Source organism: Schistosoma haematobium, chromosome 1, assembly GCF_000699445.3.
Source record: "Schistosoma haematobium chromosome 1, whole genome shotgun sequence".
Lineage (NCBI taxonomy): Eukaryota > Metazoa > Platyhelminthes > Trematoda > Strigeidida > Schistosomatidae > Schistosoma > Schistosoma haematobium.
In genome coordinates, this window is record NC_067196.1 from 44088507 (window position 1) to 44160595 (window position 72089).

At 33.6% G+C, this 72089-nt stretch overlaps 3 protein-coding genes across 3 annotated transcripts; 2 read left to right on the forward strand and 1 right to left on the reverse strand.

Moving 5' to 3' along the window:
* Positions 1 to 7048: 7048 nt before the first annotated feature.
* On the reverse strand, positions 7049 to 29819 carry MS3_00009914 (uncharacterized protein). Its single transcript, XM_051218321.1, has 2 exons — positions 29516 to 29819; positions 7049 to 7831 (listed from the first exon to the last, which is right to left on the reverse strand). Exons 1-2 carry the CDS (start codon positions 29637 to 29639, stop codon positions 7644 to 7646), a joined length of 312 nt encoding a protein of 103 aa, XP_051074173.1. The 5' UTR covers positions 29640 to 29819; the 3' UTR covers positions 7049 to 7643.
* A 1255-nt stretch (positions 29820 to 31074) lies between these two features.
* WDR63 (WD repeat-containing protein 63) lies at positions 31075 to 43038 on the forward strand. The gene is made up of 7 exons (XM_051218322.1): positions 31075 to 31135; positions 33446 to 33521; positions 33577 to 35439; positions 36020 to 36386; positions 37573 to 37784; positions 40800 to 41009; positions 42666 to 43038. Exons 2-7 carry the CDS (start codon positions 33468 to 33470, stop codon positions 42738 to 42740), a joined length of 2781 nt encoding a protein of 926 aa, XP_051074174.1. The 5' UTR covers positions 31075 to 31135; positions 33446 to 33467; the 3' UTR covers positions 42741 to 43038.
* Positions 43039 to 46563: 3525 nt separating this feature from the next.
* Positions 46564 to 53940, forward strand: MS3_00009916 (uncharacterized protein). The gene has a single exon (XM_051218323.1). It carries the CDS (start codon positions 49409 to 49411, stop codon positions 50375 to 50377), a length of 969 nt encoding a protein of 322 aa, XP_051074175.1. The 5' UTR covers positions 46564 to 49408; the 3' UTR covers positions 50378 to 53940.
* Positions 53941 to 72089: the final 18149 nt, after the last annotated feature.

Below are 72089 nucleotides of genomic sequence, written 5' to 3' on the forward strand. Positions count from 1 at the left end.
ATACTATTTTATTACAGACTATACAATTTACAAATGATTGAATACTTAGAACTGTAATAATTTATAATGAAGGTAATATTTACGTTACGCTTATGACTTACTGTTAATTGAAGTATGCATTATATGTTTTGCTGAATACAAGTCACTGAACCGTATAGAAAAATTAGTTTGAAAATCCTATGAAGTGTAAATTTTTAATTATACGCCTAGTTTTATTTAGTTACGTAAATTTGTTTACACTGGTCTTTTTCTTAAATTTGTCATTTTGGTTTTTAACTTAATGATATATACTGATTTGTAAATAATATTGATCAGAAAAGATTTGAAAGTTAAAATACAGTCTTATTTCTATCTTATTAATTGACTAATTATGAGATTCGTTTGAAAGAAGCCTAACTCATCCGATTGTAGAATCATCATTTTCACTGAGTTTTAGTGGGAAGGTGTATCTGTAATCATAAGGAACCTGATGGTTTACGTAAGCTTTAAACTAATGTCAAATTAAAAGACTAATATTTGAACGAAGAATATTCTTTTCGATAAATTCTCTTCAGGTTCTACAATTATATATCCAAATTATTAATCCGAAAAATGGCCAAGTTAAGGGTAAAGTACATCGTTTAGAGCATGTGAATTTACGATTGTGATAAACAAAATAAAATTGTTAATGTTAATATGACTCATATAAAATGTTAACTTGAATCTGCGTATATGTTAAATGAAAATTTTAAGATCCATGATCAGAATAAATATGGGTCAAATAGGGTGAGAGAGAAATAATAGTGCAATTGCAATTCGATCAAATAAGTAAGACGTAATACGGAGGGATGAATGCGAAGTGAATGAATCATGTATAGGGAAGATTAATGATGATGTTTAACCAATAATACGAATAATAATAATAATAATAATAAGAGTAATAATACGAATAATACAAAGATTTATGAATAAAGATAACAGGGACAATTACAATTGACTACGAAAGGTCATAGTCAAATTGGGTCATTCAATAGTTAAGATTACGATTGATTAATTGGCCTTGATGTTGGCCAGGGAGGAGGAGTGGCTGAACATATTTCTTCTGTACGCATAGCTCCGGTTTCTTCATTCGGATGGCTACTGCTTCAGCCGTTTGAAGGACTTTCAGTCTGACCAGTTTTGGCAAAAAATTACTTACCTTATAAATTATTGAAAAGATTGGTTTATACTGGCACTATGACCGGTTCGTACTAAATGGGCCAATATTGAGCTGTTCACCTTCTTCATCAAACCTTTGTTTAACCACGCTGGAAGGTGTTCACGAGCACGAAAATGTAAATTCCTAGAACTTCGACCAATATAACTCGCTCCACAGGAGCAGTTGAACTGATAAATACAAAATGAGGTGGTCATTCTAGGTAATTCATCTTTTAGCTTCGGTGTAACCATTGGGCGCGTAGAAAATACTAATCGCAGTTCTCCGACGTTAAAAGACTTTTGTATTGTCCTACGTAGTCTCTGAGTTAGTATTTCGCTAGCCGCATCGCCTCTGAATTGTAGACGCATAAACAAGGATTTCTTCTTCACTGTTTGTATTTCGCCTACTTTCGCCTTCGTGACCATATATTTAATTATAAACTTTCTAGGGTAGCCGTTCTCCCTGAGAGTATTATGCAAGGTGGTAAGCTCTTGTTCGACTATATCAGCAGAACATATAGTGCGAATACGGTAGCTAAGGTTTTTGATCAAATTTCGTTTGTACTGTAGAGGTACAAAGCTCAGGAAATTCGTATACTGCCCAGTCCAAGTACTTTTTCTGTTTATATTCCTTTTAACGATCCATCCACTCTCTTAGTCAAGAGAACGTCCAAAAAGGCTATTCGGCCATCATTCTCTTCTTCAGATGTAAACTGAATGGCTGGATGCACTTCATTAAATCGTCTAAGAACCTCTTGCGGCGACGTATTATCTTTACAGAGGATGAACGTGTCATCCACGTATCTACAGTAAAATGTGAAGTTGTGAATAATCTTTTCAGTGGACCATTTTCTAGTTTGGCTAGAAAAATATCAGCTAGTATAGGGCCCAGTGGTGAACCCATTGCAACACCATCTGTTTGTCTATATATTTCACCGTTGAACTTGAAATTTACATTCATGGTGCATTTGAGTAATAACTCTTTCACGACGCTAATAGGGACAGTAGTTTCAATTTCATTTTTATCAGCTGTTCACCTATATATTCTACAGTCTCGATGAGTAGGACGTTTGTGAATAGCGATGTTACATCCAATGACATCATCTTTAGTCCCAACGTATTCGCGTTTTTGATTTTATCAACAAATTGGAACACATCCTTAACACTATATTTTACAAGCTTTTCGTGTAGAGGTTTCAATACAGTTACCAGCCATTTAGCTATAGTATGGTAAGGAGAGTTATACATATCTAAAATAGATCTTAATGGGACCCCCGTTTTGTGCACCTTTGGCAATCCATACAATCTCGGCAGATGGGTTCCCACTGGTTTATTCATTTCATATAAACCCGATGGGATAGCCTGTTGGTCCCTGAGCTTCTTCAAAGATCTAGTAAGCTCATTCTCTATCTTATTATTCAAATCTTTCTGGTCAGTTGTTTTTTGAAACTTTGATTTGTCATTTAAGATTGTACTCATTTTTTCAATATAATCACTTTTATTAAGAAGAACGACACCTGATTTGAAAATACCTTTTATGGACTATGTTAAAAACCTTATGGATCAGAGATCAGGGAAGAAACTCATCCAGCTACTGAAAGGTCTGGAAAATCAAACGCTCGAAAGCAAATTTCCAACAGACTGTAAAAGGTATGTGCATAATTTATCAAGTGTCGAACTAGATAAAGAAAAACTAGAGGTATTATCCTTAGGTCTAAAATTCTGTGATACTCGTAATAACTGTAACCACATCGATACAGATATACAGTTCGAGAATCTTTATAGTCAGACACGTGATTTAGTTGTGAATTCTGATCTGCAATTAGAACATTTTAAATCAACTCTTGTAGACTGCTGTTACCAATATAAGAACAATAAATTTAGTTACAAAAGCATTCTCACAAAGAAGCACAAGGAAGCTATTAACCTACTTCTTAAGAATGAGACGTTACTGATTACAAAACCTGACAAAGGTTCAGGTGTCGTTCTTCTTAATAAAAGTGATTATATTGAAAAAATGAGTACAATCTTAAATGACAAATCAAAGTTTCAAAAACAACTGACCAGAAAGATTTGAATAATAAGATAGAGAATGAGCTTACTAGATCTTTGAAGAAGCTCAGGGACCAACAGGCTATCCCATCGGGTTTATATGAAATGAATAAACCAGTGGGAACCCATCTGCCGAGATTGTATGGATTGCCAAAGGTGCACAAAACGGGGTCCCATTAAGATCTATTTTAGATATGTATAACTCTCCTTACCATACTATAGCTAAATGGCTGGTAACTGTATTGAAACCTCTACACGAAAAGCTTGTAAAATATAGTGTTAAGGATGTGTTCCAATTTGTTGATAAAATCAAAAACGCGAATACGTTGGGACTAAAGATGATGTCATTGGATGTAACATCGCTATTCACAAACGTCCTACTCATCGAGACTGTAGAATATATAGGTGAACAGCTGATAAAAAATGAAATTGAAACTACTGTCCCTATTAGCGTCGTGAAAGAGTTATTACTCAAATGCACCATGAATGTAAATTTCAAGTTCAACGGTGAAATATATAGACAAACAGATGGTGTTGCAATGGGTTCACCACTGGGCCCTATACTAGCTGATATTTTTCTAGCCAAACTAGAAAATGGTCCACTGAAAAAGATTATTCACAACTTCACATTTTACTGTAGATACGTGGATGACACGTTCATCCTCTGTAAAGATAATACGTCGCCGCAAGAGGTTCTTAGACGATTTAATGAAGTGCATCCAGCCATTCAGTTTACATCTGAAGAAGAGAATGATGGCCGAATAGCCTTTTTGGACGTTCTCTTGACTAAGAGAGTGGATGGATCGTTAAAAAGGAATATAAACAGAAAAAGTACTTGGACTGGGCAGTATACGAATTTCCTGAGCTTTGTACCTCTACAGTACAAACGAAATTTGATCAAAAACCTTAGCTACCGTATTCGCACTATATGTTCTGCTGATATAGTCGAACAAGAGCTTACCACCTTGCATAATACTCTCAGGGAGAACGGCTACCCTAGAAAGTTTATAATTAAATATATGGTCACGAAGGCGAAAGTAGGCGAAATACAAACAGTGAAGAAGAAATCCTTGTTTATGCGTCTACAATTCAGAGGCGATGCGGCTAGCGAAATACTAACTCAGAGACTACGTAGGACAATACAAAAGTCTTTTAACGTCGGAGAACTGCGATTAGTATTTTCTACGCGCCCAATGGTTACACCGAAGCTAAAAGATGAATTACCTAGAATGACCACCTCATTTTGTATTTATCAGTTCAACTGCTCCTGTGGAGCGAGTTATATTGGTCGAAGTTCTAGGAATTTACATTTTCGTGCTCGTGAACACCTTCCAGCGTGGTTAAACAAAGGTTTGATGAAGAAGGTGAACAGCTCAATATTGGCCCATTTAGTACGAACCGGTCATAGTGCCAGTATAAACCAATCTTTTCAATAATTTATAAGGTAAGTAATTTTTGCCAAAACTGGTCAGACTGAAAGTCCTTCAAACGGCTGAAGCAGTAGCCATCCGAATGAAGAAACCGGAGCTATGCGTACAGAAGAAATATGTTCAGCCACTCCTCCTCCCCTGGCCAACATCAAGGCCAATTAATCAATCGTAATCTTAACTATTGAATGACCCAATTTGACTATGACCTTTCGTAGTCAATTGTAATTGTCCCTGTTATCTTTATTCATAAATCTTTGTATTATTCGTATTATTACTCTTATTATTATTATTATTATTATTCGTATTATTGGTTAAACATCATCATTAATCTTCCCTATACATGATTCATTCACTTCGCATTCATCCCTCCGTATTACGTCTTACTTATTTGATCGAATTGCAATTGCACTATTATTTCTCTCTCACCCTATTTGACCCATATTTATTCTGATCATGGATCTTAAAATTTTCATTTAACATATACGCAGATTCAAGTTAACATTTTATATGAGTCATATTAACATTAACAATTTTATTTTGTTTATCACAATCGTAAATTCACATGCTCTAAACGATGTACTTTACCCTTAACTTGGCCATTTTTCGGATTAATAATTTGGATATATAATTGTAGAACCTGAAGAGAATTTATCGAAAAGAATATTCTTCGTTCAAATATTAGTCTTTTAATATGACGGGGATCTTTAAATGATTAATGTCAAATTCAGAGATTTTACAACTGATATATTCAAGCCTCAAATGAGTTCCAAAGAATTTATTATGTCCTTAGCACTTGAAATTAATGTTATACGATTATAGTTTTCATACCGCATATGCTCAGCTCTTCCTAATCTACATACTTTTGCCATATATTTTACAGAGAAATATTAATATTTTAACAGATAATAGAAATTTATTGTTAATTGATGTACGATGGAAATTAGATTGTTACAAACGGAAATCAGCTTTCTTTCAACAGACATAATAATTCTTATGTAAAATGAACTTTCTAGGGTTAGTACAACTATTGTAAAGTAATAAAATGTAATTAATATTTACGAAACCATCTAAATTATTAAGTTAATAATATTTAGCCATCAGTTAGTCAATAAAAATAAACAATAAATTCACTTGGTATTGTTTACGTGAATCTTTCCATTGATGTTTAGGACTGCAATTGATCAGTCTTTTATTAACATATGTGCATACTGTGCGTATTGCCTTGATATTGCCTTAATTCACAAGCATTATGAGCATTATTTATTTTTGCTTAGTAGATAATGCAATGACGTTTGAGGCGGATAGTCATGGGTTCAAGTCCCAGAATGAACATCAACTCTGAGATACAAGTATGTCAAGCTGAGAAGTCCCAAATAGAACGAAACGCGCGTCCTCGATCCCTCTCCTAAGCCCCTATCCGCCTTTGCTTAAAATAAACGATAGTATATGATAATAAAATTGACAATAATTGTATATCAGAAGGGGTTTTGTGGAAATTTTAGAAATTTCACTGATTGAAATCATGAGTCAATTGAAGCTAGACGACCATGGAGAACCTGGAAGCACTGGACGGCCGTTTCGTCCTAAATATGGGACTCCTCAGCAGTGTGTATCTACGATCCCGCACCCCGCGGGATTCGAACCTAGAGCCTATCAATCTCGCGCCAGGCGCTTAACCGACTAGACCACTGAGCCGGCATCCGACGGTGTTAATATCTAACTTCAACCAATCCATGAAGTTGCGCCATTGTCTTCAGTAAGTTGATATCTCACAACAGACCTGGTTGAACTCCACTGGTAACGGCTTCTCATTAAAACTCCAGGAGTATCTCTTGAAGTCAGTCACTAGTGAGTAGATGATTATTATCAGAAGAGATTTTGTGGAGATTTGAGAAATTCCACTGATTAAAATCATGAGTTCAGTGCTTCCAAGTTTTCCATGGTGGTTTAGCTTCAATTGTATATGAATATTAAACTTGTTGTTATTTTATTTTTCTTTATATAAAGTCAAACAATAACAAATAGAATAATAATTTATGAATTTTATTTTTTCCTTTTGAAATAAACATTCATAATAAATCAAAAATAATAACAGAAGAAAATATCATAAAAGTTCCATAGAAAAATTATACTTCAGATTATAGATAATACAAAAAAAAGAGAGAGCGAGAGCGAGCGAGCAAGCGACACAGATTAAAGTATCATTGAAACATTGAATCAATTAAATTGTACTTATTTTAAAAAATGTTTGTTTTTTTAAACAAAACATACAAATTACATAACAACAACAACAAAACTATAAACCTAATTTTTTTTTGGAAATAAAGAAAATCAAAGAAGTTCCATGTAAACTCAGATCATAATAAACTATGACAAAATAATGTTACATTCATGGATCATATAATGGATTTTATTAAAAAGAAATTAATGAAATATATTTCAATGAATAAATTTCTTTAAAATTACGTCATAATTATTTTAATAAAACACACATTAAGCATAATTATAATAAGAGATACGTTTGATGTAAATTTGTTTTATTAAATTTCTATACAAATATAAATACATGATAAAATATAAATTATATGGAAATATATATATATATATATATATATATATATATATATATATATTTGTTTATATATTTCAATAACGAGAAAAAAAGGGAAATTAAATTTGTACATAAACATTGAGAAAAGAAATAATCATAAGAATTGTTGTTTTATTTCTTTTCGTTTTAAATGTCAAACGTATTCATCACCTATACATTGTATGTTTATGTATGTATGTGGGCGTGTGTGTGTGTATGTGATTTTCAAATTTTTAAACTCATTTCATATACTTATTTATATCAATATATTTTACATATCAATGTACAATGTACAATTATTGATTAATTAATTGATCCATTTTTTGTTGTTGTTTAAAAACAAACTGTAATTTATGTATTATCGTGAATCTATACATAAAGAATAATTATAATTATTATATATACAATTCTGCTTTAACATCAGGATGATTATGATATTTTTGTTGTAATGCATGTTCAGCGGATTGAAAATGATTTCCAAGTGCTTCATCTGTATCATAAGCAGATTGATAACGTGAATATCGTAGACGACAATAGTAAATTAATATACCAAGTAGAATAATTAATATAATACCAAAGATTACTAAAAATGAAAATAAAAAGAGAAAAATTATAATAAGAGTAATAGTTTAAAATATAGTTTAAACTATAGATGTTACTGGTAATAGATTAACTGTTTTCAAAGTTGAATATTTTTTGTACTATGACAAAGTAATGAAGGTTTTTAAAACAAAACTTGTATTCAATGGCTAGTTATAAACCTACAGAAACATTTATCGTATTGTCTCATATGTATAATGACTGTTTGTTTGTAAATGTTTTATATGAGGGATGGATATCAACTAGGACACTAATAAAAACAACATAGGATCAAAATCATAGTACAGAACTTCTCATCAACCCCAATCGTAACCATATTGTGATAATATTGGGTAACGTGTTTATTTCCGAGATAATTGGCATCATTGTTCAAAACAAAAACGATCTGCAATATCAAACTAATATATACAGATCTTGCAATCGAAAATCATATCTGAATTACCACAGAACTTAAATATCACTGGAATATAATTCAATAACTCAATCCGATAACACGGTGTATATTTATATAAATGCATATACTCTTGAGTAAATTTCGATAGACAACAATATCTAGGCATAATTTATAAAATCTGATTGGCAAATTTGCATATTTTAAGCAAACTAATAACCCTATTAAATATATAAAGTTAATTTATAGTTCAATCATTTAATTTAAACAGTATTTTGATAACTATTTACAAGATGATATGATGAACGTATGGAAACCTACATAAACACAATACAATCTTATTTTTTACTTGCTCTTATAGTAAGATAACAAGGTATCCATTAATGAACATTTACGAAAACTCTTCATTAACCCATCAACTCACCATGATAACCATGAATTTTATGTGCTAAGTAAATTCAGTTTCATAAAATTAGGTGCTCTTTATAAAAGTGTCTTGTCATATTATTCATGATAATATTGTATAATTATTAGATCACTAACCCTAAAGCTTTATTATGTGAGCAGTGGTGTTTTTTAACAGTTACAAGTCAGCTGGTGTGTGGATATGGTATATTCAAGACTAAGTATACAGTTTCTAATAGAGTATTCATTTGGAACCAGCACTTAAGTTCACAAACCTTTACCAACATGTGGATTTTTGATCATTTAAATCAATATTTGTAGAAAGCATTTTGTTACTTACAATTTGTTGAATAATAAATAAATGTGGATTTAAGTATTGAATCATAAATAGAACTATTTTAGAAAATAATTTTAGTTCTTTGAAAAAAAAACAGGAATATTTGGCGAGACTATAATTTATAGACGAACCAATCATATTTAAGATAACAGGTTTTGAATTATGGCGCGAAATTTATTCACTCATTTGGTTAAACATCTATTTGACATTATAGCTGATGTCAGTTCGTGATGGTACATCAAATCTAATTCTTAAGCCTAAAGTTCAACTCTGAATCCTTATCCTAATTCCTTCACACTAATCTATAATACTCATTCAACTCTAGTAAGTAAGTGGACATTCCAAGGTCATTTTAGCGTTGCTCAAATGTCGTCCATAAATTATAATCTCACTGAATATTTCCCTTATGTACGGTGCATAACTATTACATGCAACCGGACTGTTTTTGTTGAATGAATTGAAATGATTTAATTCCTATTAAAATTTTTCACATATTCTGGCTCCTTGAACTATACCACGAATTAAATAAAGTTACAAAATATGAATCTATTAAATCCAGAATCACAATAGTGTTGTAACTGATGTAAAATCTAATGATTTTGGGCTCGATCTTATATAATGTAGTGGATGTCCATCTCTATAGAGCTTTAGAAATAGTATAAAACCGTACAACTTGATGTTTAACTTCTCCGCCTAGCTTATAAAATTTGCAAAGTATTCGTATAGTATAACAAAGTATTCTGTTTTCTAGAATTTTTGACAACCGCAAATCCAAAAGAACGAAAATAATTATCTACTCTATCATCAAAACTTGAATACCTTGAGAAAATATTTTGAAAAATTGGCTGAACAGAAACTAATCTTATATTAAATGACAGAACAGTGAAGAACAACGGAACTTGCTGAGATAACCAGTTACAAACAAGAGAATTAGAATGAATTTATTATTCTTTAATGAGATGGTTAAAAAGGCCACTATCACATGAATAAACGTTGTATATTTTGTTAAGATGATTAATAAAAAGCCAACTCAGAGAACACAATGTTACTAAAAGCATCTACTTCAGACTTAAATCTTCAATAGTTAATATTAAGAAGCAACATGAAAATATAATTCCAAAATTTTATTTTATTAAAGTAACTAAAGAAATTCACTTTCATAATATCGATTAAATAACTAAAAAGTAAACCATATTATAGAAGAATTAAATTCATAATGAATATATTTGCATGTTTTATTTACTAAGAATTGAAGCTGTTGTTTTTGCTTGGACCAATGATTTGTTAATCAACAGTTTCACTGTCATTACCAAGTTCAGATACAATCGTCCTACTTAAACTTTAAAAATAGTTTTATGTTTAGATTAGAATATTCTTACTATTTAATAGTTGAATAGGTGAGTCGATTAAAGCTAGTCCACCATAGATAACCTGAAAGAACTGGACGGCCGTTTCGTCCAAGTATGGGACTCTTTAGCAGTGCGCATCCACAATCCCTCTCGCGGGATTCGAGCCTAGGACCTTTAGTCTCGCGCTTCAAGAGGTATTTCCTGGAGTTCTCGTGACTAACTGTGGCCAGTGAAGTTCAATCGCATCACTTGTGAGTCAGTAATTCACTGAAAACAATGGTGGACAGTGGCGCAATTTCGTGGATTAATTGAAATTGAACATTAACATCGTTGGATACCGGTTCAGTGACTTAAAGGTTAAGCGTATGCATGCAAAACCGAATGTCCTGGGTTTGAAAAGTCCTATACGAAACGTCCGTTCAGTGCTTTCAGGTTTTCTACGATGATCTAGCTTTAATCAACTCATAAATTCAACTATTAAATTACTACAATCTTCACAAAACTCCTTTCTGATATTCTTACTATTGTTAAATTTCACTGATTTAATTTCGAATCCATCATATTCATTGAATCTTCATTTTATATGAATTACTCTTTTCCAAGAAAAAAAAATTATTCAAGAGATAAGCAGTTTAATAATGTTTAGTTTTGATTATTTTTTGATGTCAAATTCTAGAAATTATCACAGTAAAAGAGGTTAATAACAAATTTTGATATGCATATATACCTACTCGAAGTGCATGTTTATTCTACAAAAAAAAAACAAATGTCATCAAATATAATAACTAAGTGATTTAAGAAAAATTCAATTGAATTATAAATTACCTTGTTAACAAGCTTAGTGAATGTTTAGAATGAAACGATAAATTAAGATTAAAACATTATTACATTTCACTTGGTTACTTCTCATATTTAAACTGTTCATAATTGAATTTAAAAATTGACTTTAGTGAAACTATGGACTAGATAGAAGAAAAAAACTGAAGAAGATATTCAACTGATTATTTAACAATGTTATACCCTCTAATAATAATAATAATAATAATAATTGCATACTTAAATGTATTTTGATTAATGAATGCATATCGTATAAATTTGACGTGTGAGGCTGTTTTTAATGAACTTTACATCTAAACAAGTTAGATGATTGTTTTATTAATTTGAAACTAATTAATTTCTACATTTCATTCAATTACTGAATAAATTAATCAAAAAATACTCTGAACATAATTTTATATAATAAGTTTAATTTTTAGAACCATTTATAATTTTGTATAAATATGTTGCTATTAGAAAGTGTTGATGTAATTTATATTTTTAAGAAAACTGTTATGTCCTAGCAAAGATTAAATTATGGGTAACTGCTGAAACCTATTAATGGACTAATATTATCTATATATTCTTATGGTATAATTATTCAGTAATTAGATTATGTATATCCATATTCCTCTTATTATAAGCTTCATTTTGATCTATATATCATTATTGTACGATTTACTGTTCTTAAATTATACTCAGTTTATTAATTACCGTCTCCTAGGTTCACAGCCACATTTTGGCTTTATTGTGTAATAAATGTAATTTCCTATTTTACAGTGCATTAAGGTCTGTTTGGTCGATATATAAACCCAGTATGTCTGAAATAAATGATTCGCTTGGCGGAAGCTTTTATTAGTGTTCCAGACTCAATTGAAATGGCTAACGGAGGAAAGGACCAATAAGGACACTGAGCTCGTCAGACCGGTTGAAGGTCATTGGTTCAGTAAAATATAAGAGGGACTAAGTCGTATTTTGATTGGCAAATAAATTATATGATAACTAGCCGGACTTAAAGTCACAACAAAAAACATAACAATTAAAACAAATTATTGAAGTGTAAGGAATTGAATATTTTAAAACTGTATTTTGATTTATTATAAAATCAGATAAAAAATGTAATTAAAGTAAATAAAAAAATCATATTACATCATGCAATTCTAATAATCGATTATATTCATTATATCTTTTAGTTGTTATTGAGTTTATATTATGAATAAAGTTGTATTAATAACCTTAAAGATTATCTAGCTTTATGCAAAGTGATGACAACATATGAAGTTCAATGGTTTCTATGTTTTGAATTGATTTATACAATAAAATGTAATATATATTTTCAATCTTTAAACTTATCCAGTAATAATCTTTAGGGTATAAGATTGAATTTATATCCAAACATAAATAAACACTGTCAGTTGGACAATTATCTGACCCGTAAGTTAACACATAAACACCATTGCATGCCGGCTCAGTGGTCCAGTACATTAAGCGTTCGCGCGCGAGACTTAAGACCCTGGATTCGAATCCCTCGGGCGGGATCGTGGATTCGCATTGCTGAGGAGTCCTGTACTAAGACGAAGTGGCCGTCCAGTACTTCCAGGTTTTCAATGTTAGTCTACCATCAATCGGTTCATAATCTCAATCAAAAACTTAATAATCTCCACAACCCCTATACTGAAAATTATTTTCTTCCTTACCCTTTGATAAGTACGTAACCTTATTTATTATTTAGTCTCGAATCCATTTTATGATGCAATCTTTTCTATCCCCCTATAGATATGTATTTTCCATAAAACACTAAATTAATGATAAGAACTGCATTGTTGATACAATCTTATTGGGACTAGTTTCTTCATGTTAAACATAACTCTAAGCTTAAATATTAATTACAAATATTGATCCTGTCGAGATATGTACGCTAATATTTCACTAAAATGAATCGATTCTCTATCTGTGCTCTAAATGTAACTATTGTAATTACTTTTAAGTGATAAGTTAAAAAAAACAAGCATTCAAGTGAACTAAGCAGAATTAAATGATAGAATAAATTCATTTAATGCTTAATTGTTTAACTATATTCCCATTAAAATATACTGATTGTTTTATCAGTAATTACAACAATTGTTGAATGTGTTAGTTGATCGATATCAAACATCAACCTAATGTGGGAGAGATCAAACCAGCTTTCAGATGAAAAGAAAATTATGAAAAGACAATAGAAGTGGATAGGATATACAATGGAAAAAAAACACCTAATTGTTTCACGAGCTAAGTGCTAACTTGGAGTACTGAAGGGAAACGGAAAAAACGAAGATCAAAGAACATATTGCGTCGAAAGTTGGAGGCAGAAATTAAAGGAATATATAACAACTGAAAAGGATTTTTCAGGACAGATTTCGATGGAGAATGTTGGTGAATAAACTCCATGAAGAGTCACAGACGTAAGTAAGTAACACACATCAAAGCAATCGGTACGTGAAGATGATTTTCTTTTGCTAACATGGTTATAACTATTATTATTGTTATTAATTTATTTTGACTGGATCAACAACGCAATGTGAATCAAAATACACAACTTTAACAATACTAGAAATTTTTTAAACATATTAAAAACAGTAAAAGAAATACCATTGACAATTTTTTTATTATCATATAAATAAATCAGCATACATTTTTATCATCTTTAATAAGCATATGTTGATTTATTCTACCAGGTAAACAAAGATAATAATTTGAAATTTACCGCGTTTATACAGTTAACTCTGATTGTTCAAGCATAAAGGCGGTGTTTATTGACAACGAAAATATTACCATGGATTAACTCAACTGCATATTATTAAGTGAAGTTTTTATAACCTAATTTCCTGTACGACAAAATTGAGTTCTGATGTTGTTGGTGAATAAATTTCTTTTTATTGATCAATAGGTCGACTAGAATAATGGAGAATTTTTTATTGGAACTTTAAAAAAATACTATTTATTTATAATAAAATGATAAAAATTCATGAACCATTCCTTAAAGTCCCTAGAAATAGTATTAGTAAATTCACTGCTAGAAAAAAGGAAAGTTTATTGATAGGATACAAAACGGTTCACTGATTACATTTGGGATTATTGATTGTTTCAACAATATTTGTTCGTCGTAAAGACTAACTTCCAAATATTTAGTTGTCATAAGCAATTGAATCCATGATGTATATGTTTTGTAAAATTTCAATTTAATTTTCAATTATTTAATGAAAATGGGGCACTAACATACATATAGCTATCTGGATTCAGTAGTCAAGTGACTAACATGACAAAGTTCGAAACGAACGGCACTGTGTTCAAGTCCCGGAGTGAACATCAATTCTGAGATGCAGGTACATCCAGCTGACGAGTTCCGAATAGGACGAGACGCACGTCATGGATTTCACTGCTAGCCACCATCCATCTCAGCTTATAATACCAGCAACCTTAGGCGATATGAAGGTGTTGTGTACAGGATGAATGTATGCCAATAAGAGACTGGCCAATTTTAGTCCTAAACGTCAATGGGATGATTCATATAACCGAAAAAACAGCACAGATTAACATGGAGGTTCACAATTTTAATAAGCGTAACACTATGTATGATGAACCTTTATTGAATACAAAAGTTGCTCTATACTATTACTGTAAATGACATACTATATATTATTATTTGTGTTATTTTTAAAAAAAAATTATTTCCTGTTATGTAGTTCAGATCTGAGATTACAAACTTTCGAATAAATTCCACCTATCACAAAAACTATTTTCATGGCTTATTGTCATTTACTTTCAACTAGATAACTAACATGCATACACATCTGTTGATTATTGAATAAACTGCGTATTAAAACATCTTCAACTGTTAATTTGATTAGTACAATAATTAAAACATTTTGGAAATGTTATTTTCTTACACCAAATAAGTCAGAAAAATATTTTGTTTAGACTCATCAAATTAATAGTTGAACATTGTAAATTAAAGCATGAAACATATTTAACACATATTGGACAACTGTTTCTAACGCGAAGAAAGGAAGCCGGTTATTTCTTACCATACATTTCATACTATATACAAGCTAAGTACAAAGAAGGTGAGAAGTGCCTAGCATCTGGTTTTATAGGCTGATGAAGATATTTTGAAATAAAAACAATTTCGGGAAAATGTCAATGTCAGCTAAGCTTTTTGATCTTTCTACGGTGAATAGCATGCCTTTGGATATATTATTTGAGAAAAAAAGGAACTGGTTACATCAACTAACCCCCATTCGGGCTAAGTTTATAGGTTAAACTGTGGACAGATTAAATTAGACTATATATACATTGTCACAAAACATTTTAAAGTGATCAATCAAATATACAATTAGTTTGACAGAAATTTCAATTTATATTTTGTCTTTGACTGATATATACAGATTTATTACGTTTCTAATTACCATTCACTCATTCTGCCTTAATGAAGATTTTTAAGGATACTTTTGAAAGAAGTTCAGCTATTGGTCAACGAATTATTTATTTTAACAGTTGTTAAGAAAAGTATTTACTTAGGATAATTATCTTTAGAATTATGTAAATAATTAATTAGCTATAAACCACTAGATCACCCAATAGTAATTCATATTAAGATATCTAATTCTCATTACTAATAAATGTCTGACGATCAGTTTTCTATATAGAAAATATTGTAAGAGATTCGGCATGGTGATGTCATCTACCTGATGTTATGTTGTCAATGGTAGTCAGTAGGAAGCCTTAAACATTGATCTCATGTTTTATAGCAAGCTTTATCTTAAATCCCTCATATTGTTCAAACACATCACTACAGAACACACCAGTTTTCTCGAGACATAGATTTCTCTATACTTGTCTTCAGCCATCAAGCTACGTAATCATAATAATTGAATTAATGGTGGTAATCGTATTCAAACAAGGTCCTTGAATAAAAAATTCCATATTTAGTAAAACATAACCATCATGCTAACTACACATTTTACGAGAAATATTCAGTATGAAAATTTAAGTGGTAAGAATTCGATAGTTCAGGGAATAATGTATCATAATAATGTAATTTACCTACTAATTCAATATTTCTTATATGTAGTTCTAAGTTAGTATATTTTCCACTAGAGGTAATGATACTACCTGGTTACTCGAACCGAAGAAAATGAGTCAGCAGAGTTCAAGTCTGAGTCCTTTCAATGATAAACTAACTCTCCACTTTTTTTTCAAAAAAGTACCCTGTCATTTGAAATACTATTAATTAAATAGCTTCATTGTTTAATTATAAGCCAATTGCTTTTGGACATCAAACATCTAACTAACATTCATTCTCTTTCTAAATAATAAGCTTAATCTTATTCTTATTATTACTATATTATGTATATAAAGAACATTTTACTGTGAAGTGAACAGATTTAATTATATACTATTTATAAATCATCCAAGAAAATAAAGTGTACAATTCATTTATAATGATGATATGACTAGTTTTTTCACATTAAACCAAATAGATTTTTGTTTTTAGGATTTTTGATTAACAGATTGACAACGGAAATAATGGATTGATTAATGATTTATTACTAATACATTAAGATAAACATTAAATGTTGTAAATTTTCACATTAAAAAACATTTTGTTAGTAATATCACTGATAAATAAATAAAATGAATGTCACCTAGGTGATTTAATTTGAAGCATCCATTTACACAGAAATCTATATCATAAACCAAAGAGTAGATAGATGAGTTTCATTTGATACTATTTAATAGACATGAGGAATACATTTTTATTGTTCAATAATTATGAGAAAATTAAAACAATATTTTCGATATTGAAACACAAATGATGAGATAATTTGTTAAAAGTTAAATATATAACTTTAATTATGAACATTAATATCATGTGTAAATGAATTATTTTCTCTATTGTATACAAAGTAATTCACTCTTATAGTTTATTCACAATATAAAACTGTCAGATTGATATAGATTTTTAAAGACCGTAGGTATTCAGTAAATGTTCTCTCAGCTCAAAGAACAAAACTTCATCAAAATCATCCACCTGACCTACAAATCATCATCATCATCACCTCAACCTATCGGTTTGTTAAAAAATAAAATTGATCAAGATATTTTTTTAAAATTTCTGCAGTTAATAAAGTTTTTGATACTTATTTATTTTACCTAGTAGGAATATCAACCTACTGATAATATAATAGTAGTGTGGACAGAACAAAGAAAACTAGGTACAGTTTATTAATAAATAACTGTACTCTTTAACTTTTTTATAAAGATTTTTAATTATAAACTTTAAGTGATTATACATGAATATTTAAAAAAAAACTTTACATGGTGGTTACGATTAATCTTTACAAATATGTTGGGTTATCAAGATCATTGAAGGACCTGTTTCGGAACTAGGTAAGTATTCTAGCAAAATTCACTATTTTATATCGATTATGATTTATTAATTCAGGCAACAACAAATTCAGGAGGAGACGACCAGTGTAGCAGCAGCCTCAGTAGCACAGTAGGTTTCGACATACACAAAGGGAAAAGCAAGATTCTCCGATTCAACACAGAATGCACCAATCAAATTACATTTGACGGAGAAGATTTGGAGGATGTAAAAGCTTTTACATATCTGGGCAGCATCATTGATGAACATGGTGGATCTGATGCAGATGTAAAGGAGCGGATCAACAAAGCAAGAGCAGCATATCTACAACTGATGAACATCTGGAACTCAAAACAATTGTCAACCAACACCAAAGTCATAATTTTCAATACAAATATCAGGACAGTCCTACTGTATGGGGTGGAAACCTGGAGAACTACGAAAGCCATCATCCAAAAGGTACAAGTGTTTATTAACAGTTGACTATGCAAAGTACTCTGTTCTATTAGTCGGACACTATCAGAAACAATCTACTGTGGGAGAGAACAGACCAGATCCCAGAGGATGAAGAAATCAAGAAGAAGCGCTGGAAGTGGATAGGACACATATTGAGGAAAGCACCCAACTACGTCACAAGGCAAGCCCTCACTTGAAATCCTCAAGGCCGAGAGAGAAGAGGAAGAACAAAGAACACATTTTCCTGAGAAATGAAGGCAGAAATGAGAAAAACGAACAACAATTGAATAAAACTAGAAAGGAAGGCCCAGGACAGAGTGGGTTGGAGAATGCTGGTCTGAGGCCTATGCTCCTTTGGGGGTAACATTATATTAACTATCTCATTTGTTCATAATCATTTATAAATAATTTATAAACAGTTAAAAAGATAAAACAAATCACCATAGTGGCTTTTTATAATCTATTATTTACTTAGTTTTTTTTGAAAAACGAGAGACGCTTATATTGATATTCATTCATTAAATCTATTATCCAATGAAAAAAAATCACAAGAACTAGGGTGGTTTAGAAATTTAGTAAAGGAGTGGAGACTGACCACTGATAAAATTCATTTTATAAATATGCTTTTGATAATTAAATGTTAAATGAATTAAAGAGAACAATTCATCTTGATAGTACACATTTTGTATTGATGATGAATATCTGTAACTTGAGAAGAAGATCTTGGTGGTGCATTATGTTGTTTCAGCTGAAATGTCTATCATAGAGAATTTACAAGATTTTAATTGTGACCTAACCTATGGTCTTGAATAAGGTAATATTATTGGAAACTCTAAATTGTTAGTCTGAGAGTGATGAAATTTTTACACCAAAGTGTTTTTTCATGATATGGTTAACATAAGCTATGTAATTTTTCAAAAATGTGGGTTCGAATAGTTGAACCATGACTAGATGTTGTTCAATAAAATTTTAAAAACTACCGATTGCTTCACGAGCAAATACCTAAATAAATTTCATCACAATTTACTATCAGTTTTAAAGCCTCTGAAAATACGACGACATTAGACAACTGGTTCATCTTAGTTTAAAACCTCTTTAACAGAATATTTTCAGTCCGAATGAAGTTAAACTAAGAACCTACGTGTTTTCAACTGAACATACTGCTGAAACCCACTTATTTTCATAATAATTGTTTGTTAACTAATAACTAGCTGTACTAAGGAGAAGTCATGATCATTAGAGTGAGATTGTGATTTTACATACTGATTGAGTTTGAATATTTAGATAAGCTGATTTCGGCTTAATGATATTTAGGTATTGTGTTCACTTAGATAACTGAAGATACTGAATTCGCTCGTATATCGGGTTAAGAGTGTATTATGATGAATAACTCTAAACTACGATAAAATCGCTATCACAATCAAGATAATCACTCACTCGATCTATATGTGTGAAAAAAATTAACTTCGAATTTATAAATCACTGATACATCAAAACACTAATGTTTCCCTAGTAATTAATGTGATTCGATTATTTTAAGTCTATTGTTCCTAAACAGAAATTATGTTTAAATGAATCAGTATAAAAGCGACCACAGGACTGTCCCAATTAGTTTATTTTGAACTGATATTGATATTAATGAAACTGTTAAATGAGAACAATATTTACGAGTTTCAATATAAATCCAGAATTCAAGATTAGGTTTTTTCCATGGAAATTTTCACAATATATTAACTAAACTGTAATGAACGAGAATACAAGTGGGGACAACCAAATGTAGTCAATTTTAAATGTTACAGAATCTCTTAATAAAATGTGAGAATCATACAGTAAATACTTCATTTGCAAAATATCTATCAATTGTCTCTGACTTTGTTGTTCCTTCGTTTCCATACCAACCACTCTCTGTTCTCGTTCTCTTCTCTCCGATCTTCTTAACCTTCCACCTCCAGGCATTCCACATATATCACTTACATATGGTGACGTAATTAGCACACACCAGAAACTAGTATTTATTCTAATTAGTTACTTTAAATTTAAAGTTTTTATGAACTAATTCAAATTAATCGTTCTAACTTTTGCATTATCAGCATTTCCATTATAACTAATTTCATTTCAATAAAATATTTTTTTCTGGCTATCAAATGCTATTTGTCAAAAAATAAAGTATGTTTTAATAAACTTATTCAAATGTAAGTTGATAAATGCCGGCATATTGTAATGCAATACAAAAGCATATTTTATTTAAAGCTTAGCAACTAATTGTTGGCTGGCAACAAAGTAGCAAACAAAAAATTAGAAACTGGACATAAGAGTTAAAACAATCCCAAACGTTATTGACTATTTTCTGAAGATCTTATCAATACAGACGTCAATCAAATATATTATATTCTCTATAGAATATCCAAATTATTTTGACTGTGTATCAAATATTCATCAATGAACTTAACTAACACAAATTATTGAATTATTTATAGTCACAATATCTACTTATAAAATCTGAACACTTTACTAAACAATTAAAGAGGGCTCCCTTTTTTCCTAACTTACCCATAAGCAAATAAATAAAAAAAACAATGCAGGAAGTTTCAATGATTTTGTTGAATGATGGAATGCATAATATAAATTTGTGTAAAGTTCACATTAATATTCAAGATATTGATGTCTTGAAGCTCAAACGAATAAGACTTAGATTTAAAACCAAACAATAAATTCTATAGTTCCCTTTTAAATGAATAAAGTTAAAGGATTTCAGCGTCAATTTAATGGATAATAGTGATTGAAATTTTAATTTTTAAAGATCAAACTAGTCTACTAACTGAAACGGTTTCAGTAGATGATATTTTGTAGGGTGATAAATTAATATCTCATTATATTAATCATAACAGTTGATCAAATATAAGATGATTTACAGTTCTCTTGACAACATTAAAAATATCATCAACTCTGCATGTAAATCAGTATTGAATAATGAAAAAAACTACAGAATATTGTCGAATACAATATTAATACTGATATGAATCAGTAAATCACAGTATCAAATTGGTGAAATTTTGAATAAAGATAGACAATTATCAGGTTTATTCAGAATTTTTTATAATTTAATGGTTGAATTCATGAGTTGATTAAAACTAGATCACCATTGAAAACCTGGAAGCACTGGACGGCCGTTTCGTCCTAGTATGGGGCTTCTCAGCAGTGCGCATCTACGATCCCGTCTCTAACCCTAATTAGATCATGAATTCAACTATTAAATTACTATGATATCCACAAAATCCCTCTCTGATTATAATCATCGTATATTCACTAGTAACGGTCTGCAAGAGGTATTTCCTGGAGTCCTAATGAGAAGCCGTGATCAGTGGAGTTCAACCGGGTCTGTTGTGAAATAGTAACTCACTGATGACAATGGTGGACAGTTGCGCAACTTTGTGGATTAGTTGAAGTTAAAAATTAACACCGCTGGGTGCCGGTTCAGTGGTCTAGAGCTCAAGCGCTCGCGCGCGAGACTAATAGGTCTTGGGTTCAAATCTCGCGAGGCATGATCGTGGATGAGCACTGCTGTGTCCCACACTAGGATGAAATGGCCGTTCAGTGTTTCTAGGTTTCCCATGGTGGTCTAGCTTCAATCGACTCACGATCTCAACTATTAAATTACCATAATATCCACAAAACCTCTCTCTGATTATAACTTGTTATAACTTGTAAATAATCAAATCACATGATACTTTTCACTACCTTTTTTTGTAATAAACTTTATCGGTTAATAAAAACAATATGGGAAATCGATTATATGTCTAGTAAAATCTTGAGAATATCTATCATTTCACAAGTACTAGTTAAGTAACATATATATGTCATATAGGTTCTCACAAATATGATCAATTTTAAATGAAAAAAATAGAGAGAATTAATAGATACAATAGAATACAAGTTCAAATTTCAATAAAATTTAGATTATTATAACAATATTATAAGTGGAAACATTATGTTCAATTAAGAAAATAAAAAAATAAAGTTAGTTGGTGAGTAAACAATGAAAGTCAAACAAAATTATTAATCAATAAATTGATTGTATTTGATGCAATGTCTCATCATTTATTGGATAATTGAAAGAAATTTCAGAATTATAAAGTTTATGATTACATAATAATCATTTCATCGAACGCTAATATAGTTAGTAACAATTGGATAGACTAACTTTAGACTATATGAATGTAAGATATAACTCTAAGAAGAGTTTTATTTGAAGATATATATATATATATATATATATATATATATATATATATATATATGAAATCCCGATTATGTGAGTAACTTGTTAATTCTATTATGATACATGAGTGAAAATTAGATTGCAATCTTGTTTTATTGATTATTGTTTTGTATTGTTCATATGTGTAATTGAAGGGTATGAATTGCCTTGATTTTTTTTCGTCTTATTCCCGTAAGTGTTTGTTTCATTTTTTATTGAATACAGTCAGGAAATGATATGCAAGGAAATGAATAAGCGATTCACAAAACATTTGTTCTAATTTAACAGCCAAATGGATTTTATTTAAAAGTTATTTATCTTCTGGGTGTATACGGATTGTACACACGACGTTTATGTAGTGCCAGTTGTTTCAGTTGTAAATATAATTTCAACTTTTTTTTCTGATTTTATTCATTCACATTTAAAATTCATTGAAATTGTGTATTTTGACAAGAAAGGAGATGATTATTCATACTCTTAAGATTCTGAGTAGCTTGAAATGATAAAAATAGCTTGTTGTACTGTAACATGAGAGGCAAGAAAATCACAACCCAAATAACTGTTGTGGTTATTGATTGCAGTGATAAATACTTTTAGTATACAACAGAAAGTACTGAAATGAATCTGGTTAAACCCAAATGAAGGGCTGTGTTATCAGTATTTTATGAAAGGGATAAAATTAAGACTGATAAAAGTGAATAACTGATCATACATGTAAACCACTAGGTTTCAAAAATGTAGATGCTATATTCTTTTAAAACCTTGTATTTCATAATAGCCAAAGTAACGAATTTTTATTACATTATACTTTTCCAATAAACTTACATTATTTTCTTTCTCTTTTTTGATGGAGTTTTGTTTTCTGAGCTAGATGGTTTAGCCGTGAAAAATATGGAACGCTTCACGATTTTGCGTGTCATGGCCCCTGGGCAAGAATGATCCTCAAAATCGTGAAGCGTTCCAGACTTTTCATGACTGAACCATCCAGTTTAAAGAACAAAACTCTATCAAAATCATCCACCTGAGCTACAAATCTTCTTCACCATCTCAGTAAAATTATTTTCATTGACGTTACATTAAACTACAAACAATCTAATAACAACACTATTGATTAACATGAAACAATTAAAGGCGGCTAAATGAATACTATACAGCTACCATATTTATGTTTCAATCTACAAAACAGCAAGGAAAATGTGACTTTATCATTAAATTACTATTCACTACCTGATCTAAATAAATGATGTATAGGTTGTTGAATATGATACCATTTTCTTTTTTAAATAAATAAACAAAATAATTATTTATATAATTTTGATTTTTTTAATTTTTAGTTTTTTTGTAACCGTAAGTTGTTTCTATGACATAATTCCATATTATATATTTAAAATGATTCGAAAGAGATTAAAACAGTCACTTAGTAGTAATATCTAGTTTACTTCTAGTCACATTTCACTAAGAAAGATTTAGTTGGTTTATATTGAATTAAATGATTTTGATGGTTTTTATTTGAAACATATTTAGTCTATTACATACAAGTACTACATTTTTAAGAAAAGAAATACATTCACAATAAAAACACTTTATCAGAAGGGGTTTTGTGGAGATTTTATTAACTTCAATAGTTGAAATCATAAATCAATCGGAGCTAAACCGCCATGGAAAACCTGTAATCACTGGACAGTCGTTTTGTCCTAGTATGGGACTCATCAACAATGCACATCCATGGCCCCGCCCTCCGCGAGATTAGAACCCAGGATCTATCAGTCTCGAGAGAGAGCGCTTAACCATTAGAACACTGAGCCGGCATCCAACGGTGTTAATTTCTGACTTCAACCAATCCACGACTGATAGATCCTGAGTTTGAATCTCGCGGGGGCAGGATCGTAGATGTGCACTGCTGAGGTGCCCCATACTAGGACGAAACGGTCGTCCAGTGCTTCCAGGTTTTCCATGGTGGCCTGGCTTCAACTGACTCATGATTTCAACTATTGAAAAACAATTTAGTTCATTTTAGAAGAGAATTTACTAAGTAGTGTTAGATAACGCATAAATAAAAAATATGTAGATAAATTATACGTTTTTAATAATAACTATTTAAAAACTAATCAGAAGTCGGTCTAAATTTAAGAAATTAACATAAATACTCCTAACTTCCATTTGTCATAAGGATACAAACACAAATGAACAGTAGAATAAAGACTTATTGGTAATTTGAAGGATATCTGTAAACATAAAATCACCAGCTTAAAATAATTCAAGTAACAAATTAAGCTAATAATTTTCTGTGCTTTCGTGTACTTCTACTGATGTTAAAATGTTATTTATGTTTATTCTTTTAAAATATTATACATTGTGGAAATAGTTTTAATTACAAATTAAAATAAACTGAAAAACTGAATAATAAACATGTGTTTGCTATTGGGTAACTTTGAGGTAGATTTTTGAATGGTCAATCAAGAAACATTGATCTATGGAGTTGAAAATAAGACAGTAACTCGTGAATAACGATTAAATAGTATTATGAAGTAGTCAAGGTTAAAAGTGTAAACAACTACAGTTCAATTGAATGGCTTATATATACTGTGTTTATCCTAATTTTACTGTTGGATTCTTAGCGGGTTAGTGATCACCTATTAGTGAGGAGTCAAAAACCAGAACAAAATAAACGTATTTTTTAATTAAATTTACTGATGAAAGATTTAATTTCGACAAGAGAACAAATTTGGGGTATCAAAAGTTACGTTAAATGTGGATAAATACGTTTTTCATGATACATAGCTTTTTTATTAAAGTATTTTTCGTAAACAGTTAGTTTCAATATGGGTGAATGCATTCATAAACACTAACAAAAGGTTTTTCCTTTAAACTTCCTTAACTTTCAGACACACGTCATTCAAGACTATGGTCTATGGAGGCTATTTTATTTGACATTGATTAATATCAAACTTAGCTGAAGAACCAGCTTAAATCAGGAATGACCTAATACTGTTTAAACTTGAGAGTAATATATTTTTGGATTCATGTCATTTATACAAATATATGTTTCTTAAAAATTACCGGCCAAAGAAATCGCTTGTCACACCACTTACGTATACACAATCTTTTATCTTAACACTTTTCGTTTCAGACCACATTTCTCTTACACACTACTAACCCAAATACCTACTTTAAACATTTTTAACGTTGATTGGATTACCTATTCAATATACAGTGAATCGAAGAACCATGTACCTATTTATATTCGATAATTTTGATGTTTGATTATATATTTCTTGAAAAAGTTTGAACCAGATTGCTAGGTGAAACGTGAGATTTACTTCGAATTAATTAGCAGAGACTTTAGAAATTCATTCTTCCTCTTTAATATATTTGGAATTTGTAGACAGTTTGATTTCGAAGAATACGTCTCAGATTTGAAAACAAAATTCCATTGAAATTACGCTCAATAATTATAAATATTTTCTAGCATCTTAAACATCTAAGACTTACTTCTCTTTTACGGGATGCTATTTAAAACAGGACATTGAGTTCTAAAATGATGGTGTTTGCTAATTTTACGAGTAATCAGTAGTTAATATTATTTTGTAAAGCTAGAATTTCTATGTCTTATCAATAGAATTAACTTAAAACATTCTGAATCAATAATTGCCGTTTGTAGTGGGAATCGGAGTAAAAACCAGTACTTTATAATCTTAAGGACGAAGTCATATTGTTTAATAATGAAAGTTTAACACTTGACAGACTGAACAGTATTATTCTCCGATAAAGTCTTGGTGATTAAAGTAACGAACAACTGAAAAATATGAGTACACAAAATATTTAGTATCGGTAAAAACATTTATAGGATATTTACTTAAGACAATAATAATCATAGTTTCTTTTTAATGAAACATATCTAAAGAATTGCTGTTCAAATAAGTATGTTAAAATAGATTGTATTTTAAATTTGGATAATATATGTTTAGAGAGGCCTTGCTTCAATAGTTACTAAGGAAAATTATGTGTATGTTTACACAGTAGGAACTAATCTTATTCAAAATACTACTAAGAATTTTATTTTGACATAACTTAAATGTCACAATCTCTAAGAGCTGGTTTTACAGCATTACATTTTACTACGCTGAAATTCTGTAAATATTACTTAGCCCACCTGTTTAACGAAAACGTTCAATAACTAGTGGCTATTATAATTGGTACTTGAGACTTAATGCACTTAAATTGAAGAAAATACTCCATTTTGTAGTAACTATTAGAAATTAGTGAAATTTAAATAAAATGATGGATTTATTATTTTATGCATAAATTTCCCCCAAGAATACACGAGAACGACGATTCTCACAGCTAGTCAAAAATGTGTGATTGGTATATATCGGAGTTATTCAACAACGATTTAAACGCATTTCACTCTATTCATGAAAGTTTTACTATCAATACAAGACAACTATTGTTATATATAACTCATTAAAATTATTTATTATATTACCCCGAAATTCAAAACTGACCAAACGAGTGGCAATTGTGGGTGATAAGACATGAATAAATCAGACTCTATGGTGATCTTACAGGAGTATACCAGTAAATGATCATGATACTAAGGAACTTCGGATATATGAACCTACCTGAATTACTCAACGTGTGCGTAGGCTCTATGTTCATTTCAACCATTTTTTAATTAGAAAACATCTGTACTTTTATATTGTAAAATTGCTTTTTTGATATATTTTGTTAAATGATAACGTCAGATTTAGTGTAATGTTTGCATTGTTAGCTTGAATACTAGATTTAAACAACGCCACACATATGTTTACTCCAAAAGATTAAGAAAACTTTGAAATTTGTTCGTGATAATTTGAAAATATGCAGTAAACTCACTTCATTTTTCAGAGCTATAAAACTGCTCAAATGTGCAAAAATCGTATTTGAAGCCACAAGGTGGAGTTCCCTACCACAGCCAAAACATTTGAAGACTTAATGTACAGTATATTAGGGCTACTAAAATTTCAGGTTTAAATAGTAAACTAGAATAATCAATCAATCCGAAGAAGGACCTTAGCATGATGAAATACAAACTTATCTTTAAAATCATTAAAACTTGATGTTCACTTTGCTAAATAAAAATATAAAAATGTGTGCAAACCAAAGGTTTTCAACTAGTTTGTCTACTGTTGGCTTTTCAAGATCCGGCCACGTCTAATATTTAGACGTCATGTCCTTTGCTGGCCTATTTGCTTGCTACTGAGGTTTGTGTTAACTCTTAAAACTTTGGAGGCCTTACGACTTTCAATATCCATCATTTACTCTTTTCTACTGCTTGTTATTACAGGTTATATTTACGCAGGAATGCGGTTTGTTCCATGATACAAAAATCGAAAGATGCACTTACTAGCTAAGGTATTTTGTGTTAAAACCACTAGGTTTATTCTTACTATAGAATGATTTTTACTGGATTTATCAAATAAACAGAATCACACACATTTCAGATCAGATGAATACGACGTTATGACCCTCGAAATCTGATATATAATTTCGTTGAAGTAGTAGAAACAAATGCAGTGACTGAAAAGCAAACTACAAACTATGAATTTTATCAGAAAGCAAACATGTCACACAATCCTCTAAACGTAATCGATCGTGAATTAGAATTTTTCAATGAAGGATGTCCAATGCTACTAGGCTTAAGTGTTGGAGGTTGAGTTATAAAGCCTAGAGTTGGTCAACTATAGACTGTCTACAAAAAATAATAACTTCAATAATCAGATTTGATCATAAATGCAAACCAATTTAGAACATTGTGGTGTAGCTTTAAGGCCTTTAGATAAATGTGATTATTGACGAAATATTTATCACCACAGCTTTTTATTAATTTTATTTTTCTAACAAAAGGATAGATAAAAAACAATAGGATATAATGTCGAAGCGAGCTATGCTAGAATCAAATCCACATATAGGTAGGGAGATGATATGATATGAACACTATACGAGCTTTATGTCGATATTCCTTTCCAAATAATTATGTACTGTGACGTTCAGAAGGATAATGTCATGAACTTTTACATATTTGGTTGTCAATTAGTGTTGCCACCAAGAATTTCAGACAACCAAATAATGATGGAAGAAATTCATATAAAATACTATGCAAAACATTTCATAAACTCAGGTTAATTGGTTTACTTCCTAATTCCTGAATGTCTGCATTATATAGTCTACAGAAAGACTTATAAAACTCGAGTTAAAAAGTAAATGCTTTCCACACAGTTGAAAAATTATTGCTGAATAGAGAGAATTTTAGGAATGGTAAGTGGAATTTAAAGCAACGTTCATTTTTCACTCAGAACCTAGTAGTATGCTCTGGGTGGAAATTAAAAAATAACTTATCAACTAATGTCAAAAAGTCATCACATTTAGATGAGTTTATTCTCAAGTAGGTCAACCTCGCTTTGCAAGCAAAATGAAGGATAGAATTACATCTAAAAATAAATATATGCCTGGATACTCTACTGAGAGCGTTTTAGAATCACAATATTTTTTGCAACTTCATGGACAAAATAGCACCCAGTGTGTATCACTTTTGAAATTTGTTATATTTAAGTAATTATTTGTCTTAATTGTTGAGATGACTGAAATAAAATAATATAATCTACAAAAAAACACTACCGAGTCAAAATAATTCATAAGACTACTGATTACACATTATTTTCTGCTACTTCGCCCACGAAATAAAACACAAATGTGAAGTAATAAAAATAAATAGTCACAAGGTCCAATAGAAATAAGACAGGAAAATAAGATTTGTGGTACAACACACTTTTGGTGAGACTATAATCGATTGACAACCTTTGAATGACACCAGAATGACCTTGAGAGTATCCACATAAAATCATTGCCCGAAACCAGTGTGAAGAATTATAATTATGATTAAGAGCTAGTGGTTAAGGTTGTGAGCCATATTAAGAGTTTTAGTCATGAGCTGACATAAGCTATAATCCCAAAACTCCTTTAAGCAAAACGTGTGAGTGCGTTTTTTGCCAAAATCTGAAACTAGTGTTCTTATACGTGGTTGGTTCGTCATTAAATTATGGTCTCGCCATTCCTTCGCAAAAATACATTGAAACAAAACTTTCAAAAGCAAAAACGTTAACTGACTAAATAATGCAAACCTAAATTGTTATATCTGAGTATTTGGAATGTCCTATGTCTTCTTATATGAGAACACAGCTGGATATCCATACTTTTAAACATCACTTACCTCCTATAACGATACCAGCAATGGCGGATGAAGACAAGTTAGCTCCAGAGTTTTCTCTCATGTATTCAGAATAAGCAGAAACATATTCTTTCTTTGGCATAAGCCTAATGATATTATCATCCATCCTGTGACAACTCTAAACTCATATCACGCTCTATTTAGGGCAAAAATAAATCCTTGAGAGATTATCCATTTAAACAATACATGTCTTACATGATCTGTCTTTTATCTTTTTGAAATGATGAACCACCTTCAATTTATATTTGATGATGAAACTGAATATATTGTGTAGTGAACAAATTCCTCTATTCACTATCTACAGTGTTTGTATTGACGAATTCCCAGTATTTATAAGTGACAAGCATGTAGGTTGCATCGATTCCAAATATTCTTTGAGATTCGTTTAATTGATCTGTATTTTAGATGTAATAAGTCAAATATGGTCCATTCGGAATTTGACAACGCCTTTACCACTAACAACTTTATAATCGAAGTTTGTCAACCTAGACAAATCATAGGTCAAAAGTGAAGATGTTCGTAGTTATGTCTGAAAGACTATCGGTAAGTAGCTAGACGTTTGGTCTAGACAAGCCAAAGTATGCAAGAGATGCGTAGCCGGAGTACCCACTCATGATCAGGTACACATTCATGACTGAGCACCGTCAGCTAGGGTGGGTCCAGTAAAATCAATGAGAACAGAAACATTGTTTATAGCTTACAGAACTTTCACTTAACGGGCTTCGAGAATCAGTGTATTAAAGATGCATACAGGTGAGAACATATGTATATTTAACAATAGAAGGGAAAATATTGGCAAATTACAGTGATGTATTGTCCTGAGTCCTTAATGATGTATAAAGCTTTCTCTCTGGTGACTTCTGTGATGTCTGTTAGACCGCCTCAGCTGGCAGCGAATTCCGCAATTCGGTTACTCTCAAAGGGTAAAAAGAGTGCCCACAGTCCTATCTAACATGTAGTATCTTCAATTTCTGTGTATTACGTTTAGTGCTATGAAAGTGTGTTCCTCCCTGAAACCTCGCTGTCGAGGTGAAATTATGTTATGGATAATAAGTACCCTTTTTGACTATCGTACATCTGGAACTGTGGAACTCTAAGGGTGTCGAGAGAAATGATACTGGCCGACTAGTTGAAACTTCACTGTATCGACTTCCTTCAATATGTAATGCGAGCCAGCTCTCAATGTTTTGAAACAGCGCTGGATGATTTGACTGGGGCCCGGTGTGATTTCACTGGCCTTACGAATATTTAAAGTAAAATATTCATAATAGTTGTATAAAACGGAATATAAGATGCATCATCAATGCTACCTCTAGGTTCGTTAGGCTTTAGGACTTCTGGGAGGGCCGTTTAAATATACCAAACTTATCCACAAGCCATCCTGAAAATATATTACAGCCAAAAATCCTTATTTGTATATTTTTTGAGGCACACTCAACATATGAAACACAAATCACGTCTATCACACTAGGTGAGGTCTTATATCTTCTAGGATCTATATATACTCTTGTTTCTGTTTTATAACAAGTATTGTTTAATCGAACTGAAATAAAAGTTTTACTATGAGAACATACGATAGCTTTTCAAATTTAAGGATGTAACGTATGTAATTTCTTTCTTTAACCACTTTAATTTACGACTTCTTTCTTGCTTTATTTATGTTCGTAGCTTTATTCAACAGACGTAAGTGCGTCTTATTGTACTTATTGAGTTATCCCAATCTGTGCAAATGTTTTGGGTTTTCTGTAAAGTTGTAAGAAATATGATATTTTTTCCCAAAGTTTAGGGAAACCTGAGGGAAAACCTCAACATTTTAAAGGTTGCCCCACATTTTTAGATACTTTTTAGGCTTGAGGAAATTTCGATTTTTTTGTGACATTTTCGGAAATTTTCTCCAAAGTTTAATAAGTTACAACAATCACAGTGGGCTCCACACTTTCAAACAAAAAAAACGTATACGACCAAACATAAAACTCTACATGACTCAGTTTAGTCCAGATATTCACCCATAAGTCATTTTTAGCCATATGAAAAACGTTCATATATATGGAAGTTTTTCATTTCCTAAACTAATTTACGAAAAACGTCTCTGTGTAAAAGGGTTTAAATAATAAACATTTCACTGTTTAGTTTCATTTTTCCACCCTTGAAGTAAACGTTTGCGAGGTAAATGTCCGTTACAGTTGTATTTTACCAACTATCGAGAGAGATCTTAGGTTTATTTACTAGAATCCCTTTCTCTCTCTCTCTCTCTCTCTATATATATATATATATATATATATATATATATATATATATATATATATATATATATATATATATATATACTTTAAATGAACATTATCCCATAGTTTTTAGTCGTGGTATGATGTAATGCCTAAGAGATTTTTCAATGCGTTTTGTAAGTCTATATGTTCATTTTAAACCATTTTGATGATAAAATTTGTCATTTTTGGCCTATCCTTCAAAATAAAACGAATTTATGCATGTACACCTGTTAAACTGACGCAAGTTTAAGTAGCTCACCTAACGAGCCAGTCGCCCATGGTTATTGAGCTTCGCGGTAGCCCACAGTTTTTACCAGCATTTTTGCTTAGTACTCCTTCACTCTTCAGGAAATTAATTATATAATGGTCCCTTAAAAAGCTGCCTATTTCCACTGTAGTAGTGTTTATGTGAGAAACATGTTTTTGTATTATTAATGATTAGCCAGTTTGATATGATTTTATGCATATATAAATGACTTCTCAAATAGATGAGTGCCTAATCACTATTTGGGTCAAGAGTAGCAAAAAGGTTGTGATAATTCTCGGAGCATTAGTACTATTTATTCAGTTTAATGAAATCAGAAATAAGAAAATTGGTGAACACTGAGAATATCAAAACGATAACAGTGCTTAAATATAAGTTGGTTGCGTTACTTATATGTTTTGGCGGCACAAAGTGTAGTTATTTGACCTTTTGGAGTAACTTGACTTACTGACTACTCTTTGTCTAGTCACTTATACGACAATCATAAGAATTTCAGTATAATCAATTGACTGCTATGATAAGCCTAGTCAAGTAATTCAAGAGGCCAACAAAAATAGAAAAATAAAAATTGAGCCTTTTCTTTAGATATTAATGGGATTGTTAGACAGGTTCGAATTTCACAGAATTGTCCGTATCCATTTACAAACTGTCAGATGTTAGAAGGCGTTTTGGTATGTGCTACTAAAGGAATGACAATGCCATAGTCTACTTAGAGGAGATGAGTAATGAAGGAAATATTATGTGCTTTGTTTGTTTGATTTTAGAAATCATATGAGGTTGATGAATTGTTTGACTTTTAATATCTAAGGAAGTTGAAGAATCAGAGTTGAACCATATTTATGAGGTATTTTTGTTACTTTTGGAGTAAACATTCAGATTTTTTACTGGATTACTTTCAATCCGTGCTCTTTAAGTCACAGGAGTTCTCGATACTCTCTCAGTATTTGTCAATGTAGGGTTTTGTGTTGGCTGTACACTGATACTAGTAGAATGAACGAATACTTGCGAAAATTTGGAAAATTTTCCCTTAAGTAGATCACGTATCTTCTATCATGTAGTAGTTAAGATTTTCTGTAACCCCAGAGTTATTTGTTTTATCAGAGCGCCCAGTAACATATACTGTCTAAAAGAATAAAGGTGATTATGAGATGGAATTTTATGTAGGCAAAAATAATTCCTAGACTGCTCAAAATAAAATAGGGCTGTTTAACTCTTAGTGATTACAAATGGCTGTTATATAAAACAGAATTAGTATGTATACAAAACAAACTGTTCTATTACTTATCGATTTGGATTTTATTTGTCAAATTATACGTTATTTCTGTTTGATATGCCCATCCTACCAAAACATCTGGAGTATTCATTTCTTTTAAAACTTAGAACTTGAAATAAACTATAAATCATGAAAAACTCAAACGAAAAAGTAAATTCAGTTGAAAATACTTTGCGTAATAAGGTTAGTTATTTATTTATTTAATAATTGTAACATGACTGAAAACCTGCTCAATTAGAGTGCTAGAGGTCGTTCTAAAAGTCGAAGCGGACGTAAATCAGAATCGTCACTTGGAAAATCAGCGGAAAAAAGTGGCAGCAAACATTCTGATGCAGTGGATGGGTCATCATTGGCATCAATCAGAGAAAGTCACAAACCATTAGATATATTCATTCAAAATGAACTAATGCCTAATTGCACACCGATATTTTTATCAAAATCAACACAACAGATATTTAATATTGTAACTGATGAACAAATTACCAAAGAATCACCAATCATTTTATTGAACAAATCTGATCTACTTAAAGATTTACAGTTACGTGCAGCTGTATCAGATTTCAGTGTACAAAAAGTTGCAATAAAAAATTATCCCGGTTCTGATATTTTATTAATTTACGATGCAGATTTTAAATTTGGTGAAAATTTTGTCATTGTCTTATCTGAAGAGACAAAATCTCTTATACTGAATCCAGTTAAACAAGCAGTTGACGGTCAGTCAGAACATGATGGTAATGGTGATGAAAATGATGGAATAAACGATGATGAGGATAAGATAGAAGAATACAAAGAGGCCAGTGATTTATGTTTTCTATTCAAATCGAGATCAGAACATGGTTGGATTGAATTAGGTTCAGAAAACGAAATTGCCGAAATGAATACTTTTGAAACACGTTCAAAAGTGTATACAATTTTTCAAAGACCACGTAAAGAATTTGGTAGTGTATTACATTTACAAGATGAAAGTGCGACAAAGAAAGGTTGTTCTGAACAGATTTTATCACGTGAAGATGAATCATTTAATATACCTATAGTGGAGTTAGATAAATCAGCCACAAATTGTGAAACCACATGTGATAAAGGTATTAATACAAATTGGAAATATCCAAAAAATGCTTTCACCCATTATGTTCCTAGAATGTTTACATCTGATGAATTAAAACATTATTATCATGAAAATAATGATGCTTTTCGTAACATATCGAAATTATACACACTATTTGAACAAAGTTTATTAGAAAATGAAATGTACAATTTTTTATCAAATGATTATGAGAATTTACCCATTGGTGATGAAACTTATGATACAAAAAGCGACAATACATTCAAAGAATTTCTATCATTTACTGATTTAAAATTTAGTAAAAATAAAGCTATTACAATGATTCAATGGCATCCAAATATTAAAGGTATTATTGCAACATCTATTAGTGAACGGACAATTTATGATCAACGTATTGATCAAGCATCACGAATTCTTTTACAACCAACACATATTATATTATGGAGTTTTAATGATCCATTAAAGCCTCAATTATTATTACATGCACCAGATGATATTATGTGTTTTCAATTTAATCCAACTAGTCCGAATTATATGGCTGGTGGTTGTATCAATGGACAAGTAGTTCTGTGGGATATTGAAAAACATATTGACGATTTAACTAATGTTAAATTGCGATTGAAACAAAATAATCAAATGCCTTTATTTGTTTTTGATGAGAATGAATTAAATAAAGTATCAACATCACATTATTCTGCTTTAAGTAATATTGAATCATCACATAGTTCACCAATCATGGATTTGAAATGGATACCGGATCATATAGAAATTAATCGGTTAGGATACTGTTTCGAAAATCATGCACAGAAATGTGTTCAATTAATGACATGCGGTTTAAATGGTGAAATATTACTATGGGATATACGACCAGAGAAAACACCATTAGCTATAAACAAAACAAGTGATTCAATTAAACCACCAAATAATGTACCACTAACATTTTCGACACTGGATTTGAAATGGAAACCATTATTAAGAATACATTTATATACAAACGATCCAGTTAATGACCATGTACCAATTAGGTTTTGTATACGTGTAGGTTGCATTTTATTTTACTTTATTATTATTGTATAGTTTTCCTTAAGTTATACATATCTCCAATAAATACCAAGATGTAGTTCTCTTGATTAAGGTGATCAATGGCTAGAGACGTTGTCTGATATGGTTCTTAACAGGTCGCAACAGCACAGATGCATTCAACCTTTGTCCCTCCTTAGGTCGTGATATGGGAAAATATTTTATATCTTATTCTGAGAATAAATTCTTTTTTGAACCATATCTTTGAAGTTTAATCTTCTTTTTGCCATTTCTGATACTGATAATACGTTCACTACTCAAATATTCATCCCAATAATTTCGTCTCGTTGTGCTGATAATAAACATTTCTATTTTTCAGTATTAAACTTATATATAGACTTGTACGTATCTTTTAAATGTATGTGTTTATCAATATTTAAATACTTTATGTTCTTCATCCCCTTGTTTATTGTTTTATGTCAGTTTACATTATCCATTAGAACATTCTAGCTCTAGAATTGATTTCATTTATTTCACGAATAATATACATTTTGATCGAAATGTTTAAGGACCTAATGTGTTAATTTCTTGTTTGAAGGAAATGCACGGAGATCGCAGATTGCTAACGTCTAACACAAAAGATTCCAGTATCAATATAACTGACAACTCATCTAAATTACTCCCACTTCCAAACGCCGACACACATATTTATGCCGGGACTGAAGATGGTGTTATAGTTTATGTTGACTGGATACCACATAAAGATCAAGACACTGGGAAAATGCAAACACTCAAACCAGAATTTTGTTCCTCACGACATGACGGTCCAATTAGTTACCTTTGTCGTTCACCGTTTGATTCCTCCCTAGTCTTGGCTATTGGTGGATGGATATGGACAATGTGGAAGGAAGGAGTTACCAGTGGGCCGATCATAGAATCTGGTCGTGCAAATAAACCATTAACAGGTTAGTGTATCTAGTGTTTAATTAAGGTTATCACTACAACATCATTTTGTTCGTTGATATGTAGAAGAAATTGCCTCATCTTTTACTGCCACTGTCACCAATAGCAACCACAAGCATCACTGAGTTTCGTCCTGTGTTGCTAAAATCCTATGTTACACAGTCTCTTAAATACAATCCTATAATATCAAATGTAATTACTGTAATTCTTTTTTCAGAGTCTAGAGCAGTAGGGCTTGCACAAAGTAGATAATGAAATAAACTATTTTCAGTTATAAAGATATTCAACTTTCAAGAGATCTCTTTGCTAAATATCAAGCTTTTTGGTTTAAGATTGTTATCATCTACAGAGAGTGATTCAGAAAATATGCACAAAATCATTAATTCTAAATTGCCAAAATTTATTAAAGTTTTATCCGTTTAACGTATTCTACTTACTGATTTCGTCAAATAGTGTTGATCAACAATAAAAGTCTGGACATAATTGTCAGTCCAAACTATTTGTGATAAATGATATTTTCTTCGTCCTGTAGATAATCGACAGAAAAATTATGAATGAGTTTCGATCTGTTTATACTGGTGATAATCTAGTTTAGCAAAATTCATCACAATGGTAGCATTTTAAATGTCATTCCAAAATGAACTGACCTAACAGTTCAAAGTGAGAATTTTGTCGCTTGGTCAAAATAATTCAGTACGTTATAAAATCTAAAGTGACTAATTGTAAAAATTCCAAATACTTACAGGAAATAGACGAAAAATTAATTAATTTAATATTCCCGGTTGATATGTTTGGTTTATGGAATATGCAGTGGACGGATCGCTTTGTTTGCTATCTGAATAATATTGTATCAACTATTGTAAAGCGTTTTTCATGGTGTTTTGTTCGCTGAGCTGGATGGTTTGGTCGTGCAGCTATCATCATTGTTCTGAACGACATCATCAGCATATAAATAATGCATTGAATTAATTGGTACATCAAGCTCACAGAAACAATATGATTGAGCTGAATAAAAGTTCAGTGGTTCATACTTCTATCCTTTGTCAATGGGTTTGGATGATGTGCAATCTATCCATATCTTTTCTTCTTTTCAGTTAGACACGTAAAAAGTGTTTACTTTTATTGCACTAATTTACCAATATCATTAAAGCGATACTCTGTATTGTTCATAAATAATTCTTATTCAAGGTGGCAGTTGGTCTCCTACACGTCCATCAGTATTTTATACATGTCGTGTTGATGGTAGTATAGAAGTTTGGGATTTACTTGATAAAACTTATGAACCAACAATGATTCAGTCAATATCTGCTAATCCACTAACTGCTTTATCTATATGGGATTCACCTAAACGTCAATTTATAGCAACTGGTGATATTCAAGGTGTACTACAATTATTTATTGTGAGTTTATTTTAATTAGTAAACTATGTTTTTTCCACTTTAATAAAATATAGAATACATAATAAAATCTTGATGATTTGAAATTCTATTCTTTTCAACAAAAAAATCCCCGATTAGATTAAAAGTCATTCAATATTAGTTTCAATCTTTTATTAAGATTTAGTCGTCAGTCAGTCAGTCAGCTATAACGTAGGAAGAGTGTATACACCCACACCATTGTGATCGATTCTGAGCCATGTCATCCAGAGTCTCTGACCATTGGTTACGATAGTCACGCGGACCCCAACCAAGTAGTCTGCATCTATCAACATGGCTCTGCATTTTATTAGCATCTTCACTAAATAGGACTATATCATCTGAGTATTCAAAGTAAATGGCGAAAAAATTATAAATTTATGGATTACTTTTTATTACTACTAATAAGTTATTTCAGTAGCAACACTATTAAGTAATTTGATAGTTAACCATTTGATCAAAACATATTATCAGAAGGGGTTTTGTGGAGATCTTAGAAATCTCACTGGTTGAAACCATGAGTCAATTGAAGCTAGACCACCACGGGAGACCTAGAAGCACTGGACGGCCGTTTCATCTTAAGTATGGGACTCCTTAGCAATGCTCATCCACGATCCCGCACCCCGCGAGATTCGGACCCAGGACTTATCAGTCTTGCGCCAGGCGCTTAACCAACTAGACCACTGAGCCTGCATCCAACGGTGTTAATTTCTAACTTCAACCAATCCACGAAGTTGCGCCACCCTACACCATTGTCATCAGTGAGTTGATATCTCACGACAGACCTGGTTGAACTCAACTGGTAACGGCTTCTCACTAGAACTCGAGGAGTATCTCTTGAAGTCAGTCACTAGTCAGCAGATTAGAAAATTACAAGGAGTTAATAAATTATTAAGTTGTATTAAAAAAAATAAGTAACTGAACTGAATTGTAAACATGATATTGGTAGAGAATAGAGAATAATATAATAAACAGTGAAATTTTTAGGGATTGGAAAAATATCTAAATGAGTATACTTCATTTTAAATTTTATTGTCTAATGGTCTTTCAAACACTGAAATATATTGACTAAAATACAAATTATAAAGTTTCTACCTATTTATATGACTTGAACTAATAGTCAAATACTTTATAGGCCATTATTATATTTTCATTCTGTGTTTTTATGTTATTCTTAAAATGACTTGTGAGGTATGTCATAAGATTTACAGTGCCTAAATTTTTTTTCATTTTCAATAAATTTGTGAATGTTATTTTATGTTAGACGTTATTAAGTAGTTTATTTTTTATGAATTCTATACCAGATATTTGAGTATAAGATTGAAATAAGTCTAATACGGAAGAATGTGTCCAGTGATAGTAATATTAAACATAGACATAGTAATAAAATCTTTTACTATAAGGATAAAGTCAATAAATTTACATAGAGTTGAGCATTCACTAATAGACCACAGAGATTCATTTCATTTTACGTACAAACACTCCAGAAGTATTTTGGATGTTACACCAGTTTTGAATCATAGTAAAGTGTTCGATTTTGAAAATGATAATTATGTTCAATGAACTTTTCTGAATTATACTTTTGCCTTTACTTCACTCCATACTTGAAAGGAGAAATAAAAACTCTACAATATGCTATTTAATAAACATATAATGTGACCAAATGTTATAGGAGATAAGCTAACTTAAAACTTTAGCTATTATTGTTGTTATCATTATTATTAGTAGCTTTATTCAATATTATATTTTTGGTACAATATAAAATCTCAGAATAAAGTATTCCAACAAGTTTCGTTTTCTTATTTCTTGATTGATTCTTGAGATAAATATTGACTAGTCGCCAGTTAGATGTTAGCAGTTCAGCAACCAACATTTGAATAATGTACATTGTTTTCGACTCATATTGCCAAGATGTCTCTGATCGAGCTCTTTTGTAACTTGTACAGCGAAATGTCGCAAACTTGTCACAAACGCTTCTGAATAGGTGATGCGACCAATAGGCATAATGATTTGTTAAAACAAACAAGAAAACAGATAACTTGTTGAAATATCCTGATGGTAGGAACAGATTGTTATGGTTTTATGTCCGGCTTTTTATCACGTGATTTATCCACCAATCAAAATATGATTTATACAATCTTAACACTATGCCAAACCAATGACGTTCAACCGGTATGAGCAGTCTAGCGTCCTTATTGGTCCTATGTCCTCCTAGCCCGTCTGCTTTAGTCCAGAACACAATACCAGCTTCTGCAATATAAATCAAATGGAATCGGATCGAATCATTTATTTTAAACATACTCGGTTTATATATCAACCAGACAGGCCACAACGTACCATAAAATTGAAAATAACATGTGTACACAAATAAGCCAAAAAGTGGCTGAGAACGCGGGAGACGGTAATTAATAAACTGAGTATAATTTAAGAACAGTAAATCGTACAATAATAATATATAGATCAAAATGAAACTTATAATAAGAGGAATATGGATATACATAATCTAATTACTGAATAATTACACCATAAGAATATAGAGGTAATATTAGTCAATTAATGTCTCAGGAGTTACTCGTGGTTTAATCTTCTCTCGGATATAACACAGATAGCCCAGATATTCAAACAAGCCGCTTGTAGAGCTTTACATAATAATAAATCCATCGTACATAAATACGCTCTTGATTCATATATTTCAACACATTACATTCACATGTTCACAGTTTTTTCTAGTCTTCAAGCTCTGGTTCATACTTAGCTACTAGGGTGCGATTGCGTAGAGGTGGAAGTTTTGCTGCATTAAATAGACACAATATTATTACTTCTTCCAGATATATGACTACTACACATATATATTCTGCAGTGTAAATAAGTAGTAGGAAAAAACTTACTAAAATACTTAACGCTGAGAATTTCCTGCTGTACTAAACATGAATTATTGAATAAAGCGATTACTATTTTCGTTAAATATCTTTATTGATATAAACATTATACTGATTATAGGTACCTAGACGTTTACAAACTCCTTTACCATCAGAATTAAAAAAATTCAATGAATACATTGAACGTGAAGTGAAAAGAAAAGAATTTGTTTCGATGCGTTGGAATTTAAGAGAGCAAGAAAAAATTGAACAAGAAGCGGAAAACAAAAGAAGGGCTGGTTTAGCACCAGCTGTTATGTTGAGCGACGAAGAAATCATTCAGAAAGAAAAAGTAAGTTAAAAGCATAACTACTGTGTAGTAATTGTGTTTAATTCCAATTGAAATAATTTATTATTTAAGACAAATATTGAGGGCATTTAGAGTTATAACACTTTTCTCAATGCAAAAGTATTTATTTAAATATAAGAAGTGTCTAGACTACTTTGCTTATCCTGAAGGTTTCGTGGCGAGACTATAATTTATGGACGAACCAATCGGATTCAGGATAACAGGTCTAGAATTTTAATGCTATATTCATTCACCTATATGTCTAAATAGCGTTTCGGCATTTTTGCTGATGTCAGTTCGTGATGAAAATCACAATTGTAATTCCTAGCTCTCACCATTAATTGTAAATCATAATCCTTATCCTTCAAACTGATTTATAATCCTCATTTAGCCCTTGTAAGTAGGTGGACATTTCCAAGGTCACTTAAGCGTAGCTCAAATGTCGTTTATAAATTATAGTCTCACTGAGTTAATGAAACATTTACTTATCTACCTAAAATTTCTATCTGATAGCTCACTCCATATTTGTCTAAGGCTATGAAACAGCCTATGGAAGCCAGAAATAATGGGAGGTCATAAGTATTTGACCAAGGACGTTTTCAGAACATTGATCGGGTCTGATGAAATTGAAAACTGTAATTGTGCAGATTGTGCAGATTCACTAATGCGAAAGGCTTTGACCAAGTACACAGAACACACGGATTGCTCAAAAACAATACTTCAAAAATCACCTCGTCGAATCTCAAAATGTCATTAGATTTACTCATAGTTGTGGAGCCTGATAAAATAAGGTAAAGTTTCTTAATTAAAGGAGAACTATGGTATCACAGTAAGACTTATCTCAAGAAAACACAAGAAAATCATGGCTATTTTGATGTTTACTGTGTATTAAGTTAATCTAAATTTTAGTTCAGCTAGATGACTAAAATGAGAAGGGAAAAGTCTTACGTTTTTTATGTCATCCAATACAAGATCAAAAGCCAAAACGTTTAAAAAGAGAATGAAGACTATTATTACAGATGTTTATTTTAAAGAGTTGTCATCATCTACATAACTCTTAAAAACTGGATAGTATCGGACATCCGTTCTCTCTTAATATCAAACTCTTCAGAAGTGTTCATGCACGACTCCACCAAAGATCGAAATCAAGACCTTCTGGTGTATCAAGAAGTAGACAACTTAAACATTGTCATTTGAATATCGCGTTATCGTTGGAAGTTCTAAAGGTCTTGAGTCCCATCTGTATTGGGATCATGAGCTCCTAATGTTTGCAAGTCTCGTACTGGAAAGAAACCAGTGTTTAACACCTACTTTGTTAACTGCTTCTCAAATCAATCCAATAGGAAAATGATCTTTAACTCAAGACAATATATAAAAACTCAATTAAACTTATTATTTGTCGAATTATTAGAGACTATATTAATTACAGTTAAAATTTATCAGAACCTCATTTTACCTTAACCTTATAGGATTGTTAAGGATCTAATTACTCCGATCTATAGTGCGGTATAAACCAAACAGCCAATATTATGTTCAGTCAGTGACGACAATAAGATAACCAAGTTTCAGATATAATCGCATATGATTTTAAAATGTTTTATATTTGATTAGTTTATCGTACATATATTTATAACTCATTCTTTTTTGTGAATATTCTAGTTCGAATATGTAAAGTATTTATCAGAAGAACATACTTTCTTAAGATCATTAGGACTAGTTGAAGAGGATGATTAAGAAGAATAAAAAATGTGAAAGAAGAACATTCGTTTGTCTTTTAGAAATTTGTAACCTTTCGAAACGATCTCTTTCACATGAATGTTATTAAATATATCGATTTTAATTAGGTGTACTCTTTTTGACCAATTGTTTTTTTCAGGACCAATTGCAGGTTAGTGAGGTCATCTTTTGCATGTAGCTCAATTCTAGCTGTATATTAAACCTATCGTTTTAATTTTTACGAGATAGATATATTACCGAAATTGAATAATAGGAACTCTTATTTTGTACAGTTCTATCTAAATGATAAGCAGAGAGACAAATAGATTTTTCTGACAGCATTCAGAATTAGTAGTGGAAACATGAACTAACGTATAAACTAAAGGGCTATATGGACTTTATGACTACTTTTTGGGGAAAGACATGGAAAATTTATAAACTCCACTATTTTTGTATGAGTTATTGTATGAATGACTATACAAATTATTATCTACTACTAGGAAGTCTTTTCAGTTTCCTGTGTTATCTCAGTGACAGAAAAGTTATGCAGTTTTTCATACCGCTTAACTAACCGACTAATCTGTAACCTAACCTGACAATCCTTTCGAGTAGTAAGAACTACTTTCTTGCTCACACTATAGTACACTTAACGCTCTGTAATAATGACTTTTGATTTTTTCGATACTTGAATTTATATTCGGTCTTTCGTGTGGTGATAGTGCTGCTGGCAGCCGTGTTACACTCACTATGAATTGAATGTAATCGTAGATCCAAAATCGGGCTGATTATTTTTCATCTTCGATATACACGTACGTTTTTGCATAAATCAAAGTACCGTTCCACACACGAAGGTTAGAGATAACTGAAGAGTCAGAAGCCATACTGTCTACGTAATGTATACAATCTGTCAATTAATAATGGCTGTAGTATAGTTAGGGGTATATATTTTATGCAGGAGTTCCAAACTATGGTGAATATGTGGTGTTCGAATGAACTAATGACTTCTTTGTACTTCTTGAATGCTTGATTTCGAATTCGAAGTACAGTACATTAATTTGTGCTTATCTAGTACTTCTTGATCCGATTGCGTTATTTCCAGGATACCTAGTTTATACTATAATTCAAATACTCCTGATGATTATTGGATTTACTGTACAATTATGTATTTTATGTTGTGTTTAAATCTGTTAAGACAATGCAAAACTACCTCAGACTGTGTATTTCTAAATCTAGTTCTTAGTTGTGACTTGTTGGGTTCCAGACATACTAATTTCTGAGGTACTTAGTTAACTCATTTCAGATTCATGCAAATTTATCTGATTTCTATCAGCATTTATTTATTCAACGACAATTTTGTCTACTTTGTGAAATCCATTTCTATTCTTGAATTTACCATTTAGCTTACATTATGTATTGCAATTTTTGTCGCATTTTGTACACAAATCACTACACGTCATAGAATACAAAGTTTGTACTGTGACTCACCCGGTTAATTATCACGTGATGAGGTCTCCAGTCAGAACAAGACCTATAAAATCTGGTTTGGTATTATTCATTTGTATCACATCTTCATCCCTCTTGACGAATAAGAACACCTGTTTAGCTAGAATCTCTTTAGACCTCGATGAAATTTCACCGAACTTCTACTTTTGGACATCACGAAGCGCGACTTCGTAGACCATGTATGGAGATCTATGCCCATAGGGGGTTGATGTAAGGGTCCCTCAAACTGCTAACCTGTAAGTCTTATTTCAGTAACCTTCAAAGTTAAGGAATCTCTTGCCCATAATGGCACATGTCATTATCGATTTGAAACACATAAGCACGTTTGGGAGACGGTTACTCCAGGATAATGAATACTTCGATCAAGCTGACGAATAGACGAGTCCCTTAGAGCATCGAATGATTTCATATACATCAGTTTCTGGAAACATGACCTTATTAATCATGCTTGTCTTATCCAACTTTAGAGCGAATATATATCTACTCATCGTTGACTGATTGACTTGCTTTTCTTCAAAGTGATGACTATTTTGTGTTTTTCATTATAGGTAGATACAGATGTTCCATTGTGGTCCACGTGGTTCATTATTAGGAGTTTTGCTTCACTCATTGTATAAATATAACCTTTCATACCAAGTATTTTCTGAGATATTGCTTTTCTAATAATGTAAATCGTTAGACAGAAGTTTGGTAATACATTAATAGGCTAATATATCTGGAGGACATTGTTCGACTTCAAACGTAGGTGAACAATAACGGACTGGATTTCAACTGCAGATAGTGTGAAATAGTCATTATCCAGGATGTGCAACCTAAACGAACCTCTGTTACAGACATCGTTGACTGATATGTGGTATGTAGATGGAACCATAGTCATATGCGCCATAGGTGAAGATACCAACTTTCCGTTATGAAGTTATGAGGTACACTAATATTAACACGAAAAGAACGATCAGCTCCACCTAGGTATTATAGTTAGTATACTAAATGTTGATTTTGTTAATGTGTTCTGTCTGTAGAATATCTACATCGTCGGGGAAGTTCCAGTCTTTATAGTTACTGCTAACTTCAATGGGAATGTTGTCTGATAGGATTGTTCTTCGTTGCACGAGAGATAATATTGAAGCGAAGCATATACTCGAACTATCAAATAATATCCACTTTTCCCTAAAAATTTCTAAATCGAAAGAAGGACCATGATATGTCGATATTAATCTTCATCTCAAAACCTGTGATCGTGCCAAAATCTCCACACTCTCGAATGATCGATGGAATATACTTGTGTGAAAACAAGAGTTTAAACTAGCGATCAGCTGAACTTTTATACACCTGAACACACCATTAATAAATGATTACATTTACCACTTTACATGAATGTGTAAACACACACCATCTCAAACACACATTCATTTGTAATGAAGATGGCACAGGTATTCAGTGTTTGGCAACGATTTTACCAGTAACACCTTCTAATATAACTCGTACCCACCAAGAGAAATCAAAAGGCAGAGTCGAGGAGATCGGAAGAGTATATTTGGCGATAACCAATATATCGGAATTCTCTGATCTAATCTGGCCAGCGATTGCGGTATATGTTGAGCACAGCGTTACCACACGTGATCTGGTGCGGATGCATGGCCGGGCGCCTTCAGCTAGATGAGTCCACTAAAACTAATCTGGTCAGCATCCAATTTCGAAAACTTACAGAGCTATTTATTTTAAGGATTTATTTACCGCTACAGTAAGAAGGATCCTAGTCAAATTTACCGTGCTATACAAAAGTGTTAGGCGATAAACACTAAAGTTCATTTAAGCCTTAAGCATGAAAATATTTAAGCTCTCTACGTGCGTGATAGATAAGTTTTATGTCACCTTGAAACCATCTGAAAAATACTGCTTTTTAGTCTAGATGTGTGTGATTCACAGGGTTAAATGTCATTTTTGTTTTTCCTTATGTTTCAATTTATTTGATCTTTTAGTCTTCGTTTAACTGCCTTTACACGAAAGTGTAGGACCAGGTTGTCCGAAATGTAGTACGTTTGTAGCGTGGTGTCGAGTCGAGATTGACTATGAACACCGCTACCAAGAAACACGTGCCAAGTAAATCAGAAGGCGAAGGTTGAACGTTGAACATACCTCGGTAAAATTGAAGCCACTGATGCTCTCATGCCACCATATTCAGAGGCTCGATAATACGAATCTCCATACAATTCATCCGAAACTATTTGACTTGCATGGATATCATGGAGCAATCTGAATTGAACTTAAAACATCAAAGTACTGAACATTTGTTTTTTATCAGTATAGGACTCAGTTGTGCCTGTAACGACCCTGGGCACTGGACTCGAAATCAACAACTGCGGTCAGACGCTTAACCTCTGAACCGTTAGGTTGATATTCGGAGTTGCCGTTGTTTTACCTGAATTTATAGTGTTCTAGCGTTGGTAGGTTCGTAGTTTCTATGAAATTGAACAATCTCCACAACCTCATAACGAAACCTTTTGATTATTGTTTATTGAAAGTATTAGCGCCTGAACATGTATTTGCGTTACGGCTCGTAGTAGAAGTGAGATGGTCCGTGGGGTTTTTGTCTGTGTTGCCGCGGGGGCTGGCATTATTTTCGCAGGGTATTGTTTTTATTTTGACAGAAAAAGACGAAGTCACCCTGATTTTTGGAAAAATCTCAGGAAAAGTGGGTTAATTTTAGTGAATAATATTGGAATAGAGAGGATGGAACAAAAGGCTCTTGAAGCTCAAAAGTCATCCACTTTCCCATTGCCACCTATAAATGATCAGACTGGGATGCAGAGATTTTTCTTCAACAAATACAACAAGGAGAAACTGCCCTGAGCATGGGCTCTTTAGATGAGGGTGTCAACCATTTTGCTATTGCCGTTGCTGTTTGTGGTCAACCCAATCAGTTACTACAGGTGCTCCAACAGTCACTTAGTCCAACTGTGTTTCTAAGACTTATTGAGGTCCTTCCTTCGGTGCAATCTGTGAGTAGCTTGCTGTGTGTTTTTGGCAACGTTTTCCGCCAGTGTCACAAACGTTTTACTGTTGGTTTTACATGACTATCGAGAGGCTTTTTATTTATTAATAAAAAGCCATTGTATAAATTGCAGTGCATTTAATCTTTTGTCTGATGCAAAATGAAGCAAAGACGATGTATCCCTCTATCAATAGAAGACAAGTATACTGCGCGGAAGTTCGTTCTGTTCTAGTTTACTACTGGGAAACAGCCATTAAGGGTAGAAGATACTCGTAAGTTACTAGTACTGTAATGACACATATCTTATAAATATTGCTCGCATCTGCAGGGACCACTAGGTAAGTAGTGAGGTTAGATGCAGGCTATTATGGAATGATAGTTAATGTTGTAAATCTTCACCGACTGATGATTGGGCCACTTAGTGCGCATGCCTGAACACCGACTACCACGACGCGCGATACTGTCTAGTGTAAGAGATGGTTAGAAGGAAGTTAAAAGTGGCAAAACCAGAACGTGGCATCAGTCCTTGAAGTCACTAACTTCTGGTCTGAGCCATGTTGGTAGATGCAGACTACATTGCTGGGGTCTGTGCCACAATCGTTACCAATGATTGGAGACTGGGTGACATGGCTCAGAATCTATCACAATGGCGTTGGTGTATACACTGTCTTCCCTTATATTGTGAAATTGAAATTGCTTTATATCTTTCTACGAACTAATTCTTTCTCCTGTACTATATCATTATATGCATTCTTTCTTTTATATATTACTACCATTGGAATAACTACTATGAATTTAATGTTCATCTTGTTGTGCTAATGGGGTATGACAACTTGGACTGATGCATATATGTGCCTGGTCCTATGTTGTAGCTGACTAACTGACTGAGTTCCAGTGTTAGGATGGGAGGAGTAGAATACGGGAAGTTTATTGTCTTAACAAAGTTGCTTAATACCAATAACTCAGAGGAGTTCGCTGACTTAAATAGGTACACCCGGGTAACGATCCATTATCTGATCAATGTTCTATGCAATAGACCGTTCAGTGGTGCACTTTCAAAAGATCGGTTTAACTTTAAAAAATGTTATTCTCTACTATTGACTTGCTTTTTATCAACACTAGATTTTATCCACCATACAAAAGTCATTACTCCAAGACAACAAGTAATACGCAAGATGTTGCTGCGTTCATATTTTAGTATAATATTGTTAATGAGTCTAAACAAATTGACAAGTATTCCCATCCGGCTACTTTAACTCTCAGGTTCTTGACTTCGAAATAATTTATTGCATTTTGTAAATGTATGGTTTAATCCCACCTCAGTCTAATTAAAGCAGTCAGGTTTTTACGGTTATGTCGTATTGTCACGAGTTTGCTATGGTGATTTATCCTTCTAAATGTTTTTTTAGAAACTCAGCAACTATGCGGTTTCACTGTTGAGTTTCATCAAAACACAAGTATTTGATAAAACAAAATATGTAAATTGCCTTCGGAATTTCGCTCAATTCATTTTCAATAATGAGTCAGTTAATTTACTCGTAGATCAACTAGTGTACATAAAAAGATAGTCGATCATAACTGTCGCTCATGAGATCCCATAGTTACTAAATCTGTAAAGTGAGTTACGGTTTTGACACTTATTCAAAAGTAGGGTTAGGCATTCCTATTAGTTTGTCTCCGTACATAATGTTGCTGTTATTGATCATATATCTGCACGTCATTGTGATACCTGGATTTTAGTCGTTTATCTTTTGATAATAGGATAGTAAGGTAATCTGTTCATGCATATTAGTAGTGGGATGGTTTGTCAGATATCAGGCTCGTCAAGCCAACTTTTCCTCATATATTTTTGTTACTACAAAGCGTTGTTTATGTTTGTGCAATGTCTAGTAACCTCAGTGGGGTACACTCATAATTCTTTATTTTTTTGGATTTTCAGAAATACAAGACGATGATCGCTAGTCGTACATCATCAGCACGAGAAATCGAAGAAGATCTGGAATAGAAGTATCTTAAATTGTTAGTGTACAATTTGACTCCAAAAAATATATTAGTTTTTTATATTACTGGTTCTCAGTAGTAAGATGGTTTTTGGTTATAACCGGTTTGTTTTGATTTTTAGTTATTGCTAACTGGACTTATCATTGTTCTGGTGTTGCATAGATCACAAGCTGACTTAGACCCTTATGACATGTTCGGAGAGCTTCCCATGGACCAAGAACAAAGTGTGTCAGCGCTGCGGAGCACTGCTTCTTTTTTGGCTCCTAGTCCATCGAATTCTTTAGCTGCTAACCATCATCAAGAGCAGCACAAAATCCTTGTCCGAACTTTGTGGCGGAATATCAACCCAAGAAATTTACCAAGTATCCCATCAAAAACCCCAATCAAAGTTCAATTGGAATTTGTATTGCAAGAGAAGGATATATATATATTAAACAAGTACTGTAATTTAAATAATGACTCTGAAAACCGTATATCACCTGATTTAATAAACAATATTTTTTCAGAAATTGTCCGCCCGGTCGCGATTCCTAATAATCCATATTTGTTTCAGTGGTTAACTAACGTACCGTCCTTCTGGATATTTTCATTGTCTTGTGCCATCGCTTTTGGCTGGTTGTTGATCATCTTCCGCTCTCGATACATATTCTTCACGCTAATTCCGTGTGGGTTGTGTATCCTAATATTTTGTCAATCAGTTTACACAAAATATAATGCACGATTGGCTCGAAAAATGTCTGTCTTGTCTCGGCATAATGGTCCTCCTGATGACTGTAAACCTTTCCATCAACAAACTTGGCCACAGATGCTTAGTACTTATTTCTCCTCTCGTCCAGCGAACGACGAATGTGCGCGTTACTATGAAGAAGTGCTGTCGGAACCGTTTCTATCCACCAGTTTATACGAAGTATGTCTGGAACTAATATGTCAACCAGTTATCTCATTATGTAAAATTTTGGGTATTGGGGTTGGACAATTATATCACAATTTGTCAGAATATGTCCCATTTTGGATTGCACCATTCATCTGTGCATTCTGTATGTTTATGGGAGTTTTCGCTTTTGTTAAAACAATACACAGTTTTACTGGGCCGCAATCACGCAATCGCCGAGTGCGACATAAGATCAAATCATCATCAATACCATCAATTACTTCTTGATGTACGTCTTGACTTTCCGATTTTACTTTGTACCTTACATCTTTCGGTGAATTGTGAGTAGTGAATTTGTATTTACTCTTATTTTTGTTCCAATAAATGATTGCTCAGTTAGTTCATTTTACTGTATGAGTTTATTTGAAACAAAAGAGACAGTTTTAGGTTTAATTGGTTCAGTTGTTTGTGTAGTGTGAGATAATTTTATATTAAACTACCAACAGGTACCTATCACCAACACTAAAATGTACTCTCGTCATCCTACGGACTAACGCATACTCTTGTACTTACTACCAGTTTTCTCACTTAAACAGTCATTATTAACGCTTCCAGCCCAGAGAATACTATCTACAAATTCATAACACCACACTTAAAACGATTTTTTCGTAACTTCCCATACTCTTTCAAATCGACCAACTGATCGAACTATCCAAGTCTTTAATTCTGTCATAATAAACCGGCATACAGGAGAAATTTTATTTGATATCGCTTGGTCCACATAAATGAGATTCAATTGTTACTCGTCATCATGTACTAGCCAACATTAAATGAAACAAAAAGGTGCTGGAGATGACCAGAGTATAAGGTACTTTAAATCATGTGGTTTTAAACAGTTTCACTAGCGCAAATTGATGTACTTTTGTTCTTCAGAGTCTCAGGCATTGTGGCTTTAGTGTTATTAAATTCGTCCGTTCAATTACTTGATTCTTTAATAAAAGGGGATAGTTGTAGTCGTAGAGATTTAAATTATTGAAAGGATTTCAGCTTGCCAATAGGCTCATGTATTAATTTCTGAGAAAATCAATAGGTGCCAAATTAAACATTGGTTTTCGTTACTAACCCATACGTCATCAAAACAGTCCGAGGATTGTGCGGCAAACATTTCAGGGCATAGTGATTGATAAAAAATATCATTAAGCTCTTCGAGGACATTCGATGAGCGTCAAACTGAGCTAGATACTGGGTTGTACGTTTACGTTTCCAGAAGTAGCTCGTGTAACAAACCTAAATTTTCGTTTTTCAAAGTAAATTAGAGACTTGTTTGAAAAACAGAAATAAGATCATCTGAGTGATTGTAGATGACTTGGAATAAATTGTTCGATAAATATATTTAATATAAGCTTCATATATACAAGTGACTATAAGCACATTTGAAGGACAGAGGAGTTCATAACAATTTATGACTCATAAACTTAATTGACAAATATAACGATTGGTAATATAGGTTTTATGGATCACAGTTAATCCTGTTTAAATATTTCACAGATGTGTATTCCCATTATAGTTACAGTAACGCCAAACCAGCTAACGACAGCCACATCAATACTAACATAGGGACTTGGTATTGAAGTTAGGTAGTTACGTTGTTCAGTCAGCCAGAATAATAATTATTAGCTTTATTCAATATTATATTTTCGGTACAATATAGAATTCTCAGCACAAAGTATTTCTGCGAGTTTATTTTTTTATTTCTTGATCGGTATTGACCATAAATATTGAGCGATCGCCAGTTAGATGCATTTCAGAAATCGACATCTGAGTAATGTTTATCCTTTCCAATCCTTATTGCCAGCAATCACGATGTCTCCGATTGTACATTTTTGTAACTGAATAGGTTATACAATTAATTGACATAATGATTTGTTAAAACAAACAATGAAACAGATAACTTGTTGAAATATCTAATTAGCGGGAACAGGTAGCTCAGATATTCAATCTAATCATCATATTATTTGAATAAAGCGAGGACAAATATCAAAGCAGAACAATATGTATTCAGTGAAATATTTCCGGGTGCTTGCAACCTATCAACAGTAGCATTAATTTGAAGATGGCATCAGTCACACACTTATCTCAGTTGGAGAACCATTAATACCAGAGTACACTAAACAATTAGTCTGTTCTAATATGAAACCTCTTAGTAGTACGCACTCAACTCCTTCAGGGATCGAAACCAGAACTCAACGCGGATATAATTACTGCATATCGTATTAAAAGAAAAGATCTTGTAAATAAATATAAAGAAGTATATTGTTCTTACGGCCTACTATCTATTATAAATATTCGAGAAAAAATTCTAAAACACTTGGGGATGGAGTGGACGTTATGTAAGGACAACTACAGGAAGGTACGACATAAGAATGAGGAAAAGGTACTCATAATTAAGAGCACGGAATAAGATATTACGGCATTAAATAATGGAAACCAAGTTTACCAAGATAGTATCACATTGAGTGGATAAATCTAAATAAACTTTTCGGTAACGATGGTTTTGCGAAAACGAAATAAGTCCTCAGTATGTTGATTATTTTGACGTCGTATCGACTCTCAAGTAAATTACGGGCAATCGCATTGTTGAAAATCTATCCTTTGAGCCCAAAACGGAAAATGTGCTCGGAGATTGGAACGGTATCACTTTTCTGTTCTCCCAATATGTTTACTTCTGTACTTATATGTAAACTGATAAACACTTGGACGCAACATTGAGGAACTGGTTCACCTTCGGCTATCAACATGCAGTTTTGGGATATAGTTTAGCAAGTGGACAAATTCTTTTTAATCCAGCTCTTCGTCTAGAATCAACCACCTCAGTTACTTCATCATTTCGAAGTAGTCATAGGAAGACGTATCTTTTCTTCATAGATTGTAAGCAACTGAAAAGGATTTGCGAAACAAATGGTATTATATTCTTCTTCTAGGATATTTGTTTTTGCTTCATAGGGAGGAAAACTGTCTGATATACTACTTCTTCATATCTAGTAAAATTCCAGAAATATCAAGAATTCGATAGTCTATGTCAGTAGCTACTATTCTGTTTGGCATTTAAAAGTGCAGTTATTCTAAAATTACTCTTTGCAATCAGAATGACGTTACGAATATTGGGCCTTTTTCCCACATATTCATCAAAGCTTTATTCGATCATTAATAAGATTTTATAAAATATAAATTATGGAGTAGTTTAATGAAAACGTCATTATCTGTAATATTAAAAATACAGGTTCTTATCACCGAACGAAATTGAAAGTACTTGAAATAAATTCGCACTGATCAATCACTAAGTTAAAGAAAGTGTTTCCCCTCGTCTGAACTACATTGTCAAATCCTATTCATTAAGTTGCAAAGTCATCATTCGTATAAGCAAATTTAGTCCAAATAAATATTCTTATGATGTTAGCAGAAAATAGGCAATCAACTCGAAGCCTTAAACTTAGATTACGTGTTAGGCATATCCTTAATTGTGAGGAATGCGCTAATTAGGATCGAAAAGTTAAAAGTTAAAATATGTGGTAGCGAAACAGGATAGTGAAGGCTTTAATGCTAGAGTGAGAAAATGTTTCCCAAACACAAACGAGACTAGAATTAATAAAACATCAAGGACCGTTCGACTAATACAGTTTGAAAATACACACACACACACACAAATACATACCTGTACACCAAACACCAAAATTCATTCAACGCCTACTCCTTCCATTTCTCCGTGATCATCACAACACCCAACACTCACTAGCCACATGAAAACCTAAATATCACTAGTGGAAATATACACAGAGAGAAAACATTCCACAATCTCGATTCACATTGGCACTCACTTACTTACTCACTTACTTAACTACTCACACACTCACTCACAGTCCACCAATCCACAGAATTCAGTTCTCCTGTCAAAGCATTAACATGTGTCAAAGCTTACTTGTTGATCCATTGGTGGCACACTGACCACAACACCTTCTCGTCAATTAAAACAACCATTTCCATTCCTACAATCATCACAGAGACTACTGATTCCATTATTGCTCATTGCAAATTCATCACCTATCATCCACAGCAAGCCTTGTCCTCTAACTCTATCACAGGAAAGAAATAACCACACATTTGCATAGTTAACAATCAACAACAATATACTAACTAGTCGTTCAGTTACCCACCACTAACACTACCATCACCAACTCCAAATTCATTTCCAAATTCAACGAATCCTATCCCAGAGAGTAAGGCCATTCTTCCACCAAATACAACCGTCTATAACACAATTAATTCACACTAGTCTAAAACGAGAAATAAACACTCAGGCAACTAACACCCTACAATAATTAATACCATCATCTATTATATTATTATTACGCGTCAACATTTGTGACATACCTGATTGATTCTTTCGCGGCATAACACACACAGAAATACATACCTGTACACCAAACACCAAAATTCATTCAACGCCTACTCCTTCCATTTCTCCGTGATCATCACAACACCCAACACTCACTAGCCACATGAAAACCTAAATATCACTAGTGGAAATATACACAGAGAGAAAACATTCCACAATCTCGATTCACATTGGCACTCACTTACTTACTCACTTACTTAACTACTCACACACTCACTCACAGTCCACCAATCCACAGAATTCAGTTCTCCTGTCAAAGCATTAACATGTGTCAAAGCTTACTTGTTGATCCATTGGTGGCACACTGACCACAACACCTTCTCGTCAATTAAAACAACCATTTCCATTCCTACAATCATCACAGAGACTACTGATTCCATTATTGCTCATTGCAAATTCATCACCTATCATCCACAGCAAGCCTTGTCCTCTAACTCTATCACAGGAAAGAAATAACCACACATTTGCATAGTTAACAATCAACAACAATATACTAACTAGTCGTTCAGTTACCCACCACTAACACTACCATCACCAACTCCAAATTCATTTCCAAATTCAACGAATCCTATCCCAGAGAGTAAGGCCATTCTTCCACCAAATACAACCGTCTATAACACAATTAATTCACACTAGTCTAAAACGAGAAATAAACACTCAGGCAACTAACACCCTACAATAATTAATACCATCATCTATTATATTATTATTACGCGTCAACATTTGTGACATACCTGATTGATTCTTTCGCGGCATAACACACACAGAAATACATACCTGTACACCAAACACCAAAATTCATTCAACGCCTACTCCTTCCATTTCTCCGTGATCATCACAACACCCAACACTCACTAGCCACATGAAAACCTAAATATCACTAGTGGAAATATACACAGAGAGAAAACATTCCACAATCTCGATTCACATTGGCACTCACTTACTTACTCACTTACTTAACTACTCACACACTCACTCACAGTCCACCAATCCACAGAATTCAGTTCTCCTGTCAAAGCATTAACATGTGTCAAAGCTTACTTGTTGATCCATTGGTGGCACACTGACCACAACACCTTCTCGTCAATTAAAACAACCATTTCCATTCCTACAATCATCACAGAGACTACTGATTCCATTATTGCTCATTGCAAATTCATCACCTATCATCCACAGCAAGCCTTGTCCTCTAACTCTATCACAGGAAAGAAATAACCACACATTTGCATAGTTAACAATCAACAACAATATACTAACTAGTCGTTCAGTTACCCACCACTAACACTACCATCACCAACTCCAAATTCATTTCCAAATTCAACGAATCCTATCCCAGAGAGTAAGGCCATTCTTCCACCAAATACAACCGTCTATAACACAATTAATTCACACTAGTCTAAAACGAGAAATAAACACTCAGGCAACTAACACCCTACAATAATTAATACCATCATCTATTATATTATTATTACGCGTCAACATTTGTGACATACCTGATTGATTCTTTCGCGGCATAACACACACAGAAATACATACCTGTACACCAAACACCAAAATTCATTCAACGCCTACTCCTTCCATTTCTCCGTGATCATCACAACACCCAACACTCACTAGCCACATGAAAACCTAAATATCACTAGTGGAAATATACACAGAGAGAAAACATTCCACAATCTCGATTCACATTGGCACTCACTTACTTACTCACTTACTTAACTACTCACACACTCACTCACAGTCCACCAATCCACAGAATTCTGTTCTCCTGTCAAAGCATTAACATGTGTCAAAGCTTACTTGTTGATCCATTGGTGGCACACTGACCACAACACCTTCTCGTCAATTAAAACAACCATTTCCATTCCTACAATCATCACAGAGACTACTGATTCCATTATTGCTCATTGCAAATTCATCACCTATCATCCACAGCAAGCCTTGTCCTCTAACCCTATCACAGGAAAGAAATAACCACACATTTGCATAGTTAACAATCAACAACAATATACTAACTAGTCGTTCAGTTACCCACCACTAACACTACCATCACCAACTCCAAATTCATTTCCAAATTCAACGAATCCTATCCCAGAGAGTAAGGCCATTCTTCCACCAAATACAACCGTCTATAACACAATTAATTCACACTAGTCTAAAACGAGAAATAAACACTCAGGCAACTAACACCCTACAATAATTAATACCATCATCTATTATATTATTATTACGCGTCAACATTTGTGACATACCTGATTGATTCTTTCGCGGCATAACACACACAGAAATACATACCTGTACACCAAACACCAAAATTCATTCAACGCCTACTCCTTCCATTTCTCCGTGATCATCACAACACCCAACACTCACTAGCCACATGAAAACCTAAATATCACTAGTGGAAATATACACAGAGAGAAAACATTCCACAATCTCGATTCACATTGGCACTCACTTACTTACTCACTTACTTAACTACTCACACACTCACTCACAGTCCACCAATCCACAGAATTCAGTTCTCCTGTCAAAGCATTAACATGTGTCAAAGCTTACTTGTTGATCCATTGGTGGCACACTGACCACAACACCTTCTCGTCAATTAAAACAACCATTTCCATTCCTACAATCATCACAGAGACTACTGATTCCATTATTGCTCATTGCAAATTCATCACCTATCATCCACAGCAAGCCTTGTCCTCTAACTCTATCACAGGAAAGAAATAACCACACATTTGCATAGTTAACAATCAACAACAATATACTAACTAGTCGTTCAGTTACCCACCACTAACACTACCATCACCAACTCCAAATTCATTTCCAAATTCAACGAATCCTATCCCAGAGAGTAAGGCCATTCTTCCACCAAATACAACCGTCTATAACACAATTAATTCACACTAGTCTAAAACGAGAAATAAACACTCAGGCAACTAACACCCTACAATAATTAATACCATCATCTATTATATTATTATTACGCGTCAACATTTGTGACATACCTGATTGATTCTTTCGCGGCATAACACACACAGAAATACATACCTGTACACCAAACACCAAAATTCATTCAACGCCTACTCCTTCCATTTCTCCGTGATCATCACAACACCCAACACTCACTAGCCACATGAAAACCTAAATATCACTAGTGGAAATATACACAGAGAGAAAACATTCCACAATCTCGATTCACATTGGCACTCACTTACTTACTCACTTACTTAACTACTCACACACTCACTCACAGTCCACCAATCCACAGAATTCAGTTCTCCTGTCAAAGCATTAACATGTGTCAAAGCTTACTTGTTGATCCATTGGTGGCACACTGACCACAACACCTTCTCGTCAATTAAAACAACCATTTCCATTCCTACAATCATCACAGAGACTACTGATTCCATTATTGCTCATTGCAAATTCATCACCTATCATCCACAGCAAGCCTTGTCCTCTAACTCTATCACAGGAAAGAAATAACCACACATTTGCATAGTTAACAATCAACAACAATATACTAACTAGTCGTTCAGTTACCCACCACTAACACTACCATCACCAACTCCAAATTCATTTCCAAATTCAACGAATCCTATCCCAGAGAGTAAGGCCATTCTTCCACCAAATACAACCGTCTATAACACAATTAATTCACACTAGTCTAAAACGAGAAATAAACACTCAGGCAACTAACACCCTACAATAATTAATACCATCATCTATTATATTATTATTACGCGTCAACATTTGTGACATACCTGATTGATTCTTTCGCGGCATAACACACACAGAAATACATACCTGTACACCAAACACCAAAATTCATTCAACGCCTACTCCTTCCATTTCTCCGTGATCATCACAACACCCAACACTCACTAGCCACATGAAAACCTAAATATCACTAGTGGAAATATACACAGAGAGAAAACATTCCACAATCTCGATTCACATTGGCACTCACTTACTTACTCACTTACTTAACTACTCACACACTCACTCACAGTCCACCAATCCACAGAATTCAGTTCTCCTGTCAAAGCATTAACATGTGTCAAAGCTTACTTGTTGATCCATTGGTGGCACACTGACCACAACACCTTCTCGTCAATTAAAACAACCATTTCCATTCCTACAATCATCACAGAGACTACTGATTCCATTATTGCTCATTGCAAATTCATCACCTATCATCCACAGCAAGCCTTGTCCTCTAACTCTATCACAGGAAAGAAATAACCACACATTTGCATAGTTAACAATCAACAACAATATACTAACTAGTCGTTCAGTTACCCACCACTAACACTACCATCACCAACTCCAAATTCATTTCCAAATTCAACGAATCCTATCCCAGAGAGTAAGGCCATTCTTCCACCAAATACAACCGTCTATAACACAATTAATTCACACTAGTCTAAAACGAGAAATAAACACTCAGGCAACTAACACCCTACAATAATTAATACCATCATTTATTATATTATTATTACGCGTCAACATTTGTGACATACCTGATTGATTCTTTCGCGGCATAACACACACAGAAATACATACCTGTACACCAAACACCAAAATTCATTCAACGCCTACTCCTTCCATTTCTCCGTGATCATCACAACACCCAACACTCACTAGCCACATGAAAACCTAAATATCACTAGTGGAAATATACACAGAGAGAAAACATTCCACAATCTCGATTCACATTGGCACTCACTTACTTACTCACTTACTTAACTACTCACACACACACTCACAGTCCACCAATCCACAGAATTCTGTTCTCCTGTCAAAGCATTAACATGTGTCAAAGCTTACTTGTTGATCCATTGGTGGCACACTGACCACAACACCTTCTCGTCAATTAAAACAACCATTTCCATTCCTACAATCATCACAGAGACTACTGATTCCATTATTGCTCATTGCAAATTCATCACCTATCATCCACAGCAAGCCTTGTCCTCTAACTCTATCACAGGAAAGAAATAACCACACATTTGCATAGTTAACAATCAACAACAATATACTAACTAGTCGTTCAGTTACCCACCACTAACACTACCATCACCAACTCCAAATTCATTTCCAAATTCAACGAATCCTATCCCAGAGAGTAAGGCCATTCTTCCACCAAATACAACCGTCTATAACACAATTAATTCACACTAGTCTAAAACGAGAAATAAACACTCAGGCAACTAACACCCTACAATAATTAATACCATCATCTATTATATTATTATTACGCGTCAACATTTGTGACATACCTGATTGATTCTTTCGCGGCATAACACACACAGAAATACATACCTGTACACCAAACACCAAAATTCATTCAACGCCTACTCCTTCCATTTCTCCGTGATCATCACAACACCCAACACTCACTAGCCACATGAAAACCTAAATATCACTAGTGGAAATATACACAGAGAGAAAACATTCCACAATCTCGATTCACATTGGCACTCACTTACTTACTCACTTACTTAACTACTCACACACTCACTCACAGTCCACCAATCCACAGAATTCTGTTCTCCTGTCAAAGCATTAACATGTGTCAAAGCTTACTTGTTGATCCATTGGTGGCACACTGACCACAACACCTTCTCGTCAATTAAAACAACCATTTCCATTCCTACAATCATCACAGAGACTACTGATTCCATTATTGCTCATTGCAAATTCATCACCTATCATCCACAGCAAGCCTTGTCCTCTAACTCTATCACAGGAAAGAAATAACCACACATTTGCATAGTTAACAATCAACAACAATATACTAACTAGTCGTTCAGTTACCCACCACTAACACTACCATCACCAACTCCAAATTCATTTCCAAATTCAACGAATCCTATCCCAGAGAGTAAGGCCATTCTTCCACCAAATACAACCGTCTATAACACAATTAATTCACACTAGTCTAAAACGAGAAATAAACACTCAGGCAACTAACACCCTACAATAATTAATACCATCATCTATTATATTATTATTACGCGTCAACATTTGTGACATACCTGATTGATTCTTTCGCGGCATAACACACACAGAAATACATACCTGTACACCAAACACCAAAATTCATTCAACGCCTACTCCTTCCATTTCTCCGTGATCATCACAACACCCAACACTCACTAGCCACATGAAAACCTAAATATCACTAGTGGAAATATACACAGAGAGAAAACATTCCACAATCTCGATTCACATTGGCACTCACTTACTTACTCACTTACTTAACTACTCACACACTCACTCACAGTCCACCAATCCACAGAATTCAGTTCTCCTGTCAAAGCATTAACATGTGTCAAAGCTTACTTGTTGATCCATTGGTGGCACACTGACCACAACACCTTCTCGTCAATTAAAACAACCATTTCCATTCCTACAATCATCACAGAGACTACTGATTCCATTATTGCTCATTGCAAATTCATCACCTATCATCCACAGCAAGCCTTGTCCTCTAACTCTATCACAGGAAAGAAATAACCACACATTTGCATAGTTAACAATCAACAACAATATACTAACTAGTCGTTCAGTTACCCACCACTAACACTACCATCACCAACTCCAAATTCATTTCCAAATTCAACGAATCCTATCCCAGAGAGTAAGGCCATTCTTCCACCAAATACAACCGTCTATAACACAATTAATTCACACTAGTCTAAAACGAGAAATAAACACTCAGGCAACTAACACCCTACAATAATTAATACCATCATCTATTATATTATTATTACGCGTCAACATTTGTGACATACCTGATTGATTCTTTCGCGGCATAACACACACAGAAATACATACCTGTACACCAAACACCAAAATTCATTCAACGCCTACTCCTTCCATTTCTCCGTGATCATCACAACACCCAACACTCACTAGCCACATGAAAACCTAAATATCACTAGTGGAAATATACACAGAGAGAAAACATTCCACAATCTCGATTCACATTGGCACTCACTTACTTACTCACTTACTTAACTACTCACACACTCACTCACAGTCCACCAATCCACAGAATTCTGTTCTCCTGTCAAAGCATTAACATGTGTCAAAGCTTACTTGTTGATCCATTGGTGGCACACTGACCACAACACCTTCTCGTCAATTAAAACAACCATTTCCATTCCTACAATCATCACAGAGACTACTGATTCCATTATTGCTCATTGCAAATTCATCACCTATCATCCACAGCAAGCCTTGTCCTCTAACTCTATCACAGGAAAGAAATAACCACACATTTGCATAGTTAACAATCAACAACAATATACTAACTAGTCGTTCAGTTACCCACCACTAACACTACCATCACCAACTCCAAATTCATTTCCAAATTCAACGAATCCTATCCCAGAGAGTAAGGCCATTCTTCCACCAAATACAACCGTCTATAACACAATTAATTCACACTAGTCTAAAACGAGAAATAAACACTCAGGCAACTAACACCCTACAATAATTAATACCATCATCTATTATATTATTATTACGCGTCAACATTTGTGACATACCTGATTGATTCTTTCGCGGCATAACACACACAGAAATACATACCTGTACACCAAACACCAAAATTCATTCAACGCCTACTCCTTCCATTTCTCCGTGATCATCACAACACCCAACACTCACTAGCCACATGAAAACCTAAATATCACTAGTGGAAATATACACAGAGAGAAAACATTCCACAATCTCGATTCACATTGGCACTCACTTACTTACTCACTTACTTAACTACTCACACACTCACTCACAGTCCACCAATCCACAGAATTCTGTTCTCCTGTCAAAGCATTAACATGTGTCAAAGCTTACTTGTTGATCCATTGGTGGCACACTGACCACAACACCTTCTCGTCAATTAAAACAACCATTTCCATTCCTACAATCATCACAGAGACTACTGATTCCATTATTGCTCATTGCAAATTCATCACCTATCATCCACAGCAAGCCTTGTCCTCTAACTCTATCACAGGAAAGAAATAACCACACATTTGCATAGTTAACAATCAACAACAATATACTAACTAGTCGTTCAGTTACCCACCACTAACACTACCATCACCAACTCCAAATTCATTTCCAAATTCAACGAATCCTATCCCAGAGAGTAAGGCCATTCTTCCACCAAATACAACCGTCTATAACACAATTAATTCACACTAGTCTAAAACGAGAAATAAACACTCAGGCAACTAACACCCTACAATAATTAATACCATCATCTATTATATTATTATTACGCGTCAACATTTGTGACATACCTGATTGATTCTTTCGCGGCATAACACACACAGAAATACATACCTGTACACCAAACACCAAAATTCATTCAACGCCTACTCCTTCCATTTCTCCGTGATCATCACAACACCCAACACTCACTAGCCACATGAAAACCTAAATATCACTAGTGGAAATATACACAGAGAGAAAACATTCCACAATCTCGATTCACATTGGCACTCACTTACTTACTCACTTACTTAACTACTCACACACTCACTCACAGTCCACCAATCCACAGAATTCTGTTCTCCTGTCAAAGCATTAACATGTGTCAAAGCTTACTTGTTGATCCATTGGTGGCACACTGACCACAACACCTTCTCGTCAATTAAAACAACCATTTCCATTCCTACAATCATCACAGAGACTACTGATTCCATTATTGCTCATTGCAAATTCATCACCTATCATCCACAGCAAGCCTTGTCCTCTAACTCTATCACAGGAAAGAAATAACCACACATTTGCATAGTTAACAATCAACAACAATATACTAACTAGTCGTTCAGTTACCCACCACTAACACTACCATCACCAACTCCAAATTCATTTCCAAATTCAACGAATCCTATCCCAGAGAGTAAGGCCATTCTTCCACCAAATACAACCGTCTATAACACAATTAATTCACACTAGTCTAAAACGAGAAATAAACACTCAGGCAACTAACACCCTACAATAATTAATACCATCATCTATTATATTATTATTACGCGTCAACATTTGTGACATACCTGATTGATTCTTTCGCGGCATAACACACAGAAATACATACCTGTACACCAAACACCAAAATTCATTCAACGCCTACTCCTTCCATTTCTCCGTGATCATCACAACACCCAACACTCACTAGCCACATGAAAACCTAAATATCACTAGTGGAAATATACACAGAGAGAAAACATTCCACAATCTCGATTCACATTGGCACTCACTTACTTACTCACTTACTTAACTACTCACACACTCACTCACAGTCCACCAATCCACAGAATTCAGTTCTCCTGTCAAAGCATTAACATGTGTCAAAGCTTACTTGTTGATCCATTGGTGGCACACTGACCACAACACCTTCTCGTCAATTAAAACAACCATTTCCATTCCTACAATCATCACAGAGACTACTGATTCCATTATTGCTCATTGCAAATTCATCACCTATCATCCACAGCAAGCCTTGTCCTCTAACTCTATCACAGGAAAGAAATAACCACACATTTGCATAGTTAACAATCAACAACAATATACTAACTAGTCGTTCAGTTACCCACCACTAACACTACCATCACCAACTCCAAATTCATTTCCAAATTCAACGAATCCTATCCCAGAGAGTAAGGCCATTCTTCCACCAAATACAACCGTCTATAACACAATTAATTCACACTAGTCTAAAACGAGAAATAAACACTCAGGCAACTAACACCCTACAATAATTAATACCATCATCTATTATATTATTATTACGCGTCAACATTTGTGACATACCTGATTGATTCTTTCGCGGCATAACACACACAGAAATACATACCTGTACACCAAACACCAAAATTCATTCAACGCCTACTCCTTCCATTTCTCCGTGATCATCACAACACCCAACACTCACTAGCCACATGAAAACCTAAATATCACTAGTGGAAATATACACAGAGAGAAAACATTCCACAATCTCGATTCACATTGGCACTCACTTACTTACTCACTTACTTAACTACTCACACACTCACTCACAGTCCACCAATCCACAGAATTCTGTTCTCCTGTCAAAGCATTAACATGTGTCAAAGCTTACTTGTTGATCCATTGGTGGCACACTGACCACAACACCTTCTCGTCAATTAAAACAACCATTTCCATTCCTACAATCATCACAGAGACTACTGATTCCATTATTGCTCATTGCAAATTCATCACCTATCATCCACAGCAAGCCTTGTCCTCTAACTCTATCACAGGAAAGAAATAACCACACATTTGCATAGTTAACAATCAACAACAATATACTAACTAGTCGTTCAGTTACCCACCACTAACACTACCATCACCAACTCCAAATTCATTTCCAAATTCAACGAATCCTATCCCAGAGAGTAAGGCCATTCTTCCACCAAATACAACCGTCTATAACACAATTAATTCACACTAGTCTAAAACGAGAAATAAACACTCAGGCAACTAACACCCTACAATAATTAATACCATCATCTATTATATTATTATTACGCGTCAACATTTGTGACATACCTGATTGATTCTTTCGCGGCATAACACACACAGAAATACATACCTGTACACCAAACACCAAAATTCATTCAACGCCTACTCCTTCCATTTCTCCGTGATCATCACAACACCCAACACTCACTAGCCACATGAAAACCTAAATATCACTAGTGGAAATATACACAGAGAGAAAACATTCCACAATCTCGATTCACATTGGCACTCACTTACTTACTCACTTACTTAACTACTCACACACTCACTCACAGTCCACCAATCCACAGAATTCTGTTCTCCTGTCAAAGCATTAACATGTGTCAAAGCTTACTTGTTGATCCATTGGTGGCACACTGACCACAACACCTTCTCGTCAATTAAAACAACCATTTCCATTCCTACAATCATCACAGAGACTACTGATTCCATTATTGCTCATTGCAAATTCATCACCTATCATCCACAGCAAGCCTTGTCCTCTAACTCTATCACAGGAAAGAAATAACCACACATTTGCATAGTTAACAATCAACAACAATATACTAACTAGTCGTTCAGTTACCCACCACTAACACTACCATCACCAACTCCAAATTCATTTCCAAATTCAACGAATCCTATCCCAGAGAGTAAGGCCATTCTTCCACCAAATACAACCGTCTATAACACAATTAATTCACACTAGTCTAAAACGAGAAATAAACACTCAGGCAACTAACACCCTACAATAATTAATACCATCATCTATTATATTATTATTACGCGTCAACATTTGTGACATACCTGATTGATTCTTTCGCGGCATAACACACACAGAAATACATACCTGTACACCAAACACCAAAATTCATTCAACGCCTACTCCTTCCATTTCTCCGTGATCATCACAACACCCAACACTCACTAGCCACATGAAAACCTAAATATCACTAGTGGAAATATACACAGAGAGAAAACATTCCACAATCTCGATTCACATTGGCACTCACTTACTTACTCACTTACTTAACTACTCACACACTCACTCACAGTCCACCAATCCACAGAATTCTGTTCTCCTGTCAAAGCATTAACATGTGTCAAAGCTTACTTGTTGATCCATTGGTGGCACACTGACCACAACACCTTCTCGTCAATTAAAACAACCATTTCCATTCCTACAATCATCACAGAGACTACTGATTCCATTATTGCTCATTGCAAATTCATCACCTATCATCCACAGCAAGCCTTGTCCTCTAACTCTATCACAGGAAAGAAATAACCACACATTTGCATAGTTAACAATCAACAACAATATACTAACTAGTCGTTCAGTTACCCACCACTAACACTACCATCACCAACTCCAAATTCATTTCCAAATTCAACGAATCCTATCCCAGAGAGTAAGGCCATTCTTCCACCAAATACAACCGTCTATAACACAATTAATTCACACTAGTCTAAAACGAGAAATAAACACTCAGGCAACTAACACCCTACAATAATTAATACCATCATCTATTATATTATTATTACGCGTCAACATTTGTGACATACCTGATTGATTCTTTCGCGGCATAACACACACAGAAATACATACCTGTACACCAAACACCAAAATTCATTCAACGCCTACTCCTTCCATTTCTCCGTGATCATCACAACACCCAACACTCACTAGCCACATGAAAACCTAAATATCACTAGTGGAAATATACACAGAGAGAAAACATTCCACAATCTCGATTCACATTGGCACTCACTTACTTACTCACTTACTTAACTACTCACACACTCACTCACAGTCCACCAATCCACAGAATTCAGTTCTCCTGTCAAAGCATTAACATGTGTCAAAGCTTACTTGTTGATCCATTGGTGGCACACTGACCACAACACCTTCTCGTCAATTAAAACAACCATTTCCATTCCTACAATCATCACAGAGACTACTGATTCCATTATTGCTCATTGCAAATTCATCACCTATCATCCACAGCAAGCCTTGTCCTCTAACTCTATCACAGGAAAGAAATAACCACACATTTGCATAGTTAACAATCAACAACAATATACTAACTAGTCGTTCAGTTACCCACCACTAACACTACCATCACCAACTCCAAATTCATTTCCAAATTCAACGAATCCTATCCCAGAGAGTAAGGCCATTCTTCCACCAAATACAACCGTCTATAACACAATTAATTCACACTAGTCTAAAACGAGAAATAAACACTCAGGCAACTAACACCCTACAATAATTAATACCATCATCTATTATATTATTATTACGCGTCAACATTTGTGACATACCTGATTGATTCTTTCGCGGCATAACACACACAGAAATACATACCTGTACACCAAACACCAAAATTCATTCAACGCCTACTCCTTCCATTTCTCCGTGATCATCACAACACCCAACACTCACTAGCCACATGAAAACCTAAATATCACTAGTGGAAATATACACAGAGAGAAAACATTCCACAATCTCGATTCACATTGGCACTCACTTACTTACTCACTTACTTAACTACTCACACACTCACTCACAGTCCACCAATCCACAGAATTCAGTTCTCCTGTCAAAGCATTAACATGTGTCAAAGCTTACTTGTTGATCCATTGGTGGCACACTGACCACAACACCTTCTCGTCAATTAAAACAACCATTTCCATTCCTACAATCATCACAGAGACTACTGATTCCATTATTGCTCATTGCAAATTCATCACCTATCATCCACAGCAAGCCTTGTCCTCTAACTCTATCACAGGAAAGAAATAACCACACATTTGCATAGTTAACAATCAACAACAATATACTAACTAGTCGTTCAGTTACCCACCACTAACACTACCATCACCAACTCCAAATTCATTTCCAAATTCAACGAATCCTATCCCAGAGAGTAAGGCCATTCTTCCACCAAATACAACCGTCTATAACACAATTAATTCACACTAGTCTAAAACGAGAAATAAACACTCAGGCAACTAACACCCTACAATAATTAATACCATCATCTATTATATTATTATTACGCGTCAACATTTGTGACATACCTGATTGATTCTTTCGCGGCATAACACACACAGAAATACATACCTGTACACCAAACACCAAAATTCATTCAACGCCTACTCCTTCCATTTCTCCGTGATCATCACAACACCCAACACTCACTAGCCACATGAAAACCTAAATATCACTAGTGGAAATATACACAGAGAGAAAACATTCCACAATCTCGATTCACATTGGCACTCACTTACTTACTCACTTACTTAACTACTCACACACTCACTCACAGTCCACCAATCCACAGAATTCAGTTCTCCTGTCAAAGCATTAACATGTGTCAAAGCTTACTTGTTGATCCATTGGTGGCACACTGACCACAACACCTTCTCGTCAATTAAAACAACCATTTCCATTCCTACAATCATCACAGAGACTACTGATTCCATTATTGCTCATTGCAAATTCATCACCTATCATCCACAGCAAGCCTTGTCCTCTAACTCTATCACAGGAAAGAAATAACCACACATTTGCATAGTTAACAATCAACAACAATATACTAACTAGTCGTTCAGTTACCCACCACTAACACTACCATCACCAACTCCAAATTCATTTCCAAATTCAACGAATCCTATCCCAGAGAGTAAGGCCATTCTTCCACCAAATACAACCGTCTATAACACAATTAATTCACACTAGTCTAAAACGAGAAATAAACACTCAGGCAACTAACACCCTACAATAATTAATACCATCATCTATTATATTATTATTACGCGTCAACATTTGTGACATACCTGATTGATTCTTTCGCGGCATAACACACACAGAAATACATACCTGTACACCAAACACCAAAATTCATTCAACGCCTACTCCTTCCATTTCTCCGTGATCATCACAACACCCAACACTCACTAGCCACATGAAAACCTAAATATCACTAGTGGAAATATACACAGAGAGAAAACATTCCACAATCTCGATTCACATTGGCACTCACTTACTTACTCACTTACTTAACTACTCACACACTCACTCACAGTCCACCAATCCACAGAATTCTGTTCTCCTGTCAAAGCATTAACATGTGTCAAAGCTTACTTGTTGATCCATTGGTGGCACACTGACCACAACACCTTCTCGTCAATTAAAACAACCATTTCCATTCCTACAATCATCACAGAGACTACTGATTCCATTATTGCTCATTGCAAATTCATCACCTATCATCCACAGCAAGCCTTGTCCTCTAACTCTATCACAGGAAAGAAATAACCACACATTTGCATAGTTAACAATCAACAACAATATACTAACTAGTCGTTCAGTTACCCACCACTAACACTACCATCACCAACTCCAAATTCATTTCCAAATTCAACGAATCCTATCCCAGAGAGTAAGGCCATTCTTCCACCAAATACAACCGTCTATAACACAATTAATTCACACTAGTCTAAAACGAGAAATAAACACTCAGGCAACTAACACCCTACAATAATTAATACCATCATCTATTATATTATTATTACGCGTCAACATTTGTGACATACCTGATTGATTCTTTCGCGGCATAACACACACAGAAATACATACCTGTACACCAAACACCAAAATTCATTCAACGCCTACTCCTTCCATTTCTCCGTGATCATCACAACACCCAACACTCACTAGCCACATGAAAACCTAAATATCACTAGTGGAAATATACACAGAGAGAAAACATTCCACAATCTCGATTCACATTGGCACTCACTTACTTACTCACTTACTTAACTACTCACACACTCACTCACAGTCCACCAATCCACAGAATTCAGTTCTCCTGTCAAAGCATTAACATGTGTCAAAGCTTACTTGTTGATCCATTGGTGGCACACTGACCACAACACCTTCTCGTCAATTAAAACAACCATTTCCATTCCTACAATCATCACAGAGACTACTGATTCCATTATTGCTCATTGCAAATTCATCACCTATCATCCACAGCAAGCCTTGTCCTCTAACTCTATCACAGGAAAGAAATAACCACACATTTGCATAGTTAACAATCAACAACAATATACTAACTAGTCGTTCAGTTACCCACCACTAACACTACCATCACCAACTCCAAATTCATTTCCAAATTCAACGAATCCTATCCCAGAGAGTAAGGCCATTCTTCCACCAAATACAACCGTCTATAACACAATTAATTCACACTAGTCTAAAACGAGAAATAAACACTCAGGCAACTAACACCCTACAATAATTAATACCATCATCTATTATATTATTATTACGCGTCAACATTTGTGACATACCTGATTGATTCTTTCGCGGCATAACACACACAGAAATACATACCTGTACACCAAACACCAAAATTCATTCAACGCCTACTCCTTCCATTTCTCCGTGATCATCACAACACCCAACACTCACTAGCCACATGAAAACCTAAATATCACTAGTGGAAATATACACAGAGAGAAAACATTCCACAATCTCGATTCACATTGGCACTCACTTACTTACTCACTTACTTAACTACTCACACACTCACTCACAGTCCACCAATCCACAGAATTCTGTTCTCCTGTCAAAGCATTAACATGTGTCAAAGCTTACTTGTTGATCCATTGGTGGCACACTGACCACAACACCTTCTCGTCAATTAAAACAACCATTTCCATTCCTACAATCATCACAGAGACTACTGATTCCATTATTGCTCATTGCAAATTCATCACCTATCATCCACAGCAAGCCTTGTCCTCTAACTCTATCACAGGAAAGAAATAACCACACATTTGCATAGTTAACAATCAACAACAATATACTAACTAGTCGTTCAGTTACCCACCACTAACACTACCATCACCAACTCCAAATTCATTTCCAAATTCAACGAATCCTATCCCAGAGAGTAAGGCCATTCTTCCACCAAATACAACCGTCTATAACACAATTAATTCACACTAGTCTAAAACGAGAAATAAACACTCAGGCAACTAACACCCTACAATAATTAATACCATCATCTATTATATTATTATTACGCGTCAACATTTGTGACATACCTGATTGATTCTTTCGCGGCATAACACACACAGAAATACATACCTGTACACCAAACACCAAAATTCATTCAACGCCTACTCCTTCCATTTCTCCGTGATCATCACAACACCCAACACTCACTAGCCACATGAAAACCTAAATATCACTAGTGGAAATATACACAGAGAGAAAACATTCCACAATCTCGATTCACATTGGCACTCACTTACTTACTCACTTACTTAACTACTCACACACTCACTCACAGTCCACCAATCCACAGAATTCAGTTCTCCTGTCAAAGCATTAACATGTGTCAAAGCTTACTTGTTGATCCATTGGTGGCACACTGACCACAACACCTTCTCGTCAATTAAAACAACCATTTCCATTCCTACAATCATCACAGAGACTACTGATTCCATTATTGCTCATTGCAAATTCATCACCTATCATCCACAGCAAGCCTTGTCCTCTAACTCTATCACAGGAAAGAAATAACCACACATTTGCATAGTTAACAATCAACAACAATATACTAACTAGTCGTTCAGTTACCCACCACTAACACTACCATCACCAACTCCAAATTCATTTCCAAATTCAACGAATCCTATCCCAGAGAGTAAGGCCATTCTTCCACCAAATACAACCGTCTATAACACAATTAATTCACACTAGTCTAAAACGAGAAATAAACACTCAGGCAACTAACACCCTACAATAATTAATACCATCATCTATTATATTATTATTACGCGTCAACATTTGTGACATACCTGATTGATTCTTTCGCGGCATAACACACACAGAAATACATACCTGTACACCAAACACCAAAATTCATTCAACGCCTACTCCTTCCATTTCTCCGTGATCATCACAACACCCAACAC

What these genes read in the sequence shown, in the direction of transcription:
- MS3_00009916 (XM_051218323.1), top strand. Translation starts at nt 49,409, where the DNA reads ATGTTCGGAGAGCTTCCCATGGACCAAGAACAAAGTGTGTCAGCGCTG.
- WDR63 (XM_051218322.1), top strand. Translation starts at nt 33,468, where the DNA reads ATGAAAAACTCAAACGAAAAAGTAAATTCAGTTGAAAATACTTTGCGT. An exon ending in GTGTACTACAATTATTTATT is followed by an intron (nt 37,785 to 40,799) that starts GTGAGTTTATTT and finishes TACTGATTATAG; the next exon opens with GTACCTAGACGTTTACAAAC. An exon ending in AAATCATTCAGAAAGAAAAA is followed by an intron (nt 41,010 to 42,665) that starts GTAAGTTAAAAG and finishes TGAATATTCTAG; the next exon opens with TTCGAATATGTAAAGTATTT.
- MS3_00009914 (XM_051218321.1), bottom strand. Translation starts at nt 29,639, where the DNA reads ATGGATGATAATATCATTAGGCTTATGCCAAAGAAAGAATATGTTTCT. An exon ending in TGCTGGTATCGTTATAGGAG is followed by an intron (nt 7,832 to 29,515) that starts GTAAGTGATGTT and finishes TTTCATTTTTAG; the next exon opens with TAATCTTTGGTATTATATTA.